Source organism: Geotrypetes seraphini, chromosome 3 (assembly GCF_902459505.1).
Source record: "Geotrypetes seraphini chromosome 3, aGeoSer1.1, whole genome shotgun sequence".
NCBI lineage: Eukaryota > Metazoa > Chordata > Amphibia > Gymnophiona > Dermophiidae > Geotrypetes > Geotrypetes seraphini.
The window spans coordinates 95923893-95995981 of NC_047086.1; positions in this window are offsets into that span (position 1 = coordinate 95923893).

Here is a 72089-nt window from a genome sequence, read left to right on the forward strand (position 1 = left end):
CCTGTGTTTCCTCTGTTCGTGTGGATTCATCCACTCCACCAGAAAATGTCAAAGGTTTAGGTATTTCAACATATACTAATTTACTTAAATGGGTGGATGAAATCACTTGAGCATCAGATATAGTGGGAGTTAAATTCCCACTATCACTGGGTATTGGATGAAGGGGAGGAGTATGATTGAGAGGACTTATTGAAGCTCCTGACAAGGAGGAATCCATTTCTGATGGTACCACTGGTGGATTACCAGAGAGTAATAATAAATGTCTGTCCATTGGACCAGATACCACTGGTGTGGAACTTTTAGGTTTTATCTTTCTTTTTCCCATATTCTAGAATCATACAAAAAGTTATAGAAAGACTTATATATTACCAACCGGCTTCCAGCTCCTGGTCTCCTCGTGGCTCCAAGGAGCTCCCAAGGGGCCTAGCATGCCCTTTAGGGCACGCCCCTTTGGCCACGCCCTGCGGCCGCAACTGCGGCAGCGGCTTGGATTTAAGACGCTGGAGACGGACCCGGTGACGTCAAGGGGTCCGTCTCTGTAGGTGCCTGTCCGCCGAAAACAATGAGTCCAACACGCTGCTGCAGGAGGCCAGGAACAAACGTATAGTCCCCTTGGGTGGTATCCTGTCAAATGTAAGAGTGCTCCCAATTCAACCACGGCAGCGGCTTGGATTTAAGACGCTGGAGACGGACCCGGTGACGTCAAGGGGTCCATCTCTGTAGGTGCCTGTCCACCGAAAACAATAAGAGTCCAACACGCTGCTGCAGGAGGCCAGGAACAAATGTATAGTCCCCTCGGGTGGTATCCTGTCAAATGTAAGAGTGCTCCCAATTCAACCGCGGCAGCGGCTTGGATTTAAGACGCTGGAGACGGACCCGGTGACGTCAAGGGGTCCGTCTCTGTAGGTGCCTGTCCACTGAAAACAATAAGAGTCCAACACGCTGCTGCAGGAGGCCAGGAACAAATGTATAGTCCCCTCGGGTGGTATCCTGTCAAATGTAAGAGTGCTCCCAATTCAACCACGGCAGCGGCTTGGATTTAAGACGCTGGAGACGGACCCGGTGACGTCAAGGGGTCCGTCTCTGTAGGTGCCTGTCCGCCAAAAACAATGAGTCCAACACGCTGCTGCAGGAGGCCAGGAACAAACGTATAGTCCCCTTGGGTGGTATCCTGTCAAATGTAAGAGTGCTCCCAATTCAACCGCGGCAGCGGCTTGGATTTAAGACGCTGGAGACGGACCCGGTGACGTCAAGGGGTCCATCTCTGTAGGTGCCTGTCCGCCGAAAACAATAAGAGTCCAACACGCTGCTGCAGGAGGCCAGGAACAAATGTATAGTCCCCTCGGGTGGTATCCTGTCAAATGTAAGAGTGCTCCCAATTCAGCCACGGCAGCGTCTTGGATTTAAGACGCTGGAGACGGACCCGGTGACGTCAAGGGGTCCGTCTCTGTAGGTGCCTGTCTGCCGAAAACAATAAGAGTCCAACACGCTGCTGCAGGAGGCCAGGAACAAGCGTATAGTCTCCTTGGGTGGTATCCTGTCAAATGTAAGAGTGCTCCCCGAAAATAAAATCATTTTTCCTACCTTTTTGTCTGGTGATTTCATGAGTCTCTGGTTGCACTTCCTTCTTTTGTAAATCCAATATTTCTTTCATTCTGCATTTCTTTCTTTCTGCCCCTCTCCTTTTCTTTCTGACTCTCTTTCTCTCTCTCCCTGCCTGCCTTTCTTTCTTTCTCTCCCCCACCCTCCTCTTTATTTCTGCCTTTCTTTCTCTCTCCCCCTGCCTGCCTGTCTTTCTTTCTCTCTTCCCCTCCTCCCCCCAAGCCATCGCGCCAATTTCTCCACTTCCCTGATTCTTTCCCTATCCCCCATAAATTAAGACTTCAACAAGCACAACATTCACATCTTAAAAACACAGACTGAACTACAACATTAGTATGAGTATGAAGTAAAAATGGCAGAGTACAATCTGAAAGAACTCAAGTTTAACTGATACTTCCACACCCTGCAACAATAAAGTTGAAGGGGATTCAAAAGCAACCTCTTGAGACACCATCAAGACTCAGATTTTCAAACATTTAATTGCAGTTCAAGCCACTCCGCCGATTTATCCTTACTGCTTCCCCGAGCCAGGCCAGGCGTGTACAAGCACCGGACTCACAAGACATAACATAACATTATATTTATAGACCGCATTACCAAAAAGTTCTACGCAGTTTACAAAAGATTATAAACATTAAACATAATCGTATATTTGAATGAGTCAGGTTTTTATCTGTTTTCTAAAATGTCTGTAAGAAACAGCTGTGATCAACAATGATCAAAATTCTTTTTCATGAGAAGCTGCCTGAGATGCTAAAGAGTGATTTAGGAATTTCTTGCTTTTACAACCTTTTACAGAAGGGAAATTGAACAGAGCATGAGTTTTCCTAGCGTCAGAGAGGAAGTTCCAGGCCAGCCAGGCAGCAATTGGCTGGCCCAAATCTTCCTTTCCGATGTCAGAATTGACAGCGGAGGTGAAGTCTTGTGAGTCCGGTGCTTGTTCGCGCCTGGCCCGGCTCAGGAAAGCAGCAGGGAGAAAAAGATCACAAAGGCAACGCGATCGACTCGTGATGCCTTTGCAATCTACTGGTCGATCGCGATCGACCATTTGGGCACCCCTGGCCTAGGCTTTGGAATCGTACAGTGAGATGTACAGCATCAGTCTCGATGAGACAAACTTTATACTATTTAATGTTTAACGTATTTTGGACTCCAGTGAGATTACAAAGAACAGATTCCACACGGTCTAATAAGTGTTGGCATTGCCAACTAGAAATTGGAACGTTAGATCATCTTTTATTTCACTGTCCTTTGATATTTGGGTTTTGAAAGTCCATATGGAGTAAAATAATTTCTATTCTTGAAGTCCCTATTCCGTTTCATATGGAATTATATTGTTCGGTACTTCAATTATGAATAGGAGCCTGCTCAATAGTTCCAAAGATAAACTTCTTCTCATTATGACAGGTGTGGCTTTCCAAATGATTACAAGAAATTGGAAGAATTGGGATCGATTAAATATGCCTTTTGGTGGGAGACTCTTTGTATGTATTACCGATATGAGAAAATGTTAGCAGAAAAAGTGAAAGAATCGCAAAAATTCATAGGAATCTGGGGTCCATTAGATTCTTTTGTTAAACAGCTTTAATAATAGTGTGAACCTGCCAAATCAAAGATTTTCTATTCTTCATACAAATCCAGAGAGGGAGGGAGGGTAGGGGATTATTTATTTTGCATTTCATGTATAGTACATAAGTGCTTTTAAGGAATGTTATTGATGGATAATTTGTTGCACTTTCTGTAAGATGGTTTAAAACCTAAAACTCATAAGAACATAAGCATTGCTATATTGGGGATGAACAAAAGTCCATCAAGCCCAGTAACCTGTTTCCAACAGTAGACAGTCCAGGACCCAAGTACCTGGCAAGATCCCTAAAGAGTAAAACAGATTTTAAGTTTCAAGTTTCAAGTTTATTAGGATTTTATATACCGCCTATCAAGGTTATCTAAGCGGTTTTTACAATCAGGTACTCAAGCATTTTTCCCTCTCTGTCCCGGTGGGCTCACAATCTATCTAATAAGCAATGGATTTTACCAAATCCATCTTAATAATGGCTTATGGAATTTTCTTTTAGGAATGTGTCTGTAACCAGATTTAAAAAATAAATAAAACCCAACTGGGGAGGGGTTCCATGCTGCAGTGTGGGCCCTGATTCTGTAGGTCCTGGCTCAGGGGCTAGGAAGAGCAGTGGACGACCAGAAGCTTTGTTGTGATCCAGGGGCAGCTCAGGGCAGAATCACAGTCTCAGGAAGCAGAGCCAAAGTTGAGGCAGGCCAAAGATGGATGTAGGACAGAAAGCAAAGGAGAGAAATACAGCAAATGGATAAGAAACAGAGTTAAGAGCACAGACAGAAAGAAGTACAACCAGAGACTGTGAAAAGATGATTAGAAAAATAAAATCACCAAACAACAAAGGTAGGAAAAATAATTGTATTTTCAATTTACTGATTGAAATATGTCAATTTTGAGCACTTACATCTGCTGTCTATATTTTGCACTGTTCAAAAAGAAATGCTTTCTTTAGGTTATACTGCATGCAGAGTCTGGCATCTTAGCACTTCATTTGTGTATAATGTGACTTTTAACCTCCCCCTCCCCCCCTTTTTTTTTTTTTTTTTACAAAACTGCCAAGAGGTTTTAGGACCGGCCGGCACGCTGAATGTTCTGCAATGCTCTGACGCTTATAGGAACTCTCTGACTATCAGAGAAGTGCAGAGCATTCAGCTTACCGGCTGGCACTATAAACCTCTTGCATGATTTTTATAAAAGGAGTGGGGGGTTAGTTTGTGGTCCTGTGTTTGCTAAGGGTTTATCTGTATTCTGCATGTGTGCCCAAGGCCAGATGTTCTTATAGGAATGAATGTTGAGAAGCGTTATTGATGTCATGACCCAAAGTAGCAAAATATTTGTCAGCTCTCCTTCAGCCCTTTTAAACCCAAAACGGCCCTCACTTAAAAATTAGCAAAGATTACTGCTTTAGACAGAGCGTGTTTATGTCACGTTGCAGGTCTTGGCAATCCTCCTGCATCTTCACTACTCTGAATAACTTCGTATCATCTGCAAATTTAATCACCTCACTCGTCGTACCAATTTCCAGGTCGTTTATAAATATGTTGAAGAGCAGGGGTCCAAACACCGAACCCTGCGGCACTCCACTCTTGACACTTTTCCAGTTCGAGTATTGTCCATTTACCCCCACTCTCTGTTTCCTATTCAGCAGCCAGTTTTTGATCCACGTGAGTATTTCACCCTCGATTCCATGGCTCACAATTTTTCGAAGTAGTCATGCATGCAGAACCTTGTCAAATGCCTTCTGAAAATCCAGATATACGATGTCAACTGGGTCACCCTTGTCTATCTGCCTGTTTACTCCTTCGAAGAAGTGCAGCAAGTTCGTCAAGCAAGATTTTCCTTTGCTGAAGCCGTGCTGGCTGGTCCTCATCAGATTGTGTCCGTCAAGGTGATCAATGATGCGGTCCTTTATCAGCGCCTCTACCATCTTTCCCGGTACCAAGGTCAGACTAACCGGTCTGTAGTTTCCCGGATCTCCCCTCAAACCTTTCTTGAAGATCGGCGTAACATTCACCACTTTTCAGTGTTCCGGAATCCTTCCTGATTTGATCGACAGATTAGCTATTAGTTGAAGCAGTTAAGCTATAGCCCCTTTCAGTTCCTTGATTACCCTCAGATGGATGCCATCCGGTCCCGGGGATTTATCATTTTTAAACCTATCAATCTGCCTGCATACCTCATCTAGACTGACCGTTAACCCTGTCAGTTTCCCATTTCGTTTCCTGTGTATAGCCTGTCGGCTTCCCGATTGTTGTGTTTATCCTCTTCGGTAAATACAGACGCAAAAATGTGTTCAGTTTGTTGACAATGGCTTTGTACTCCTTTAGCACTCTCTTTATTCCATGGTCATCCAACGGCCCCACCGCTTCCTTCGCGGGTCGTTTCCCCTTAATATATCAAAGAAATGGTTTGAAGTTTTTTGCCTTCTTGGCTATTTTTTCCTCGTAGTCTCTTTTGGCCCCTCTTATCAACATATGGCACCTGCTTTGATGTTGGTTGTGCTTTTTCCAGTTTTCAGCCGTGTTTTACCTTTTCCATTCCTTAAATGAAGTCTTCTTGTCTCTGATCGCTTCCTTCACCACTACAGTGAGCCACACCGGTTCCTTGTTCTTTTTCCTCTTGGATCCCTTGTTGATACACGGTATATATACATTTTGTGCCTCGGTGACTGTGTCTTTAAAAAGGGACCATGCTTGCTATAGCGTTTTTACATTGCTTATCCTCTTCTTAAACTTCTTCCCCACCATGAGTCTTATCCCTTCGTAATTCTCTTTTCGGAAGTTCAGTGCCGTGGCTGTCATTCTGAACCGATGTTTCACCCCTGCGTCCAGGTCGAAGCGGATCATATTGTGATCACTGCTTCCCAGCGTCCCTCCTACTTCTACACCTTGCGCCGGTCCTCGTAATCCATTTAGAATTAAGTCCAGAATTACATTTCCTCTCGTATTTTCCTTGACAAGTTGTTCCAGGAAGCAATCGCCTACAGCAGAAAAGAAGAAGGAGAGAAAAGCAGAGAAGAGAACAGGAGAGGGGAAGAAGGAGCAAGCAAAGGGGAATTGGCGAGAGGTAGCTATAAAGGAAAGATAGACTCCACCTCACTGGAGATGGAACGAGACTACTTGGAAGCAACATAAAGAGAGAAATTGAGAAGTTTTTAAACTAGGAAGAAGGGGAAAGCCGACAGTCGACCAAGAGTCGATGGTTCGGGAATTGGTATATCCATAGGATACCGTGCAGGAAGAGAGCGGGGAAGACTCACCGGATCATAGGCAAGAGAGAAATCCTGACAGATCGAAAGGAACACAAGAGGGAAGGAAATGCAAGCAAGTAACAGGCCGCAAACTCAAGTGTATGTACACGAACGCAAGGAGCCTAAGAAATAAGATGGGGGAATTGGAAGCTATGGCACAAAAAGATGACCTTGACATCATCGGCCTCACGGAAACACGGTGGAACGAGGAATACGTCTGGGACAATGTGCTACCGGGATACAAGCTATACCACAGAGACAGAGTAGATAAAAAATGTGGGGGTATTGCCCTATACGTCAATGAGGGAAGAGTCTACCAGCGAGAACCCACCGTTAATGAAAAATAAGGTAGAGTCTCTATGGGTTAAATTTCCGGAAATGATGATCGGCATCTACTACTGATCCCCAGGGCAGTCCGAAGAAATTGATAGAGAAATGATGGGCAAGATTAAACACAACTGCGGTCCTCTGGCCAATAGTTTAGTTCTCAAAACCCCAGCTTGTAGCTTATACTCTTCAGTAGTAGAACAAATCCTGCGATAACACAGAAACAACTTGGGCGCCTACTGGTGCCTTAAAAATCAGCACTGGTTAGAGAATCTGGGCCTTTTTTTGTATATCTTTTTATTGACAAAATGGAACAGAGTATCATACAACAAAGCATACCAAGAAACACAATGCAGCAAAACAGAACCCATCAAGAACAATACAAGGCATAAGAAGGGCACTGTCCGGGTCCAGGGCAGCCCCTAGACAAAACCAGTACCTGTGCAGAAGCAACTAAATCAGGTCTCTGTGCAAGAGCCAACCGGCAAAAGGTATAAGAAGATACATCCATTCCATTCCCAGTTTTCTTCCCATATGTCCCTCCCCGAACAAAAAGAAACAAATGGACCCCAACCAGCCCCCCCCCCTTCCACCCCACATAGACCCTTCGCACACCAGGGTGAAAAAAAAAGAAGAAAACAAAGAGCAAAATTGAAAGAGCAGGCAAGCCAGAAGGTACTCTACAAATAGAGCAATATGTCATACAAAACTTTATTTTTCTGTTTGAGCTGGTCCCAGTCTCTTTTTTACTTTCCTTGTGTCAATTTTCTTCTAAATTCGTTTCCATGTTAGCCTTTCCATTTTCCTCTCTCCTTTTTTTCTTTCTTTCCTTCTCTATATTGATCTGGCACTTATCTTTTTATGCTTTTGGTGCTCATTTTCAAAAGAAAAATGTCTCAAAAGCATCACTAAATGACAGATGTATGTTTGGGAAAATGTTCAAGTTGCAATTTTCAAAACTCAGATTTGAGACAGTTTTCCCCACAGCTTGTCTAAATCACATTTCTATCCTCACTTCCAACCCTTCAGACACCCATCCCCTTCCACAACCTTTTTCATGACTCTCATCTTCTCTCTAGTCTCAACCTCTTCCCTCATTTCATCACATTTCTCACCCCCATTTCACACCCTCAATTATATTCCCAACCCAACATACTCCATTCATACCTACCAATTGACAAGTCTTCACTATCCCCTCTACTGTACTGCTACGGGACTTCAATATGCCTGATGCAGACTGGAACTCATTTTCAGTGACAACCAGCGGTAGCAGGAGGCTCTTAACCTCCATAAAGGGAGCACGTCTCAAACAAATGGTAATCGAGCCCACTAGGGCCCAGGCGATCCTCGACCTGGTACTCACCAACAGGGAAAGCGTCTCAGAGGTCTCAGTAGGAGATACGCTAGCCTCCAGCGACCACAACATAGTATGGTTCAACCTTAGGAAAGGCTTCCATAGATCAAACATGAAAACAAAGGTACTCAATTTCCGGGGCACAGACTTTGCACATATGGGAGATTTCGTCCATCGGACGCTGCAGGACTAAGCGGAGACCGATGATGTAGAAGCTAAGTGGTTAACACTGAAATCAACCATACATGAAGCAACTAGCCGCTTCATAAAATCAATAAATAAACGACAAAGAAACAATAAACCCCAATGGTTCACCGCGGAGATCTCGCACCTCATTAAGGAGAAGAAAAAAGCATTTCTCTCCTACAAGCGCACGGAGAAACGAGAGGCAAAGGTAGAATATAGGACCAGGTCTACAGCGGTCAAAATGGCAGTTAGGGAGGCAAAACTTCGAGTGGAAGAAATTCTGGCAAAAACATTAAAAAGGGGGACAAATCCTTCTTCAGGTATATTAGTGACAGATAAAGGAACACAGGCGGGATAGTACGCCTTAGAAGACCGGACGGAAGTTACGTGGAAGCAGATTCCGATAAAGCCGAACTACTGAATTAATACTTCTGCTCAGTCTTTACCTGTGAGGCACCGGGACACGGTCCGCAGTTGAAGGCAACACAAAGCACAGAAGACCCGTTTCAGAATTTTGAGTTCACACCAGGTGAAGTTTACAGTGAACTGGCAAGACTCAAGGTGAACAAAGCCATGGGACCAGACAATTTGCACCCAAGAGTGCTCAGAGAATTGAGCGATGTCCTGGCGAAACCGTTGGCTGAGCTATTCAATCTCTCCCTAAGTAAGGGGAAAGTTTCCCTGGACTGGAAATTAGCTAATGTCGTTCCTCTGCATAAAAAGGGTTGCAGGGCAGAGGCTGCGAATTATAGACCGGTGAGTCTCACATCAATAGTGTGCAAACTCATGGAAACACTAATTAAAAGCAAATTGGACACGATCTTGAATGAAGGGAATCTTCGGGATCCCAGTCAGCATGGATTCACCAAGGGTAGGTCCTGCCAATCCAATCTCATCAGCTTCTTTGACTGGGTAACAAGAAAGTTGGACTTGGAAGAGTCTTTGGACGTTGTGTACCTGGACTTCAGTAAAGCTTTTGACAGTGTCCCACACTGCAGGCTGCTAAGCAAGATGGAATCGATGGGGTTAGGAGAGACACTAACTGCATGGGTCAATGATTGGCTGAGTGGCAGACTTCAGAGGGTGGTGGTTAATGGTACCCTCTCTAAAACATCGGAGGTGATCAGTGGAGTGCCGCAGGGCTCGGTCCTGGGTCCACTCCTTTTCAACATATTCATAGGGGATCTGACTCAAGGGCTTCAAGGTAAAATAACACTATTCGCCGATGACACCAAACTATGTAATATAGTAAGTGAATGCAGTTTACAGAATTATATGGCGCAGGACCTGCTTACATTGGAAAGTTGGTCCTCAACCTGGCAGCTAGGCTTCAATGCTAAGAAATGTAAGGTCATGCACCTCGGAAGCGGAAATCCATGCAGGACATACTTCTTGAACGGAGAAACTTTAACTAGGACTCCAGCAGAACGAGATTTAGGAGTAATCATCAGTGCAGACATGAAAACTGCCAATCAAGTGGAGAAGGCTTCATCTAAGGCAAGGCAGATATTGGGTTGTATCAATAGAAGTTTCGTCAGCCGAAAGCCTGAAGTCATAATGCCGTTGTACAGGGCCATGGTGAAACCTCATCTGGAGTACTGTGTGCAATTCTGGAGGCCACATTACAGTAAATATGTGCGCAGAATTGAATCGGTTCATACCAGGATGATCTTGGGGCTCAAGGGTCTCTCGTACGAAGAGAGACTGAACAAATTGCAGCTCTACACTCTCGAGGAACGTAGGGAGAGGGGAGACATGATCGAAACATTTAAGTACCTCACGGGACATGTCGAAGTGGAAGATGATATTTTCTTTCTCAAGGGACCCTCGGCCACAAGAGGGCACCCGCTCAAACTCAGGGGCGGAAAATTTCATGGCGACACCAGAAAGTATTTCTTCACAGAGAGAGTGGTTGAACAAGCTTCCAGTGCAGGTGATCGAGGCAGACAGCGTGCCAGACTTTAAGAATAAATGGGATACCCATGTGGGATCCCTATGAGGGTCAAGATAAGAAAATTGGGTCATTAGGGCATAGACAGGGGGTGGGTAAGCAGAGTGGGCAGACTTGATGGGCTGTAGCCCTTTTCTGCCGTCATCTTCTATGTTTCTATGTTTCTAAAGCCTCACTCAATCTCTTCCATCCATAATTCCCTGCTCTGCCTAGCCCCCAATATTCTCCAACTCAATTACCAAGTTCCAGTTATCTTCTGATTAGCTCTCCTTCTCCCCTTCGCACTGCAGAGTCCATCTACCTTCTGCTCTTTATGCTTCCCCTCACCATCTACAAATTCTATCCTTGGCCCAGCACCTCAAAACTGGTCTGGCTTGGACTACCGTTCTGGTGGTGATAGCCAATCTCATGGCATTTCCTTCACAAAGAGGCTGGGCCACATTTTTCCACACTGCTCAGTTTGAACCATGGAGAATCTGCTTGCTTTTGTGTGATTATATGCGTTTAGATTGTAACCCACTTAGAATTGTTGGATAGTGTGAGATTTAAAATGTTTCTTTAAATAAATAAAATATAAGTAGCGCTAATTTGGAAATAATAGAATGCCAATGGTAGGAGCATCCTTAACTCATAAAGTATGGAGTTGTATATGGTCTTCAAGAATGGAGAAGGATAAATAAATAAAAGTAATCTATTTCTTATACACACTTATAACCTAAACAAATTAGAAGCAAGAAGCACCCCATGTGCATTAATATTTTTGATGGAAAATACAAACAAATCTTCATGAATACATTATTTTCCTTCAAGACATGAAGCAGGCTGGTCCTGAGACATCTGCAAACCAAGAGCTGTACTATATCACATTGGTACAAGAGGAAAATCTTATATTTAATTTACTTTTAATTTAGATTTTCAGAGATACACTCCACAGCTGACACTGTTCAGTCAATTGATTGTACATGATCTGCATTAAGAGCAAATGTTTTTGTGCAGTAGCAGTTTAGTCTTTAAACAACCCTTTCATATAAAAGTACATCAGGGTGTCTTTCGCTGTACATCCCTGTGAATTTAAAAAGAACAGATCCCAATTAATAAACGTATTAAAGCCATTCACTTCACTAGAATACGTTTATAGATTTATCATTTCATTTGATTCCATTAAATTTTCAATCAACACCTCTGTGGCTTCAAAGTTATTTTCTGTCAAGTCTAAACCACCGCATCAAGAAGAATTCTGTCACATATTTGCCCAGGGCTCAATTCACTCCCCCCATGAGACTTATACAGATTTCAATCAAAAATTAATCCAATCCCACCAGATGAATACAAAATTAATTGGGTTTCTGTGCAGTGCTTCCCTGGTCCCTTTGAGCATGGGACCGGAGAAGCACTGCACAGAAACCCAATTAATTCCCGTTGTAGGCTGTTTCCATATTTCCGATGAGTAATGAGTATGGAGCTCATCATGATACTGGTTATCCCTCAATCCTCAAGTGCTGCAACCAAGTTGATTTCCCCATTGAATATGCTTGAGATCTACAGTATTTGCATACACTGCCTCCTTTGTATGCAACTAGGTCTCATGCATATTCCTTGGAGAAATCCTGAAAGCCCAACTGGGTTGTGGCCCTCAAGGACCGAAGTTGCCCACTCCTGGGTTATTCAGTCACACTTCTAATGTCAGTAACACTTGGAACTGGACAGACAAGGTATACAGAGCATGTTCATGGCATGATTAATTGATTGATTTTAGGTATTTATATACTGTGTATCAAGGTTATCCAAGCGGTTTACAATCAGGCACTCAAGCATTTTCCCTATCTGTCCCGGTGGGCTCACAATCTATCTAATGTACCCGGGTCAATGGAGGATTGAGTGACTTGCCCAAGGTTGCAAGGATCAACACGGTATTTGAACCCACAACCTCAGTAAAAACTAAGAACAAAAGTAAAAAGACTAGATTGCCCATGCTTCAGTAATCCACAGGGCAGGGTTACTGCATAGTCAAACTAGGCATATGCCTAGAACCCAAAGGAAACTCAGAAACCTGCTATATCTCCTGCATAAGGATGGTAAACTCCTCACAAAAGTAAAATATTTAGGTCCAGTTTAATTGAGTAAGGCCAGGGGTAGGTAGGCAATATAAAAATCAATAATCTGTCAATGGTCTACATCCATTTTTCTCAAACCGGTCCTGTTGTACCACTTAGCCATTTTGGTAGTCATCTCATTTACTGGTATTTACTGGTTAAAAAGAGTGGAGTTTGTGTTTACTATTACTATTTATTAGCCACTTTCACTTGATTTAATATATTATAAATATTAAAATTTTAACACCCCCCCCCCCTCTCCTTTTATCAAGCTGCGCTAGAGGTTTGTATTACTATGTTGTTATTAAGATGGTTATCATATTCGCATTGTATTACTGGGCATTTCATGTTTATGATTTCTGTTCTTGTAAACTTCAATAAAAACTTGAGGTTTTTAGCATGAGCCAGTGAGGTAAGTGCTCCAATGCTCTTAGGAATTCTAGGAGCATCGGAGCATTTACCACGCAGGCTCATGTCAAAAAATACTCTTGATAAAAGGGGCCCTAAGTAGCACATGGGCTTGTCATGCCACTGGGGCATGTGTGCACCAGAGGAGCTGAAAGCTTGCCGTCGTTAGTTTTACTGCCAACAGGGTTTCCCAAGATGGATAGGTTTCAGCGGAGATGTCAGACAAACGATGTGCCACCCAACTGGGCAGCAACAGATGGGCAGTGTTGGAGGCGGAGGATCGCGTTTGATGCGACAACAGCAACAGCATCATATTTATACTACACAGAATAAAGGCCCGACAATCTACTTCTGTATTCTGCCATGAAAACTTGATGATGTTCAAGTCCCTAGGACACAAACACAAGTCGATGGCATCTAAGTAGTATAAAAGTCACATAAACTGCAATAAAAATGAAGTTACAATACAAATGAAAAAAATACACATACAAATAAACTTTAATATGAAGAACTTATGAGTTTATGAATTAAGGAAGGGTACCTGTAAGTTGCAGCTTTGAAGATCACTCAAGGCTCTCCATTATCTTCCTCCTTATTTAATGATTATTTGAGAGATTAACTACTAAATTTACTTGCCCAGATATTTTTATCTATTCCTATGCAGAAGATAATTTTCTATTGTGTCCTGCAAAGGCTATTTTTATGGATTCCTTTCATTTTTTGAAGGGTATAATTGAAGATCTGAATTTATGGACATGTATTAATATCTTCAAACTGAATTAATCGAAGATAAAGGTATTGTGGTTTGATGCCTATGATACATCATCAATGAAAGAACTGATGTTGTCTCTGGAGAAAAACTACAAATAGAAAATACATCTAAAGCACTGGGGATTATTAGATTTTCCTAAGACCATCTTAATAATGGCTTGTGGATTTTTCTTTAAGGAAGTTATCGAAACCTTTTTTAAACTCTGCTAAGCTAACTGCTTTCACCTCAGTCTCTGGCATTGAATTCCAGAGTTTATTTATATGTTGAATGAATAAATATTTTCTCTAGTTTATTTCAAATCTACCATAAATAAAATATAAGTAGCACTAATTTGTAAATAATAGAACGCCAATGGTAGGAGCATCCTTAACTCTTCTAGGCTCTCCTGCTACGGACGGTTCTGAATCGGGGGGCCTCCTTCCAATGGCCTCTCCTCCTTCCATGACTCGGACCCATCCTTAGCAGGAGAATCTAGAAGAGGGCCTGGCTCGGAAATGGCAGGCGGGATTCCAACCCGGCAGGATGGAGAGAAAACAGCAGCGATTCCAGTATCAGCTGGCAAACCTCGGCACTGCATGACCAGTCACATCGCACAACAAATTCTGGACAATCAGCAGCTGCAGGATGCTATGGACCCTCTACAAGCCCACTTTTTTGAGGCTGCTTTTAACTCCTTGCTCCCACTCACCATAAGATACCTATGTCCATCCTACCATTCTCTCTACAAGAAATTCCCCAACTCCTATATGAGTGTCCTGTCTGTCTGTCTAAATTAGATTGTAAGCTCTTCTGAGCAAGAACCATCTCTTACATATTAACCCCCTCTTCTACAAAGCTGCGCTAGCGGCTGCTGCGCGGTAACGGCTCCAAAGCCCATAAAGATTTAAAGGACTGGGCAATGGGCAGACCCCACTTGGAATACTGCGTCCAACATTGGTCTCCCTACCTAAAGAAGGATATAAAACTGCTGGAGAGGGTGCAGAGACGAGCAACAAAACTGGTGAAGGGTATGGAAAAACTGGAATACGAGGACAGACTTATAACACTAGGATTATTCTCCCTTGAGAAAAGGAGATTGCGTGGGGATATGATCGAGACCTTCAAAATACTGAAAGGAATCGACAAAATAGAGCAGAGAAGATTATTTACATTGTCCAATTTGACACGGACTAGAGGACATGTAATGAAGCTAAGGGGGGACAGGTTCAGGACTAATGTCAGGAAGTTCTGCTTCACTCAGAGAGTGGTTGACACCTGGAATGCCCTCCCAGATGAGATTATTGCGGAATCGACCGTCCTAGGCTTCAAGAGCAAACTAGATGCATATCTCCTTAAGAGAGGCATGTAAGGATATGGTGGACTATAAATTACAACAGGTGTACACCTGGCAGGGCCTCCGCGTGTGCGGATCGCCGGACTTGATGGACCGAAGGTCTGATCCGGTGATGGCATTTCTTATGTTCTTATGTTCTTATGGAGAAAAATCTGGACAAACACCAGTTGGGCATAAGCTGCTGTGACAAGCTATGATAAGTATCCCCTCCTGATGAAGAGCCGAAACTCGAGTCGGGGGGTTACGGAGTTCGACATGATAAAGTAACAATACTACACTTTAAAGCACTAGTAGCACCTTATATTTTACCACTGCGGAAGAAAGAGGTCCCAACCTGCTGTTCATTACAGATAAGTCAAATTTGTTCATAACAAAGTGAATATAATTAACAACAAGGGGTGGACCAGGGATAGTAAAAAATGCTATGATGGTCCCTACAATAACCGTAGTTTGGTGTCATCACTAAACATAGGGTTATGTGGTCTGAGCACTTTTACAAATAAATATATGCATATAAATGTATAAGAGCTGTAATTAATTCAAGTATTTGAAGTATTTCATCACAGATTTAAAACAGTTATGTCCCTATTTGGTAGTACTTGGATATATAGATCAAACATTGCATTTTACTTCCAGGCCACAAGGCAACAGGTGAACGTTTTGCAGTGTGCTGTAAATTTTGTATAATTGCTATACCCCTGAGCTATAGAAAGAAACTGATATCTGTACTTATAAAACTAATAATTATCATCATTATCATCATTAGCATCATTATTATTACTCAGTTTTAGCATATCAATATTATCCATATGTAAGAAAAATTAAAAAAACCTGTTCTTACTCTTGCAGAAGATTTTGTGCCTCTCTAAATATATACCAACCTCTTAGAACTGAAGGCAAGCCAACGAAACCTTAAAAAAAAAAAAAGGATCAGTACCATACCATAGGAAGCAACACTTTTCATTGCAGACATTAATGATGGTCCTGGGAAATATTTGCTGTTTACTGTGAATTGTTGCCAATTTTAAAAGGCCGGCATTAACATTTATAACTCCAAAAATGAAATTGCCACCCAGTTTTAAATTCTGCACGCTCTAGAGCATGACTCACAATAAAACCTACTAACAAATCAAGTCACGGCTTCTGTTGTATGGAATGTTGCTGTGCCATCCTTCACTTCTATTAGGAGATTCCACAACAGTCCTGCTTAATAAGAAGTCTACTTATATGGAATATATTCACATTTAGAACCTAATGATGTTCACGCCAGGGATCTAAAGGAACTAAAAAGAAAATAGCAAACATATTACTGGTAATCTGTAATCATTTTAATCTACAACTATAGCTGAAGAATGTAGAGTGGTTACACCAGTTTTAAAAAAAGTTCTTAATGTCCATGTACCTAAGAACATAATAACATAAGTATAGTCTTATTGGGTCAGACCAATGGTCCATCAAGCTCATTATCCCATCTTCACAGAGGCCAATCCAAGTCATAAATACCTGGCAAAAATCCAAATAGAAGCAGCATTCCATGCCACCGATCCAGGGCAAGCACTGGCTTCTCCCATGTCTGTCTTTTTCTTCCCAGAACTTGTCCACAAGTTTTTTAAAACCAGCTACATTAAATGCTCTTACCACATCCTCTGGCAATACATTCCAGAGCTTAAGTATTCTCCGCGTGAAAAAATATTTCCACCTATTGGTTTTAAAAGTACTACTCTGTAACGTCATCAAGTGTCCCCTAGTCTTTGTAAATCTTGATGCAGTAAAAAAAAATTGATGCACTTGAACCCGTTCTACACCACTCAGGATTTTGTAGACTTCAATCATATTTCCCCTCAACTGTCTCTTTTCCAAGATGAAGAGCCCTAATCTCTTTAGTCTTTCCTCATATGAGAGGAGTTCCATCCTCTTTATCATCGTGGTTGTTCTTCCTTGAACCTTTTCTAGTGCTACTATATCTTTTTTGAGATAAGGAGACCAGAACTTAATGCAATACTCAAGGTGAGATCGCACCATTGAGCGATACAGACGCATGATAACATTCTTAGTCTTGTTAACAATCCCTTTTCTAATAATTCCTAGAATCTTGTTTGCTTTCTTGGCCACCACTGAACATTGGGCAAAAGGATTCAGCAGTTTTTCATACTCCACATGTGTTATAACAACTTTGAACAGTTTGGTGTCATCTGCAAATTTAATCACCTCATTCGAGATCCCAATTTCTAGATCATTTATAAATAAGTTAAATAGCACTGGTCCCAGTACAGATCCCTGCCTCACACCACTATTTACCCTCCTCCTTTGAGAAAAATGGCCATTTTACCCTACCCTCTGTTTTCTATCTGATAGCCAATTCCTAATCCACAACTGAACTTTGCCACCTATCCGATGGCTCTTTAATTTTCTCAGGAGCCTCTCATGAAGAACTTTGTCAAAAGCTTTCTGAAAATCTAGATACACTACATCAAGAGGCTCATCTTTATCCACATGTTTATTCACACCTTCAAAGAAGTCAAGCAAATTGGTGAGGCAAGACCTCCCTTGGCTGAAGCCATGCTGTCTTTGTCTCATTATATAATGTTTGTCTACATGTTCCACAATTTTATTTTTTATAATTGTTTCCACTATTTTGCCCAGCACTGAGGTCAGACTTACTAGTCTATAATTTCCCAGATCTCCCCTGGAACCCTTTTTAAAAATTGGTGTAACAACCTACAGTTGCAAATACTTATGTACCAGAGCACAATAGTAGCATCAGCACCTTCCAGGAGTCCACCAGTGGTTTCCATTTGAGGTTGTTTCTCCCCACAGAGAACTCATTCCGCTGTGGCCAGTTCCACCTTTGGTAGTGCGCCTTAATGTCCCTGCTGTCCCAAAGGCAGAGATAGCAGGGAAACATAGTAAAACCACCTTGGAGACCCATTGGGAATGCCACTATGTGAAGTCTCCAATGATTTCCCAGCCATACTCATCATACTTCAAGGTGCATAGTAAGGTCTTAATGCTGTTGTAATCCTCTTTGGGGTGCATTGAGTGAGCCAGTGGAAGAGACGGGTACATGCTTGACCCTAACATGCCCGGCAACTATAGACCTGTCTCCAACCTACCCTTCATCTCTAAGATCCTGGAAAAAATAGTGTTAACCCAATTACATTCCTTCATCGATGAACAAGGTGCCCTTTTCAGCTTCCAATCTGAATTCAGGAAATTCCACAGTATTGAAACCATCCTTCTCGACATCATCGACAACTGCTGGAAACTCATGGACAAGGTAATGATGTCCTTCTTGTGCTTCTGGATTTCAGCGTGGTTTTCGACACTATTGACCATCCTCTCCTCATTGAGTAGCTTTATGAAATTGGAATCCGAGACATTGTGATGGTTCTCCTCTTTCCTGAATAACAGATCCAAAAGTGTTTTGCTCAATGACATGCTATCAAAACCGAAACCAATCAAATATGGTGTTCCGCAAGGGGCTCTACCAGTGGCGTACCTAGCATATGTGGCACCCAGGGCCCATCATTTTTTGACACCCCCCCCCCAATCTGTATGAAAAACAAGAGTGTACCTAGGAAAAAGCAGGATCTTACATACTGTAGTGAGCAGTACATCAATAAACCCATTGTAAAACTAAACAAGCCAGACTAGTACAGATCAATCCTACACAGTCAATCCTAACAGAAAACCATGTCTTTTTGAACACACAAAAATTCATTCGCCTAGTATGTAATCACAAACTAACCCCTCCCCCTTTTACAAAACTGTAGTGTGGTTTTTAGCCATGGTGGTAACAGCTCAGATGCCAACGCTAAAAAATGCTCTACAGTTTTGTAAATGGGGAGATAGAATAAAAATATGTAGACAAAGAGTAAACTGAAGCACCAAGAAGCTGGACTCTGCATACAATGCAACACCACAGAAACAGCAATGCATCTCCCCTAAAGCAAAAAAAAATTAATAAAAATAATTTTTTTTCTACCTTGTCTTCTCTGGTTTTTGCTTTCCTCATCTTCTTGTCACTCTCTTCCTTTCATCCACTGTCTACCCTCTCTCTGTCCCTTCTATATGGCATCTTCTCTCCTATTCATCTTCCAGAAACATTATGCCTCCCCCTTCCATTTCTCCCATACCCCCATGGTCTGGCATTTTACTCTCTCCTCTCCCTTCCCCCACTTCCATCAGCATCTGCCCCCTTTCTCACCCTTCACTATGCTTCCATACCACCCTGACCCCCTTTCTCACCCTCCACACCCTTCCATACACCCTGACCCCCCTTTCTCACCCTTCACCATGCTTCCATACCACCCTGACCCCCTTTCTTACCCTTCCATACCATCCTGTCCCCCTTTCTCTCCCTTCACTGCCCTTCCATACCACCCTGACCCCATCTAACCCTTCACCATGTTTCCATACCACCCTGACCCCCTTTCTTACCCTTCCATACCATCCTGTCCCCCTTTCTCTCCCTTCACCATGCTTCCATACCACCCTGACTCCCTTTCTCATCCTTCACTATGCTTTCAAACCACCCTGACCCCCTCTCACCTTCCACACCCTTCCTTACCACCCTGACCCCCTTTCTCACCCTTCATGCTTCCATAACACCCTGACCCCCTTTCTCATCCTTCACTACACTTCCATCCCACCCTGACCCCCTCTCACCCTCCACACCCTTCCTTACCACCCTGACCCCCTTTCTCACCCTTCATGCTTCCATACCACCCTGACCCCCTTTCTCACCCTTCACAGCCTTCCATACCACCATGACCCCCTTTCTCACCCTTCAACATGCTTCCATACCACCCTGACCCCCTTTCTCACCCTCCACATGCTTCCATACCACCCTGATCCTCTTTTTCTCCTTCCACCACCCTACTATGCTTCTTTCTCTCTCCATCAAAATCAGCAAGTTCCCGCGATGATGACTACTGCTGCCTCTGCTCCGGAAGAGGTAAGAAATGTCAGAGGAGGGATGGGCCAGCAGACGCAGGGATTTGCGGCAAGGTCCCACCAGTGCATTATGGGTACACACACCTACAACACACCCCTTCCTCTACCCATCTCTACCCACAGTTGTGGCTTTACCACTTGAATTGCCATGTGGTAAATCTTTTTTTACCACAACAGCAAGTGTGGTGCACCTGCTGTATTATTTGTTGCATGGCAATACCCTACTGTACCTTAGTAAATGGGCCCCTATGTTTACTCAGCTTGGAATCCATCTGGAATGTTCTGCTAAAAAAAGTAAATTTCAAAATATTAATGTCCTGATCAAAAAAGCAAAGTTTAAGAGGAATGATAACCATTTTCTATACTTTTGTGGCATAGGTAATTAAGAAAGAATACATGGAGGGGCATAATCGAAAGGAACGTCTAAATCTGTTTTCATCTAAGCCGCAAATCGTCCAAAGTAAAAACAGCCTAGGACCCATTTTCGAAAAATACGTCCAAAATTTTTTTTGTTCGAAAATCGTCTAACTATACGTTCTGCTGATCTGATGATCATCCAAGCCACTAAATCATCTATTTTTATACCACATTTTCATCCAACTTTTCATCCAAGTCAAAAACGCCTAGAACAAGCCGTGTTGGACATGGGAGGAGTCTGCAAAGTGATAGACTGAACACCCAGACATGGCACCTAAATAGTGGGGTACCTTACAGGGCACTGCTGTGAACTTCACAAAAAGGGTGCCATGTCTTCTCACTACAGCTCCCTTATAGGTCATGGTGAGCCCTCCAAACCACCTCCAGAATCCCCTAGACCCACTTATCTATCCCCCTAATAGCCCTTATGGCTGCAGGAGCCACTTATATGCCAGTAAACTAGGGTTTTGGGGGTATATAGAGGAGTGCACGTTTAAGTATCAATGCAGTGATTACAGGGGCTTATGGGCATGGGTCCTCCTCTCCATGAATCCCTAACCCACCCCCAAGATGGCTTAAGCCGCCTCTATGCTGGACGACTAGGCTTTCCTATGCCAAGCTGCCAGGTGATGATGGTCTGAAGGCTGAATTTTAAAGGTGTGATTATGATTTTTATGGGGTGGGGGAGTCAGTGATCACTGGGGTAGTGTGTGAGGGTCTGTATTATGTGTTTTCAGTGCTTATCTGGTCACTTTAGGTGGGTTTTTGTGATTTAGACCATGTTTTAAAGGTCTAAGTCACAACGTCCAAGTTCTGTCTTGGCTCTGTTGTAAAACTTTCGGTTATACATGTTGTACAACTAAGTCTAAGCCTGCCCACGTCCCGCCCAAATCACGCCCTCGACACTCCTCCTGAAACGCCCCATTTAGCTATGGTCGTTCAGCGGCACTATTAAGGCCTAGGTCATGTAGAAATACGTCCAAAACCCCATTTGATTATCAGCACTTGGACGTCTTTAATTTATGATCGTCCAAGTGCCGACTTAGGACGGTTTTTGGACATTTTTCTCTTTTGATTATGAGCTCCTTATTACCCAGGAACAAAAAAATAAAATTTTGTTATATAGTGTTATAGGACATAAATAAGGTACTCTCATTAAGAGATTTGAAAACAAGTTGTACCTTTTTCTCCCCCTCCCTATCTCCTCCATCTCTTTTTTTGCTTTTTGCTTTCTACTTTTTTCTTTCAACGTTTCTACATCTAATGAGCTACATGTTCATTTCATTTTATACCAAAGAGACACACGTTCATTTCATATTGTTTATACTGATATACCATATTCTCACATAGTGCTTTGTTCCAACAATACCATAATGATTGAAATGTTCATTTTCACATATAACACATATATACTATGGGGCTCATAATCAAAATGGAAATGTCTAAAATCCCGCCTAAATCAGCACTTGGATGCTCAAAAAGCACAGTTACTTACCGTAACAGTTGTTATCCAGGGACAGCAGACAGATATTCCCACACATGGGTGACGTCACCAACGGAGCCCCGCAGCGGACAGCCTCGAAAGCAAACTTGCTTGAAGATCTCGAGCTTTCGAGTGCTGCATCGCGCATGCGTGCGGGCCTTCCCGCCCGAACTAGGGGGCGCATCTCCTGTGAGGATCCTCAGTTCAGATACCAAGCTAAGAAGCCAACCAGGGGAGGTGGGCGGGTTGTGGGAATATCTGCCTGCTGTCCCTGGATAACAACTGTTACGGTAAGTAACTGTGCTTTATCCCAGGACAAGCAGGCAGCATATTCCCACACGGCTCAGTTGACCCGTTTAGTAACTTTGAGTTTACGCCAGCAGTGTCTACGGTGAGCTGTCAAAGCTCAAGGTTAACAAAGCAATGGGGCCAGACAACCTGCATCCCAGGGTGCTAAGGGAGCTGAGTGATGTCTTGGCGGAGCCACTGTCCGCGCTCTTCAACCTCTCCCTTAGTACAGGCAGCGTCCTGTTGGACTGGAGGACGGCTAACGTCATTCCACTCCACAAGAAAGGCTCCAAGATGGAGACAGCAAACTACAGACCAGTGAGTCTAACATCGATAGTGAGCAAACTAATGGAAACTCTAATCAAACACCAATTAGATAAGATCCTGGATGAGGAGAATCTACGGGATCCCCGACAACATGGATTTACTAAGGGGAGATCCTGCCAATCCAACCTGATCAGCTTCTTTGACTGGGTGACGGGGAAGCTGGATATTGGGGAGTCCCTGGACATCGTGTACCTGGACTTTAGCAAAGCATTCGATAGCGTACCGCACCGCAGGTTACTGAGCAAGATGAGTTCTATAGGATTAGGTAACACATTGACGAAATGGGTTGGGAGCTGGCTTGGAGGTAGGCTCCAAAGGGTGGTGGTGAATAGCACCCCCTCCGAAATGACGGAGGTGATTAGTGGAGTACCACAGGGCTCAGTCTTGGGCCCAATCCTATTCAACATCTTTATAAGAGACTTGGCAGAAGGGCTTCGAGGTAAAATAACATTATTCGCCGATGACGCCAAACTGAGTAATGTAGTGGGCAAATGCACAACAGACGAAGATTCAGTGCCCGACAACATGATGCACGACCTATTCCTACTGGAGCGATGGTCTAGGACATGGCAACTCAACTTCAATGCCAAAAAATGCAAAATTATGCACCTGGGCAGCCAGAATCCATGCAAGTCTTATACCCTTAATGGCGAGATCCTAGCAAAAACGGTAGCAGAACGAGACTTGGGGGTAATCGTCAGTGAGGACATGAAGTCTGCCAATCAAGTGGAGCAGGCTTCGTCCAAGGCAAGACAAATCATGGGCTGCATACGAAGGGGTTTCGTCAGTCGTAAGGCGGAAGTCATTATGCCATTGTATAGATCCATGGTGAGGCCCCACCTGGAATACTGTGTGCAATTCTGGAGGCCGCATTATCGCAAGGATGTGCTGAGACTGGAGTCGGTGCAAAGAATGGCCACCCGGATTGTCTCGGGACTCAAGGAGCTACCATACGAAAAACGGCTTGACAAATTACAGCTATACTCGCTCGAGGAGTGCAGAGAGAGGGGGGACATGATCGAGACGTTCAAATATCTTATGGGCCGCATCGAGGCGGAGGAAGATATCTTCTTTTTCAAGGGTCCCACGACAACAAGAGGGCATCCGTTGAAAATCAGGGGCGGGAAACTACGAGGTGACACCAGGAAATTCTTTTTCACTGAAAGAGTGGTTGATCGCTGGAATAGTCTTCCACTACAGGTGATTGAGGCCAGCGGCGTGCCTGATTTTAAGGCAAAATGGGATCGGCACATGGGATCTATTCACAGGGCAAAGGTAGGGGAGGGACATTAAGGTGGGCAGACTAGATGGGCCGTGGGCCCTTATCTGCCGTCTATTTCTATGTTTCTATGGGTGACCTCCAAGCTAAATAAAAAGGGAGGAGGGAAGTTGGCAATTTACGAAAAAAGATTTTGCAAAACAGATTGGCCAAAATGGCCATCCCTCCTGGATAAAGTATCCAGACAGTAATGAGAGGTGAAAGTATGAACCGAGGACCAAGTGGCAGCCTTGCAAATTTCCTCAATAGGTGTTGATCTGAGGAAAGCTACAGATGCCGCCATAGCTCTAACTTTGTGGCCCGTCACTCGATCCTGCAGAGGAAGACCAGCCTGAGCATAGCAGAAAGAAATGCAAGCAGCCATCCAGTTGGAGATGGTACGCTTAGAGACAGGACGTCCCAACCTATTTGGATCAAAAGAGATGAAAAGTTGAGGAGATGTTCTGTGAGGTTGAGTACGTTGAAGGTAAAACGCCAATGCACGTTTACAGTCCAAAGTATGCAGTGACACCTCACCGGGATGAGAATGCGGCTTAGGAAAAAATACCAGGAGAACAATAGATTGATTGATATGAAAATCTGATACTACTTTAGGTAAGAATTTTGGATGTGTATGGAGAACCACCTTATCATGGTGAAAAACTGTGAAAGGTGGGTCCGAGACCAACGCTTGCAACTCACTGACTCGACGGGCAGAAGTGAGGGCAATCAAGAATACAGCTTTCCAAGTTAAATATTTAAAATGAGCCAAGTCAATAGGTTCAAATGGAGGTTTCATCAGTTGAGCCAGAACAACATTAAGATCCCATACAACCGGAGGCGGTTTGATAGGTGGATGAAGATTAAAAAGGCCCTTCATAAAACGAGCAACCAAAGGATGTGCCGAGAGCGGTTTCCCATCCAGAGGTTGATGAAAAGCAGCAATCGCACTAAGATGAACTCTAATAGATGTGGATTGAAGGCCTGACTGAGATAAATGGAGCAAATAATCCAGAACTGAAGCCAAAGAGGAAGATTTCGGCTGAAGACGACGACCGGAACACCAAGTCAAAAATCTAGTCCACTTCTGTCCATAACATTGACGAGTGGACGGCTTCCTGGAAGCCAGAAAAACATCTTGAACAGACTGAGAAAATTGAGAAGGATCTGTTATGCAGAAAGGAACCATGCCATCAAGTGAAGAAACTGCAGGTTGGGATGAAGTAAAGACCCCTGACTCTGAGTGAGCAGAGAAGGAAAAACCGGTAGTAGAAGAGGTTCCCTGATGCTGAGTTGAAGAAGAGAGAGCCAAGGTTGTCGGGGCCACCGAGGCGCTATGAGAATCATCGTGGCATGGTCCGACTTTAGTTTGACAAGAGTTTTGAAAATCAGAGGGAACGGAGGGAAGGCATAAAGAAACTGACCCCTCCAGTCCAGAAGAAAAGCATCCGCCTCGAGACGAAGAGGCAAGAAAATGCGGGAGCAAAACAAAGGTAGTTTGAAGTTGTTGGGTGACGCAAAGAGGTCCACCCGAGGAGTTCCCCAGAGAAGAAATACTTGACGAAGTGTGGGGGAGTTGAGCGTCCATTCGTGAGGTTGAAGCAGACGACTCAAATTGTCTGCAAGACAATTCTGTTGGCCCTGAATATGGACAGCGTGAAGGAGGATGTTGTGAGAAATCGCCCAATGCCACAACCTCAGAGCTTCCTGACAAAGGGAATGAGATCCCGTTCCGCCTTGTTTGTTGACATAATACATGGCTACTTGATTGTCCGTCCGAACCAGGACTACTTGGTCGTGAAGGAGGTGAAGAAAAGCTTTGAGAGCAAGAAAAATCGCTCTGAGTTCAAACAGATTGATGTGACATCGACGATCTGCGGTCATCCACAACCCTTGTGTACGGAGACCATCTACGTGGGCTCCCCAGGCGTATTCGGACGAATCTGTTGTGAGCACTTTCTGATGAGGAAGATGGTGAAACTGCAAATCTCTGGAAAGATTGGAAGAGAGCATCCACCAGCGGAGAGACTTCTTCAATAAAGGAGTCACCGCTATATGACGAGAAGGCGGATCTAGGGCCTGTTGCCACTGAGACGCCAGGGTCCATTGAGGAATGCGAAGGTGGAGTCTTGCAAAGGGAGTCACATGAACCGTAGATGCCATATGCCCGAGGAGGACCATCATTTGAAGAGCCGTGAGAGTAGACAGGGAAGCTATGTGATGACAAAGGCGTAAGAGAGTTTCTTGACGATTGAGGGGAAGGAAAGCTTTCATGTGAACAGAGTCCAACACGGCGCCAATAAATTGGATCGATTGAGTTGGAATCAACTGAGATTTTGGAAAGTTGATATGGAACCCCAGACTTTGAAGAAAAGAAATAGTCTGAAGGGTCGCTTGAGTAACCCCTGGAAGAGAAGGGGCTTTGATAAGCCAATCGTCAAGATAAGGAAAACCTGAAGACCCCGAGCACGGAGGGCTGCGGCCACCACGACTAGACACTTGGTGAAGACCCTGGGAGAGGTCGCCAAGCCAAACGGAAGAACCCTGTATTGAAGATGAAGGTTCCCCACCTTGAACCGGAGAAATTTGCGAAAATTCGGATGGACAGGAATGTGAGTATAAGCCTCTGTGAGGTCCAGTGAGCACATCCAATCTCCCTGATCCATGAGGGAGTACAAGACTGGAAGAGAGAGCATGCAAAATTTCTCTTTGACTAGAAATTTGTTGAGAGCTCGGAGATCCAGAATGGGTCGCAAATCCCCCGTCTTCTTTGGAACCAGGAAATATCTGGAGTAAAACCCCAGATTGTGTTTGGAAGGAGGAATCTCCTCCACCGCTCGAAGGCGAAGAAGTGCCTGAGCCTCCTGAAGAAGAAGGGGGAGTTGCGAAAAACTGGAAAGACACTCTCTTGGAGGGTGATCTGGAGGCACCTGAAGCAGGCGCAGAGAGTATCCCTCGCAGGTGACTGTGAGAACCCAGAGGTCCGATGTAATGGTTTCCCAGACAGATGTAAAAAGGGAAAGGTGACCTCCGATGGGTAGGGAGGAGTTTGGATGCAAGGAGGTTGGAATGCTCACCATTGGACCGTCAAAAAGACGGAGCGGGTTTGGTTGGAGCAGGCGCCTGGGACTTCTGAGGACGTTGTTGCTGGGGTCGTCTAGGCGGAGGCCTAGAGAAAGTTGGCATGGACTTCATAGGATAGCGACGAGCAGGAGGCTTGTAAGCTCTAGTCGCAGAGGGTTTCAGCTTAGGGCGAAGAAGAGAGGCAAAGGAGCGTTCATGCTCGGAAAGCCGTTTTGTAGCCGCCTCGATCGAGTCATCAAAAAGTTCAGAACCTTGGCACGGCAGGTTCGCTAAACGATCCTGTAAGTTGGGATCCATGTCCACTATTCTGAGCCAGGCGAGACGGCGCATGGCCACTGCAAACGCCGAGACCCTAGAAGAAAGCTCAAATGCATCATAAGATGCCTGCAACATGAAGAGATGCAATTGAGAGAGAGATTGAATAATTTGTTTGTATTCAGAAAGGCGTTCTCTGGGCCAGTCTGGACAAAAGGATGACAACTGCTTCAAAAAGTAATTAAAATAAGAAGTAAAGACATAGTTGTAATTCAAAATTCGGTTAGTCATCATCAAATTTTGATATAGTCTGCGCCCAAACTTATCCATAGTGCGACCTTCACGCCCCGGGGGGACTGTTGCAGACACCTTAGAAGGATGAGCTTTCTTCAGGGATGATTCCACCACTAAAGACAGATGAGAAAGTTGTGATTTCTCAAAACCTTTGCAGGGAACAGTGCGATACCGGGACTCCAACTTCGAAGGGATCGCCGTCACAGAATAAGGAGTTTCCATATTCCACAGGAAAGTCTGCTTCAGCACCGGTGTCATGGGCAGACGCAAAGTCTCCTTTGGAGGATGGGAAAGCTCCATATCCGCCAAATATCCGCCAAAGCTCCATATCCGCCAAATGTGTACTTGGAATCAGAATGCAAGTCGATGTTAAGAGCCTGGCCCATATCGAAAACAAACTTCGCAAAGGAAGAAGACTTCGACGTAGAGGCTTCCTGAGGGGAGGCAGAACGAGAACGAGGTGCCACTGAAAATGATGGGGAAGCCTCGCGTGAATATTGAGAGACTGGCTCCGATTCGAGACGTAAAGTGATGGAGGTTGCTCCAATGCCAGTCAAAGGCGGAGTGGTGGAATGCTTCCGCTTAAGACTCCGAGACGGAGAAGTGCGCGGAGTACGAGGTTTAGAAAGAGGAGACAGATCCCTAGACAAAAGTCTCGAAGGCAGAGTCCTCGACCTCGAATGCCTCGATGAAACAGAGGAGGTAACAGTACTCTGAGAGCGACGTACATGCTTCGAAGGAAGATCCGAAGGCCTCGAGCTCTTCGATGGAGGGATCTTCGAGGACTTGGACCGATGCTTCGATCGAGGTAAAGACATCTTAGAAGCTCGTTCAGGAGAAGAGTCCGACGAGGAGACCCGAGTCCGAGACCTGTGTCGAGGAGACGGCCGACAAGGCGCATGCTGCTGCTCAGGCTGGACTTGTGAAGACAGGGTCGAGGCCGGGATCAACTGAGCCACTATCGAGGAAATTTGCATAGTCAAAATCGACTTAAGCATATCCTCAAACATGGGGACAGAGACCAAGGGACTCGGAGTCCCAGGTGGTCTCGTGCGTTCCAATGAGGGCGACCTCGAATGAGAGTATTCCCTGGCCTTGGAAGCACGCTTCGAGGATGTTCGAAAAGATGGAGTCGAACCTGGAGCCCCAGGTTGCGTGGAAGAAGACTCCGTCGGCTTCTTAGGAATGGTACCTGAAAAGGAAGCAGGAGACTTACCCCCCAGTCCAGGCTTCGAGGATGCCGCCGAGGACTTCGATGCCGAGGACCCAGAGGTCTTCGAGGCTGAGGCCTGCAGAGGAGGCGATGTCGAGGGTTTGACACTCGAGGATTGTCCCGAAGTCGAGGGTTTCGCAGATGCCTCGGCCGAGGCTACAGCTTTGTCCGGCTCCATTCGAGGAAAAAGCTTGAAGAACCTGTCACAGCGGCGCTTAAAGGCATGAGGATGAAGAGTGAGGCAGCGAAGGCAATCTTCTGGGCGATGAGTCGTTCCCAAACAAAGCATACACCGACTGTGGGGGTCGGTAATGTAGATAGTTCTGCCGCACTGATAACACCTTTTGAACCCGGTGACAGGCCAGGACATAGATAGGACAAAGTCCGTGTCGAGAACGAGGGAGAGAGGCCTAGGCCTCAATCTCCCAACCCGACGCAAAGAAATACAACAAGAAAATTTTTTTTTTAAAAAAAATAAAAGATGAGATGAAATAGAAAACACAGCGACCGAAAAGAAATAACTACTCAGCCGCGGTGAAGAGAAGGCACAACGCTACGGAGACCGAGTCGACAAGTCTTCTCAGCTCCGCAGAAAACGTTGAACTGAGGATCCTCACAGGAGATGCGCCCCCTAGTTCGGGCGGGAAGGCACGCGCGCATGCGCGATGCAGCACTCGAAAGCTCGAGATCTTCAAGCAAGTTTGCTTTCGAGGCTGTCCGCTGCGGGGCTCCGTTGGTGACGTCACCCATGTGTGGGAATATGCTGCCTGCTGTCCTGGGATAAAGATAGGGCGTCCACGTGCCGATAATCAAAACAGGTTTTAGACGTATCTATAAACAGCTTAGACCTTTTCAGTGCCGCTGTATGCCTAGAGCTGAAAGGGGCGTTTTAGGAGGAGTGGTGAGGGCGTGATTTGGGTGGGACGTGGGCTGACCTAGATTTAGTCGTACTGCAAGTATAACCGAAAGTTTAACGACACTGCCTAGATAGAACTTGTATGTAGTGACTTAGGCAATCTAAATGCCCGAAGGTATTCAAAATGACCAGATAACCACTGCAGACACAAAGTACAGACCTCCAGACACTCCCCCCAGCGATCACTGACCCCCCACAATACCATGAAAATTGGAATAAAATCGTGCATACCTGCCTGCAGAATATCAGCACCTGGCATAGGAAAGCCTAGTAGAGATGCACATAGGTAGCTTAAGTAGTCTGGGGGGGAAGTGAACCATAGAGAGGAGGATCCAGGCCCATAAGCCACTCTAGTTGCATTCAAGGTGAAACATGTGCACCCCCAAAACCCTATTGTACTGCCATAAGGTGCCACTTGTAGCCATAAGGGATATTGGAGTGGTAGGCATGTGGATCTAGTAGGTTTTGGTGGTGTTTTGGGGCGTTCACCATGACCTATAAGGGAATTGTAGTGAGATGTTTATGTGGCACCATTTTTGTAAAGTTTGCACTAGTGTCCTGTAAGGTGCCCCACTACTCTGTTGCCATGTCTGAGTGTCCAGTCCATTACTGTGTTGTCCCCGCCCATATCCAAAAGGTCTTGTTCTGGGCATTTTTGACTTGGACACATTTTTGGATGAGAATGGGATATAAAAATAGACAACTTAATGGTCTGGACGATCAAATGGTTGGATGTAGAAGTAGATGATTCTAAAAGAAAGAACTATTTTGGACATATTTTTTGAGAATGGACTTTTGACATGTCCGACTTAGGGCGACTAGCGACTTAGACCCAAAATGGAATTAGATGTATTTTTTGATTATGCCTCTCCATGTTATATATGTTTATGTTGTTTCTACTTAATATATATATATACTCTCATATGTTTATTTGTATTTCTTATTGATGATATTTTAAATGTAGACAGCTGATGTTGACCTAGGAGCTGAAACACCGCTGTGTTGAGCCTTTTGAAGTCTTTGTTAAAGTAACTAAACCATTTGGGTATCCCATTGTTCTTCTTGGTCATCTCCACTAGGTTTGCTGTGCTTTTGGACTCTGTGGAAGATTGTTTCTTCTCTTGCTTTTTTGACTGTTTTGAGATAATGTCTTCACTACTACAAGCTAAACTAGAGACCTAGGGGTTTAGCCCCTGTATTTTGTGACTAACTGTCTCACTTAAAAAAATAGAGATTAACTTTCTAATTATTGATTGATTTATTTAAAAACTATACGGTTTACAAAAATGATTTGTCCTTTATTTTCTGACCAGGAGAAGACATGGGTTCTAAGGCAAGTACCAAACTCTTCAGGTTACGTGGCTTCAGTCTTGTATTTTAAATCCTGTATTCCATTGTTTTGTGGTGGGGGGTGGGAAGAGGAGGAGGAGTTGGGAGACTAAAGTAGTAATTTTTCTTTGTTTTGTTAATCATTATTGGAAAAGTAACTCAGGACACAGAATTTTCTATGATACAAATACCTTTCTTAAGTACATGTTTCAAGGGACGGCATTATAGATCAAGTGATCCCTGACAAAACACAACACCATTAACATCTGAAAATAATTCTTAATAGAATGTATTAAAATCAAGCTATGATCACAAAGTCCCTTTTTTGGTGCAATAGTGACATCACGTGTGAGGATATAGTAAATCTACAAGGCATATGACTTGCATGGCTAAATTATCCACGACAGATTTTAATGTGTTCATTCTTTAGAATTTATTTACAAGAAACCTAAAGAGCTGATATATTAAACTGCTGTAAATTTGGAGAGTTACCATGTGTGACCTTGCAAATTTATCATGGGCAATAAATCAGTCTATCTTGCCAAAAGCACTAACATAATGACATGCATAAATCAGTCACAGTTACTCTTCAGTGATAACGCTTACAGCAGACAGGATAAAATAGTTATCAGAGTAGAAGAGCCATGACAAATGATTAAACAATGGCTACAGAATTCTTCCACAGAAGCCCAACTGTGCTACTACAAAGCCTGTGGTGAAAGAAAATCGCTGAGAGCTACTAGAGGAGAGAAAAGGAGGATGAATACAGGGAAGGAAGAAAAAAATGAGGAGGAAGAAAGACAAGAGAGGAGAAGCAATCTAGACACTGTGTCAGTGGCATAGCGAGGGTAGGGGGCGCCCGGAGAGGAGTCACATTTCCATACTCCCCGCCACATGTGTACCTACACCCCTTCCCCACTGCCAAAACCAGGACCCCCTAACATCCCTCCCCACCTTCTGATCACCCCTCCCTTTCCCACAAAATCCTGGTGGTCTAGTAGGCAGGGGGGGTTGTATCAGACCCACCACCTAGCTCGAGAGAGATGCCCACTCCCTCCTGCCTTGAAGGGCTACCTCTTCATAATGACAGCCCTTCCCCCTCCCGGTGCATCCTGGATGCACTGGAAGGGGCGTAAGACTCCGATTGGCTCAGGTGTCTAGGGGAGGCACTCTTTGGTCCTTTTGTTTACACTGGTTATTGACAGCCTAGAGGCACCTGGGAGGGGCCTAAGGTCCTAATTGGTTCAGACCCGATACCGGTACACTAGGAGGAGCCTCTAGGCTGTCAATAACCAGTGTAAACAAAGGGACCTAAGAGTGCTTTTGATAAATCAAAGTGTAATTGAAAATTCCCTTTGCTGCAAAAGTGGGATTTTCTGGTATGAAGTAAAATTAAAAATGGCTACTGCTATGAGGTGGTGCCCTGATAGCCAACAAGTAGAACTAAGGGTTTTCCTCAAAGCACTACCCCAAGCTACCTAAGCATACCATCTAGGGAGAGTGCAGAGGGGTTTAGGACCAATAACAGTGAGGCTTTCCTGAATAAATATATCTACTGTATGCACTTCTATTTCTTTTTGCAACAATATGCTTTGTGATTGTAGCTTGCTCATTGTCTTTATACATCACTGTCTTATACAAAGAGACTGAGGGTGAACTTTTCCCTGGTTTTAATTCAGTAATTATTTGTTACCACTGCCAGGTTTTTCAGTGAATGGCCGGAAAATAGGTGCATGAAGAATTATTTCATGAAGACTAGAATTCTTCCTGGAGAGATTAAAGACTAACACTGGTGAGGCCTGAAGGAATCTGTGTCAAAAGAGCCATGATCCCAGGAGAACTGTTCAGGTCATTCATTCATTAAGCAAGTTTAAACTAGATAGACTAAGACAGCTGTATATCTTAAAGAAAGAAACCCAGGAGGAAATTGCTAAATATATTAAAAAAAATAAAAGAACTGATAGAACCTAACTAGTTTTGTTTTATTTTTATGAGAAGATAAGAAAACAAGTGCTTCAGATAATATAGGTATAACTATATATCAGATCTTGTCTTTAGGCAATTGTATGGACTATCTTCAGGTTTTTTTGTGCATTATTATCTTAGGTTTCATTGTGCCTATGAGGGCTATTTTCAGATTCCCCTGGTTGCCTGTGAGCTTATAGGTACTTTTATGTTTTTTCTCCTGGAGGAGTGCCTCTGAGAGTTCCCTTGGAAATTTACTGGCATACACATTAATAGCAGAATTTGGTATAACTTGACCAAAGGCTCTGGGAAGATCCTCATTAAGATAGTAGCTTTGGCCCATATTCTATAAACATAAGTGCCCTACCAGCATCTAAGTTAAGTGGGAAATGCCGTATAAGAGTTCTTTTAAAAGAGATTTCAAGGCGCCTACTGGCTTCTTTAAAAAATGGCAATACATGTCAAAGGTAGGCACTGGAAATGTAGGTCTTGAAAACCCTAGCCTACATTTCCAGCACCTACTTTTTCTGGAGGTGCGATTCTCTAAATGGTGCTGTCATATGGGACGCATAAGCATTATTCTCTCCCAGTTGGGTGAAAACGCAGCACTTGTACCTCATATTTTTGTTTGTTTGTTTTTTCAATGGGGAAGCAAAAAGGTGTTCATGGACTGGTCCTCCAGTGTCTGCAGCTCCAAGGTGTCTTGTTCAAACCACCATATCAGGAGCAATTTTGCAGACTGTGAAAGAGATGCAGCTGGCTACAGGAGACATGGTGGATCCTACTGGAGGTCGGGCTTCACTAAGCCTGGAACTTAGACAGGCACCGCTCCAGCCCGGAAGCGTGAGTCCAGTGGGAATGGCTTCAGCTCTGCTCTCCCTAGCACTGGAGGAACAGCAGAGGAACTTCTTGAGGAGAGTTACCCTACAGTGGCCCCAACAACGGCACCCTGTATGGAAGCCAAGAAAAGAACCACATTCAGGAATGAAACCTTGCAATTCAGAGAAATGGTTAAGCCTGCAATAATTAATATGGAGGCTCAGTGGAAGACTATTGAAGTTATGGACTCCAATCTCAAAAAAGTAGTTTCCGCATTAAGGAGTGATTGTGGAAATATCAACGCCTTGGTGAATTCCCAAACTGAGATCTTAAGGGAATACGGGGAGAGTATTAAACAAACAGGAAGAACAACTTAAGCAACTTAAGGAATTAGACATGGATATTATTAAAGAGAGGTCTTTTTATCCCCTAAAATGGTGTAGCATATGGAAAATTACCAAAGAAAAAATAATTTGAGATTGTTGAACTTTCCTAGATATCACATTGTGTCAGCAGTTGAGATGTTATGAAGATATTTACATTAAATTTTATTGATACCATCTGAGAGTTTACCACCAATTTTGAGAGCTCAATATCTCACTATTAGGAATAAATCAGGAAGCTCTACTCCTACTGACAACACTGGAGCTATGCATGGAAAGATGAATCTAACTAATTTTTGGGAAAACTCTCTAGAAGGTGTTGTGGATATGACAACTATTATTGTGATATTCGCTTTGGAATATGATAAAGATTTGGTTCTTTGGACCAATTTCAGACATTTAAATGAGCAATTTCTTGGTTCAGCAATTCTTGACATATCTCAAGCTTCACAAAGAACAAGGAAAGATTTCTTGGTTTATCATCCTAGAGTTCTGGCTTTGGGAGATATCTGTATTTTGAAGTTTTCCAGCAAAATGCTGTATATCGTTTGGTGGAAAAAAATTCTTTTTTTTTTAACCAAAGCAATTGTTGGAATTTATTGTGGCAAAAGAAGGGGTTGGAGTAATAATAGGATCAGTAGTCCCTCCCACAGATTAACACAAACTTGCTGCTGGTTTAACACCTCTTAAATCAACTCCTTTTGAAAATATAAGGGGTCCTTTTACTAAGGCGCGCTAACCGATTTATCACTTGCTAATTGATTTAGCGCGTGCTAAATGCTAAGGTGCATGCATTAAATTGGTTAACACGCGCTAAATCGGTAAGTTTCTATTGATTAGTTTTCTTTCTGTGGCCTCCCAGATTGTAGACTAAATAATTGATTAGTTTTTTGAATATGTGGAGGTTTTTACCATATACTGTATATATTTTCCTTTTTTCTTTTAGATTCTATGTTCAAGTATATTATATGCTTATATTTGAATGTGGAAAGTTGATAAATTTAAAATAAATAAATAAATGGTGCTGTCACGTAATTGACACGCTATCAGCAGCCGCTTTGAAGGTGGCCATCGACAACAGTGCTGTTTTATAGAATCTGTGCTTTAGTGCATATTTTGAACCTAATTTTGGGCACGAGTGTTTATACTTGTCAAAGGCTAATGAAAATCAAAGTGTAAAATGCTCACAACCAACTAATGGCAGTTAGGTACAGGAATGACAATATTCTATAACTTTATGCCTAAATCCTAGGAACACCCCTAACCCACCAATGCCATTTCCCTGGCCACATCCCCTTTGGAGTTGCTTCCGATATAACTTAGGCAAGCAGATTATAGAATATGGGCATAGGTCAGATCTGCTCATAACAACTGACTGCCAATTAGCACTTGTTCAATGACTGATTATCACCTAACCAGCCAATAATTGATTATCACTTAACCAGCCAATTATTTTACATGTGGATTTGTGATCTGCACCCAAAATTGCCTGCCTAGCTTTGGGTAAACTATATAAGATGCAGCAAGAAAGGTGTAAAAGTATCCACAAATCTGGAGAGTAAACACAACAGGGCTAATATTGGAGTACCTGATATTCAGACACCAGGGACTAGATGCTAAAGCCAGCGATTGTTGCTAAACCTGTTTTAATAGCTTTAGCAATGATCACATTTGCCAACCCGATGCAGAAAACAGCTCAACAATTGGTTTTCTGCACGATCGCTCATTCCCCGATCCGACCGAGCAAATAAGCTCATTAATATTAAAATGTCATGTAAACTAGTAGAGTGATTGATGCTCTAAAATGGCTTCCCGATGCACTTACCTGGCTAACCTTTTTTTTTTAATGGGCATAGATACTGTGCATTTTACACATGCACAATATCTGCTGAATTAGAAAAAAAAAAGAAAAAACCATCCCCCCTCGCCAATGACGGCTCTTTCCAATGAACTGACACTGGGAACTTACCCCCACGCCAGCACAAACGGAAGGAGGAATGCCCGCTTCTTCCTGCCATGCTGACCCCACCTCCCCCATGTGAGAAAAAATGGCAGAAGAGATGCCTATACCCTCTTGCCATGGTGACACCCCCCTCCTCGCAGCAGTAAAATGGCAAGAAGGATGTCCATTCCCTCCTGCCACCAAAAGCCCATTCCCGCACTAGACTCCCCCCAAAAAACATTCCCTACCCTCCCTCTTTCCTCACAGAAAAAAAGGCCGGAGGGATGCCCACTCCTTCCTGCAACTGGAGGTCCCCTAAAATCCCACCTCCACCCTTCGAACCCCTCCATACCATTTCAGAGACATTGGAGCAGGAAAAAACTCAGTCCATCCCGCTCGTAGGCCTGCCAGTCCAAAATGGTGTGCCTTTTTCTCTCCGGTGTATCATGTGATGCACGGGGAGGGGCCTAAGGCCCTGATTGGCTCAGATGCCTAAAGCCTCTCCCCTTGGCTCAGTCAAGCCAATCAGAGCCTTAGACTCCTCCCTCTTATATCCTGGGATACAGAGGGAGGAGCCTAAGGCCCTGATTGGCTCAGACACCTAAGGCCCTCAGGGGCCTTAGGTATCTGAGCCAATCAGGGCCTTAGGCCCCTCCCTATGCATCACATGATACACGGGGAGGGAAAGGCCCACCATTATGGACTAGTGTGCCTACGAGCGGGACAGAATAATAATAATAATAATTTTATTTTTATATACCGCCAAAGCCATAGTAGTTCGAGGCAGTTTACAACAAGAAGAGCTGGACAGTCAGCGAATGAAAATAACAATGGAGATTTTGGATACAGCGAGAAGGAAAAAAAATAACAGTGAGGATTTTGGTTACATAAATACACAATGTGGCGAAACAAGAAGATGTGAAAAGGGGTATAGTAGAGGGTTTAAGGGTTCCTGGTTACAAATCGGTTGAACAGGTTTGTTTTAATTAGTTTTCTGAAGTTAAGGTAGGTTGAGGAGAGTTTGATGAAGTTGCCTAGCCAGTTGTTTTGTTGACTTGCTTCCCTACCTTCTCTGAAAAGGTACGGGCAGTTGGGGGACCTCCAGTGGCAGAAGAGAGTGGGCATCCCTCCTGCCTTTTTTTCAGGGGGAAAGGGGGAGGATAGGGGATGTTTGTGGGGGGCACCTGGCATGGGGTTGGGTCTTTGGTGGCAAGAGGGGAGGGCATCCTTCCTGCCGCTTCACTGCTACAGGGGGCTGGTCAGCATGCCAAGAGGGAGTGGGCATCCTTCCTGCCATTTTTATCTTGAGTGGGGGGGGGCTAGGGATTAGCATCTGTGCCCATTAAAAAAAGAAAGAAAAAAAAAGGTTTCCTGCCCCAACAGCTCAGTGGCAGGAGGCTTTCCTCTGCCTCTCAGTTTTCTCAGTTGTTCGGGCTTCCCCTGCCAGCTCTGCACATGTGTGAGAGTCGCTCTCACAGTAATCGTACAGCAGAGTCAGGGATTATGACAAACATCCACGTGAATCATTTGCATGCAAACCTTATAGTGCATCAATAGCTTTTTCTGTTTCGGACAAAAAAATCAGATCGGAGCAGACCCACACGGACTTACTGATCCTCTTAGTGCATCTAGGCCCAGGACATTTAGGTAGCATGATCTCAGTTGATAGGACAGGTAGGCCAAATTCTCTTACTCTGGGCCAGATGCACAAAAGCTTTCCATAGCAGCAAGACTCATTAAAGTAGTCTCACTGTCACGGGAAAATCCCCTCCCGATGCACAAGGATTGTCCGTGGCTGCTGCCAATGCTCATAGCAGCCACTGAGAACCCTAGCAAATCCTTGTGATGCAATAAAAGGAACACCCCTCTCCTTAACGACGAATCGAGGCCGTAATTTACTAGCAACTCTGGAGCTGCTGTTAGCTGTTGTCTGTGTGTTTTGCACATACACAACACAAATACAACAGCTGAACCCATACAAATTTATGTTTTGCAACAATCCTGTGCCGCACTAAAAAACTAAAAATTAAGATCCATTCAATTGATAAGATCGTGATTATTTCTGGCTATTTGAGCTGATGTATGGGGTGACGTCATGTGGTTTTCCCCTTAAGAATGCGAATGAGAACACCGCATCCATTTTTTAAATCAAATGTGGCAGCCTTCTCAAGTATGAGTGAGCAGGTTTATTATCGTTAGGTGAGGAAGAACTGTAATGATGATTGTAAGCTTTATCTGTCTGGCAAGTTAGTAAATTTAATCTCTTTTTTGCAACTTATGCATCACTACTGCCCCGACCCTGAAGAAGAAGTTGAAACGTGATCGCATCGGGAGGGGTGTGCTGCAATTTAAAGCAGAGTCATTAGATCATTAGTATAAGATGCTTTTAAGATGAATATATGATACATAGATACAAGAAAAAAAAAGATATATGAAAAAAAAATTTTAAAATAAAAAATATTTAGGTAGGTTGCACAAAAGAAATGGTTACTGTGGATGGGCAGACTAGATGGGCCATTTGTCCTTTATCTTCCGTCATGTTTCTAATGGTGCCACGAGAGCTTTTTTGCTCTGATAGCAATCTGCAGATCCTTAATAAACACAGACATGCCATAGTAGCTTGATAGGCTTATGAAGATTCTTACTTGAATTTTGTTTATAGTAGCCTTATTATCTGGAGTGAAGTATTTTCTTATGTGTGTTTAGGTAATTTTATAAGTTGTTGCCTGAATTTTGGTGCCCTGAGGAGCCTACAAAGGGGTGCTGAAAACTTCCCAGCCCAACCATTCAACTTCCTAAATTCTGAGCGTTACTTTGCCACTGTAGCTGAAAAGAATGTTATCCTATTTCATTAAGTGCCAATTTGCAGAAACAATTTTCTATGTTTTTTGACATTGTTTCAGATCATTCATTGAACCATATCCACGTGATCCTCTTCTTGGTTGGGCTGAGAGCTTTTCAGTACTCCCTCATATTCTATAATAGAGTCTAGGTCAGGGGTGTCAAAGTCCCTCCTCGAAGGCCGCAATCCAGTCAGGTTTTCAGGATTTCCCCAATGAATATGCATGAGATCTATTAGCATACAATGAAAGCAGTGTATGCAAATAGATCTCATGCATATTCATTGATACATTCGCCAAAAAGAGCTATATGGTTATTACTCTAATTAAAATCATTTAGAATTTATTACATACTTAAAATACATTATAACTCACAATCAATTGCTCACTTCATATAACTTAATACCAATAAGCTTCCAGTTCCGGTTCGGTCTCAGCTGAGAGATCCTGGTTTGGAAATGTCTCAACGATCAGTGGTTTATACACAAAATATAATGAAAAACAAGAATATGATTTTTAATTGAACTCTGGACCATTGATCAGCCCCTGAAGACGCCGTCAGGTGAAACACAGACTTGTGTTGGGCACAATAGTTCATTTTTGATGAAATGAAGTATGAGCAAGATGAAATATCAAGTGGATGAATAAATTGAACCAAAGAACTAAATTTGCACAGTATCTGAGGAAGTCAAGTTTATTATTTAGACAATAAGTGAAATTTTTGATATGGACTTTTAATAGGGTGGGAAGGGTTGTTAGAAATATTTATTGGTATTAAGTTATATGAAGTGAGCAATTGATTGTGAGCTATAATGTATTTTAAGTATGTAATAAATTCTGAATGATTATAATTAGAGTAATAACCATATAGCTCTTTTTGGCGAATGTATTGATGTATTAATAGATTGAATTGGAATTTTAAATCCCGCTAGTGTATTAGTTGGTATGCATATTCATTGGGGAAATCCTGGAAACCCGACTGGATTGTGGCCCTCCAGGACCGACATTTGACACTCCTGGTCTAGGTACCTGAGTTCCATTATAGAATATGAGTGTAACGCAGCATCAGTGCACATAACATTTAAGCTTCCACAAAGCTGATGTATGTGCAGTCACCTAAATGCAGAGGAATAAGCGTACGAATTCTTTTAAGTTACACTTGTAAGCAAGAACCCTGCCCATGCTTTGCTTATGTGTACACCCTCTTGCAACCCTCTTGCAGCCATGCCTTGAATATTGTATGCAATTCTGGTCACCGCATCTCAAAAGAGATGTAGTGGAATTAGAAAAGGTACAGAGAAGGACAACGAAAATGGTAAGGGTGGGACAACTTCTCTATGAAGAAAGGCTAAAGAGGCTAGGGCTCTTCAGCTTGGAGAAGAGATAGCTCAGGAGTGATATGATAGAGATCTATAAAATTGTATGCAATTCTGGTCACCGCATCTCAAAAGAGATGTAGTGGAATTAGAAAAGGTACAGAGAAGGGCAATGAAAATGGTAAGGGTGGGACAACTTCTCTATGAAGAAAGGCTAAAGAGGCTAGGGCTCTTCAGCTTGGAGAAGAGATACCTCAGGAGTGATATGATAGAGATCTATAAAATACAGACCCCCCCCCCTCTTCTATTAAACTGCGCTAGCAGTTTTTAGCGCAGAGAGCCGCGCCAAATGACCTGTGCTTCTCACTACGCTCATAGGAACTCTATGAGCATCAAGAGCAGCACGGGCCATTCATCACGGCTTTCTGCGCTAAAAACTGCTAACGCAGTTTAATAGAAGAGACCCTGAATGGGGTCCAAAAATACTAGGACTAGGGGGCCTGCGATGAAGCTACTAAATAGTAGATTTAAACCAAAGAAAATATTTCTTCACTCAATGTGTAATTGAACTCTGGAATTCGTTGCTGGAGAATGTAGTGAAAGCAGTCAGCTTAACAGGGTTTTGAAAATTTCCTAAAAGAGAAGTCTATAAGCCATTATTAAGATGGCTTGAGGAAATCCACTAAATATTCCTAGGATAAGCAGCATAAAATCTGTTTTCTTCCTTAGGATCTTACTGGGTACTTGTGACCTGGGTTGGCCACTGTTGAAAAAAGGATGCTGGGCTCGATGGATCTTCTGTCTGTCCCAGTATGGCAACTCTTATGTTCTTATATTAGGCAATTTATCATAACTATTCATCATCATAACATAAGCTATTTAAGGCAATAAATAAATAACATATACTTTTGTTTTCATTAATGTAAAAGATTTTCTATGAGAGAATATGTGCCCACATATGGAAGTTTGTATTAATATCATAAATGTTTTGTGCAAAACAGAGCCATTAAAGACATCAGTGTAACAGATTAGATCCAATTAAATGTTTGCTATTTATAAATCAGTTTTGAACAATTAGAACAGCATATTTTTACATTGAATATATTATTGGAAAGAGATTTAGCTTTCAAACATTCCAGCAAGGACACAGATGTATATTCAAGACCAGAATAATATGGCTTTTAGTGAAGTGCTTCACATGTATCTCAATAAATTCACCAAAAGTGATTTTATGAGCACGGTACCATAAATTACATGTCTGATTAAGGAATGAAAAGTAGGCCAATTAATTATATCAGGTCACAGTGGGGAAACACATTGGGCTTGCAATAAAGAGAAAAAAAATGTATATGTTTGAAAGAAGAAAAGTGCATTTCATAAATTATGCAAAACTAATTAATACTCTTGACTGTTCATTTCATTTTGAAAAAAATGTGTGATAATTCTTTGTTTTCCCTTTCGGGAAAATTACTTTGAAGTAGTTTGTTAGTAAAGCATTGACTAGGCTGATACTATTTCAAGGTACTGCAAAGTATCAGAGACAGCTAAACCAATTTTCTATGTTTAACTTCCATGACCCTCAGACTAGAGAGGTGTAATCCTGAATAAGCCAAGCTATGAAGCTCTCAATAAAACAGGATGGGAGTTACAAAAAGAGCTATTCCAGCCTTTCCATGATAATTGGAAGTCATGTTATCCTAGATTTGAGGTAGGTTTATTAAGCTTAAATTATTATAGCTTTATTACTTATCTTATGTATACATCATTGTAATTGTGCAGCATTGTATATGTGTACAGTGAGCAGTCTCTTGACGGCACTGCCATGACAGTTGTGTTATACAACTAAGAGGCAGATTCAGTAAATGGTACCCAGAGTTAGGTGCCTGGATGATGTACACTGAGGGCCATATTCTATATATGGTGCCTAAAAATCTCATGTACCTTTTCTAGAATCACATGTAGGGGAAAATTCTACAAACAGCACCTTAATTTAGGCACCAGTGGGTGTCTAAGTTAAGAGGGAAATGCCGTTTCAAATGGTACTTAAATTTCAAAACACCTCAGCAAATGGCCCAAAAATCGTGCCTCAGGAGACACCTATCACCACTGTAGGCGTGGCTAACACCAGAAGTGGCATTATACACTGGTCGGAGCCTTTGGAAGCGTGATTCAAGTCAAAGGTAGGCGCTGGAAATCTAGGCCTTGGAAACCCAGCACCTACCTTGCCAGAGGTGCAGTTCTCTAAACAGCGCCATCGCATGATTGATACGTGATCGGTAGCTGCTTTTAAGGCAGCTGCCAACAGCACTGTTTAGAGAATCTGGGTGTTAGTATCTGTGTGCAACACATAACTTAGGAGCACCCATATAGGCCAACTGAAACCAGACCTAAAAACCTGCGACTAAGGGCTCCTTTTACTAAGATGTGTTAGGGCCTTAATGCGCGGAATAGAGAGATTTGAAGCAGTTTTCAAAAGTTGTTTGTATTTGCAGGCTCAAAATAAGAGATGATTCTAGCAACATCCCAAGATTTTTGAATATGACCATGAAGCACCCTTGCCATTCTAAGGCCAGTGACTTCCTCATTTGAGTATCAGGGCAAGGCCATATGAGCCTTGAAACAAGTTTAGGGCTCCTTTTACTAAGGTGCGTTAGGGCCTTAACGCGCGGAATAGCGCGCGCTAAATTGCCATGCGCGCTAGACCTTAACGCCAGCTTTGAGCTGATATTATTCTAGAAGAATACCGCGTGGTAATTTTGTGCATGCGCTAAAAACGCTAGTGCACCTTAGAAAAAGGAACCCTAAGTTGTGCATGTACATAACTTTTAGGAATACCCCCCCCCAAAAAAAAAAAAAAATTTGCCCCAATCCACCCCTGGCCAAACCCCTTTTCAAATTTGTGCACTGCAATTGGCACATACTTTCTACAGAATTGCACTTTCTATGTTGTGCATATAACATTTAATTAGTGCCAGCTGGCATCAATTACAAGGTGTTGATTGACAATTAAGTTGTACATGCACATCGGTTATGTGCACCAATATGCACGCACAACAGTGAGCACCATATACAGAATTTGGGGGTAAGTCCGGATTCCATAAAGTTTATTCCATGCAGTACTATTTTTATTGAATATGAACTGTGCAGAGGCATTTTTGATATGATGTCTAAATCTGAGTTTACAAAGAGGAGAAAGACAAGGTGGATGTCCCGATCTACCAAAAATGGTCTTTATTAAATTGTACAAATGTTAAAAGAGTCCCAACAAGGATCCCTGTTTCGACGCTACTAAATAATGCCTTCCTCATGGGACACTTGTATATAGTACAAACAAGCGCTCTAGTGCAGTGACTCTAGTGCAGTCTCTTGTTTGTGCATCTTTATCCCAAGACAAGGGGTTTTTCTCTTGTACCTGCTAAATCTGAGTTTAGACATTTTTCAGAACATGCACAAAAATACAGAACTAAACATGCTCATTTTTGAAAATGCATAATGTCTAGCTTGGTTTTTTTTAACCCTTTATGTGGCATTGTTACTCAGAAGCAACATGTGTCTTCTATGGCTTTTATGGGAAATCTGCATTTCCGAATGCCTTGTACTTGGCACTGCTGCTCTTGTTCAAGTTACGTAAAGCAGCTGTTTCACCATCCGCCAACTGAAGGGTTAAATGGATGTGTTTGTGCTCTGTGCATCTATCCTAGGTGCATCTATCTTTTTTTATCATTTTTGAAAAAAAGAACACGTCCAAATAAACGCACAGAACAAGCCATTGGGATGTAGAAAGGGCCAGCATTTGTACTTGATGAGCCACACAGCCATCTCAGCAGAGTTGTGGGGCACCATCCCCCTAACACTCCCCAAATATGTACATGAAACAGTACATACCTGCTTGTATGACAGTTTCAGAAGTTATGGCTAATCCTAGTAAAGCAGCAAGCAGGTTTCTAGAGTAGCCTGACGGGCAGTGTAGTCAACCATAGAGATGGGGACTCAAGCCCATACTCTACTCTAACCACATATGGTGGAATCTGTGAGCCTTCCAAACTCCACCCAAATCCAACATGTGAGGTGTCACCTGAAGGCATATGGGTTATTAATGTGGTGTACAGTTGGGTCCAGTAGGTTTTGGAAGGCTCGTCATACACCTTAAGGAGGTTATGGTGAGATATGTACCTGGGACCTTTTATGTAAAGTTCACTAGAGTGCCCCCTATGGTGCCCCCATAGGGGGCACTCTAGTGAACTTTACATAAAAGGTCCCAGGTACATATCTCACCATAACCTCCTTAAGGTGTATGACGAGTAGTGTGGGGTAGTGTGAGGTATGGGGTAGTGTGAGGGGATCATTCTTATGTGCCTGCAGTTGTCATCTGGTCAAACTCCAACCCACCTTCTAAGCACCAACATCTGTCTTATCATTCCATCTGTAATTCCCCCACCTGAGCACTGTGTATTGATGCGCCTTCTTGTTCAGCTTGTCTGTCTTGACTAGATTGTAAGCTCTTTTGAACAGGAACTGTCTCTTCTGTGTTGATGTACAGTGTTGTGTATGTCTAGTAGCACTATAGAAATTAGTAGCAGTAGTACTTGTGGCACTTTTTGGTCTATCCAATGAGTGTGGGATAGGGGTATGAGTGGGTATCATTTTCCACCATGAATGTAGTGGTTAAAGTGGCTTATGGGCTTAGATTCTCCACTCTATGGTTCACTAACCCCCCCACCCCCGGCTACTTAAGAGACCTCTGTGCAGCTCTACTAGTCTTTCCTATAGCAGGTGCTGATTTTCCGGAAGTATGTACATTTTTATTCTGATTTTTATGGTGGTGTGAGGGGGTCAGTGATCACTAGGATAGTGTGGGGGGGTCTGTACTTTGTGTCTGCAGTGGTTATCTAGTCACTTTGGATACCTTCTGGGCACTTAGACCTGGTTTAAATCACCTAAGTCCCAATGTATAAGTTCCATCCAGGCAGCCTCGTAAAACTTTCAATTATCCCTGCAGTACGACTAAGGGCTCCTTTTACTAAGCTGCACTAGCGGTTTTAGCGCGCGCTAAATTGCCGCGCTCCCTAGATGCTAACACCAGTTAAACTATCGCAGCTTAGTAAAAGGAGCCCCAAAGCCCCAAGTCTAGGTCAGCCCACGACCAGCCCAAATCCCGCCCTCCAACAACCCCACTTTCAGCTCTGGGCGTACAGCGGCATTCACAGGCTTAAAATGTTTCTGGATACGTCTAAAAAGCCATTTCAATTATTGGCACTTGGACGACCTGTATTTCTGTTTCAACTATGAGCCCCATAATGTTTATTTTTTATAAATATTTATGTCTCCAATCTGAGAAAACCCCACCCACTATGGTGTACAATTAATCCTGTTCGAAAACATAAATTTCATGAACAAGCTGACCCAAGAAAAAATGGACTCAAAGAAGGAATATTCTGTGCACTGAACAAAAACAGAGCATAAAGCAGAAGCACATAAGCAGACAACAAACTGTCAATAGAACTGCCCTACTTAAGGAAAACATTTTCCGTGCATCAAGGTTATGGCTTAAGTATTTCATTTTTCATTTTGCTATTTATAATATTTATTTTAGTATGGAAGGAAAGCAATCTCTCCAAGGCTGAAAATAAAGTGTTCCTATTATGTACAGTCAAACAATTTCACTTCAATCACATTTTTAGTCTCAGTTCTATGCAAAGAAAGACATGAAATTGTACCACCGTCTGTCTGATATGGCTTAAAGAGAGGCGACAAATGTTTGGATGACCAACAAGAACTTCATCAGAGAACTGAAGGGTTGCGAGTCATTAATGGGGGAAGCTCCATGGCAAAGAAACTCATGCATGGGATATTGGATAGAATCAGTGCTGAAAATAAAAGATCTAGTGGATCGATATTCAGCCCACAGCTGTAAGTGGTTACCGTAATAAGCCAGATAAACTAACCCCAAATATTCAATTCCAGGGCATGTGTGGCTGCTAATACTGACTACAGCCAATATTCAAACCAATGTCTGGTTAACTCACTGCATAAAGTTAGGACAGTTGTTTGCTGTCCTAACTTCTCCCACCCCCCACCCCTAACTGCCCTGAAGCCCATAGAGATTTAAAGGACTTTGGGGATTTTGCCATGCAACTGCCACTAGCGCAGCTTTGTAAAAGAGGGGGATTTTTAGTGGTTACTTAGCCAGTTAGTGGATTAAAAATCTGTTAACTAAGCTGACACTCTGCAATTTGTCAAATACCCCCCACCACCACCATAATTTAGGAGACGGGCAGTTAGCAGACATTTTAAGTGATGCGATTATTAAACATGGAAGACCAAATTAAGCAATTGATTAAGAAAATGTTTTAGAGACTGAGATAACTAGGTTACTTATGAAAATTTTTCCAATATGATCAGTTTAAGATCATAGTTCAGGGTTTGGTTTTGTCCCAAATTGATTACTGTAATGTTTTTCATACATGGGAAGTTTCGAGAAACTTCTCACTCAATTGCAGACGCTCCAAAAATACAGCAGCTAGGTTGCTACATTTCAAAATGCAATTTGATCATGTGATTAGGTTGCTGAGGAAGCTACATTGATTACTAGTTGCAGACTGAACATGATGTAATATCTGTTGAATAATTGTCAAGATTTTGCATGGCCAGTCACTTCTATATATGTATTGTCTGATTCGAATGCCATCTAAACTTTGCTTTTGTACAATCAACCAACGTCAGCTTTTACGTTTTCCTAATGCAAAAGGCTTTTGTTATAAATCGCAATTTATTGCAACCTTTTCCTTTCAGGCAGCTCTAATTTGGATTGAAGTACCAGTACAAATAAGAAATTAATTTGAATATATTTGACCATTTGTGGAGAAAAAGTGACTAAGATACGGGCAGAAGGAATCCCAGGCCCTCCTGCCCACAATGACCTCCCCCCCCAACAACTGCCCCCCAAACCTCTGATCGGCCCCCTGAACCCCCCACCCACTGACCCCATGACACCCCCCCACTGACCCCACGACCCCAACCCCCCACACCGACACCCCCCTGTACCTAGAAAAAGTAGGCCGGACGGACAGGTCCCAAGCCCATTCGGCAGGCCCAGCATCGCCCAAATAGTGGGCCTTAGGGCCTTAATGGGCCAGGTGCTTAAGGCCCCACCCATGGGGGGATGGTCTTGGGGGGGTCGTCGTGGACAGGAGGGCCTGGGATCCCTCCTGCCTGTTTCTTAGTGGGAGGTGAGGGGTCTTCAGGCAGGAGGGGTTGGGCTCCATCCTGCCCGAATCATATCGGGGGGGTGGGGGGTCTTCAGGCAGGAGGGGTTGGGCTCCCTCCTGCCCGATTCGATTGGGGAGGTAGGGGGCTGCGTCGGGGCAGGAGGGCCTGGGATCCCTCCTGCCTGATCCGATTGGCTATCTCTCCTGCCGCGATAGCGATTGGAAGTGCTGTACTTCCCAGGATTGTTATCGCAGCAGGGAGATGAGCCATCTCTCCTGCCGCAATTGTTGCTGGGGGGTGGTGGATTCTGTAACCAGTGTTCTTTTTAACAGACACCGGTTACAGAATCCAGCTTTAGGCAAAGGACTGGCCCCTCCTTCGCCTAAAAGATCTGTTTCTGGGCGTTTTGGACTTAGGCTCTTTTTTGTTTGATAATGTGTTGCAAGTGTAGACGTAGTGGTGATATGGCCGTTTAAACTGCTGAACGTAGAGGTAGGCCATTCTCAAAAAAAACTCATTTTGGACATTTTTTTTGGAGAATGGACATTTTCCCTGCTTCTACTTTCAACGTTTAGGGCCCTAGGCCATAAGGGGACTTAGACATTTTTTATTATGCCCCTCCATGCAATCAACATCTCCATAATAATAATTATATTAGCAATTCTAATAAAAACAATCAAATCTCAGTAAACCATAATTAATACATACAGTAAAAAAAATTTCCATATCAAAAATTAATCATTATATAAATACAGATTACAGTCATAAACTCAATTATTCAATTTGAGAAAGCCAATTGGAAAAAAAAATATGCTTTTAGGTGTCTTTTTTTTTTTTTTTAATTCTTTATTGATTTTTAATCAAAAACAGTGTCATACAAATGAAAAACCAAAAGATATTCCACATATTACACTATTATCTATACAGGTAACATAAATATCATTCAATAATTTCATTCAATAATTTCATTAATAATAGGAAGGAACTGTATATGCTGGGAGGAGAGAAGCTGATATGCACGGACGGGGAGAGGGATCTTGGGGTGATAGTGTCCGAAGATCTAAAGGTGAAAAAACAGTGTTGCAAGGCAGTGGCTGCTGCCAGAAGGATGCTGGGCTGTATAAAGAGAGGCGTAGTCAGTAGAAGGAAGAAAGTGTTGATGCCCCACTTGGAGTATTGTGTTCAATTTTGGAGACCGTATCTGGCGAAGGACGTAAGAAGACTTGAGGTGGTCCAGAGGAGGGCGACGAAAATGATAGAAGGCTTGCGCCAGAAGACATATGAGGAGAGACTCGAAGCCCTGAATATGTATACCCTAGAGGAAAGGAGAGACAGGGGAGATATGATTCAGACGTTCAAATACTTGAAGGGTATTAACGTAGAACAAAATCTTTTTCAGAGAAAGGAAAATGGTAAAACCAGAGGACATAATTTGAGGTTGAGGGGTGGTAGATTCAGGGGCAATGTTAGGAAATTCTACTTTACGGAGAGGGTGGTGGATGCCTGGAATGCGCTCCCGAGAGAGGTGGTGGAGAGTAAAACTGAGTTCAAAGAAGCGTGGGATGAACACAAAGGATCTAGAATCAGAAAATAAGATTAAATATTGAACTAAGGCCAGTACTGGGCAGACTTGCATGGTCTATGTCTCTATATGGCCGTTTGGTGGAGGATGGGCTGGGGAGGGCTTCAATGGCTGGGAGGGTGTAGATGGGCTGGAGTAAGTCTTAACAGAGATTTTGGCAGTTGGAACCCAAGCACAGTACAGGGTAAAGCTTTGGATTCTTGCCCAGAAATAGCTAAGAAGAAAAAATTAAAAAATTTAAATTGAATCAGGTTGGGCAGACTGGATGGACCATTCGGGTCTTTATCTGCCATCATCTACTATGTTACTATGTTTTTCCTGCATATAATAATATCATAATATATCCTAATATGCAATACAAATAAAGAATAAAGTTACCCAAATATCACTATCAATATTTATTCCCCTCCCTCCAACCCCCCCCCCCCCCATCCCCCTGGATGTGTAAAGATAAATAAACCAAAAAAAAGAAGAGATATGATGAAAATACATTATTATGTTTTTACAAATTTAGTCAATGGGCTCCAAATTTTATTAAATACCTCACTAAAACCCCTATATTCTGTGTTAATTCATTCATATCTGTATGTAGTACACACATTCACCCACCAAAATATATAATTAATTCTATCATGGTTTTTCCAATTACTTGTAAGGTGTCTTTTAAAATTTATGTATGATTCTTCTGTTCTCAGATCTATGGGCAAATTTTTCCATAACTGTGGAACTAGATAAAAGAATGCACAATCTCTAGTTGACGCAAGGTGTGCCTTCGAGATATGAGGAACGACTACCCTAGTGTTATTCAAAGATCATAATGATCATCTTGAGGCATAAAATAACACCAAGTTAGAAAGATATGAAGGCTATAGCTGAAATAATGCTCTATGTGCCAACATCAAGATCTTAAATATGATCCTAAATTCCATTGGTAACCAATGGAATTGTAAATACAGAAGTGTCACATGATCATGAATATATGCACGGCCTAATAATCTAACTGCAGTGTTTTGCACTGTTTGTAAACATTTCAGCTGTCCTAACCCAATACCTGCATATACTAAATTACCATAATCTAACTTCGACAATACAAAGGCATGAATTAACGTATGCAATGATTTCTCATCTAGAAAATCTCTAATAGCTCTAAACTGTCTTACTGCCCCAAATCATTTATCAACAATGATTGAAACCTGTGCCTCAAAAGTTAGATGACAATCTATTATAATCCCCAAGTGCCTGAAGCTATTTACTAGCTTTATATTATGATTATTCAAAGAAATATCTACTTGAGGTGTTGTCTTATCTCCTGAGATACAGCATGCTATAGTCTTAGATATATTTAAAATCAATTTATGTTCACTCAGCCATTCTTCTATTCTATTTAAGCCAACTCTAAGAGGACCTAAATCTAAAGCTGTAGATGATAATCTATAGACTAATAAGATGTCATCTGCATAAATACAGTATATGTACTGATTCATAGTTCCTGAATTCGTCGTGCCAAGGGACTCAGAAAGCTATTAAATAGAACTGGTGATAGAGCTGACCCTTGAGGTACACCACAATCTAGCGATTTATCCTGAGATATTGATCCCTCAGTGACCACTCTAAAAGTACATCCTCAGAGAAATGCTGGAAACCAGTCCCAAACTACTCCTGTTAAGCCAATCTCATGTAAGAAGTTTAGTAGAAGACCATGATCCACTAGATGAAACGCTAAACTCAGATCTACTGTAATGACACTACCATTGCAAAGTTCCCTCCATCCAAGATTGAGTGAACCTCACTAAGAAAGCCTGCTAGCACTGTCTCAGTACTATGCATTGATCGAAATCCTGCTTTCTTGGGTTAAGTACATTTGTTGATTCAATATAAGACACCAGCTGTTCTAACACTATCCTCTCTGTTAATTTTGCTAAAAAAACAAAGGTTAGAAACTGGTCTATAACTAGCTGGATTCAACATATCTAGATTTTTCTTCTTCAGAATCGATTTAATAATCAACTTTTTCCAACATGCAGGTACCTCTCCACTATTTAGGCTATTCTGTATTATAATTAAAGCTAGAGCTAATAGACCATGTCTAGAACTTGAAAGCCATTTTTAAGGCACCGGATCTAAATCACAAAAGGTGACATGCATAGTACTAAATAATTTTTCCAATTTGGATAAAGATGGTAATTGGAAAGCTAACCGACTAGATTTTCCTAAATCTATGGGCTCCTTTTACTAAGCTATGATAGCGGTTTTAGTGCACGCATTGAGTTGATGTTAGTTCTAGCCGCGCAGCACGGGTTTAGCGCGTGCTAAAAATGCTATCGCAGCTTAGTAAAAGGAGCCCTGTGTTTCTTTTTCTAAATCAGTCCTCAATGGAACAGTTTGACTAATTTGCAAATTTTTTAACCTGATTGTAAGTCTAGAATTTTTGAACAGAAAAAATCAGATAGTTCCTCTGCCGCTGGCATTATTCTAATCCTTTTATTGGAGTCCCCATTTTTTAAAGATGCTACTATAGAAAATAGTTGTTTTGTTTGGAACTTTCGCGGCTTCAGCGATGCGTTCCTGCAGATCATCCATAGTTGCGGGTACTGGAGGTATGTACACTCTGTCTTTCAAGTACCCCCCAAAGGAAAAAGTCACAAATAGTAATGTCCAGTTATCTCGGGGGGGGGGGGGGGCACTCGAGGAACACCTGATCATTTTGTTGCGTTGCATTTTCTGAAGGTTGTAACTTCTGCACCAATTGCAGCTTATAAGGATGAAAGTGCAAGCGATTGTATAAGATCCTGCTAACTGTGCTTTTGGGACTTGTATTTGCTGTCATCTTATTTCTAAACATATTCCAATAAGTTTTGATTTTGTAACCATTTAAAATCAAGGAGTGTTTTTGTGGACACGCTGTATATTCCATTTGACACTCTAGGCACAATGCAAACAGCACTTCAGTGTTAATATAAGAACATAAGAGTTGCCATATGATCAGACCAAAAGTCCATCTATCCTATTCCTAAAAGAGGCCAATCCAGGTCACTAGTATCTGGCAGAATCCTCCAAAGTAGCATATTGATGAAAAACTACTGTTAACTTGTCGATATCAATGTTCTATCTATTACAGCTCACTGACAATGGCCATCAGTCCACCTCTTTTGTAAACTGCATAAAACCAAAAGGCCTTAAATAAAAACAAAAGGCCATAAATAAAAATTTATGTTATGTTATTTATGTAATGTCATGTTACAGACTCCAGGGATAAGCAGTGGTTTTCCTAGCTCTCTTTTCTTAATGGTTTATGGATTTCACCTCCAGGAATTTGTTCAACATTTTTTTTAACATGGCTACACTATTTTTACAAAAAAATATATATAATAGCAAGTGGAATATTAATAAGACACACCACCAAAAAATATTCCAATAGATGCTCACTGCTATGGAGAAATACAGACTAGAGATAAGGATATGTAGTTATATGGAGAAAAGACCTCAGTTTCCTCTTAGAGAGGTCTCTATGTCTGCCGTACACAACTTAAAGCAGCATAGGAGAAAACATCCCTGGTCAGAAAAACTCCACTACACAATACTAGCAGAACGACTACTAGTTAGAATCAAAAAGACTAATAGTTAGAATCAAAAAACTTATCTCTTAAGGTCACCGTTCTCCAGGTGAGACAAGAATCCAGTTAGGTAACATAGGATTATCACATTAATCTTCATTCATTAAGACTCCCATTACCTCTCTAAGAGGAAACTGAGGTCTTTTCTCCATATAACTACATATCCTTATCTCTAGTCTGTATTTCTCCATAGCAGTGAGCATCTATTGGAATATTTTTTGGTACACTATTTTTACCCCATCTTCTGGCACTAGCCAAAAAAATACCTTCTCCACTTTGTTTTAAATATACTACTATGAAATTTCATGGCATGTCCCTTAATCTTTATACACCTGTCTTATATTTGCACACAGACCATTAATTATATGCAACACACAGAAATTAATTATATGCAGCACAGCTGAATCTCATTTCAATAAAGCTGGGTCCAGTACAAGAGCAATTTGCAGCCCAGCATTGGTCTTAGCTGTGCAGGGTAGAGGTCAGTGGGAAAATATTCTTCCCACTGCCTACAAAAACATAGAAGCCTAAAAATCTAATTGGTGAGCAAATTTCAAACTAGTATAATAACCCCTCCCTTGCTTAAAATTACTAATATACACAAGTGACCTATTCCATGCATTTGAACGATTTCCCACAGAATCCTATACCTGCTCCAAAATTTCACAGCTGCCATAAAGTGAATTATTTAACTCTAAGAGGCCAATATAAGCCATTGCAGTGTCATTTGCATTCTTCCATTCTTAGACTACATAACATTATTTAAATATGAAACATGTTTCCATTACTGTTAGCCACTGACGCTCACATATTTATTTATTCACTCTATACCATTATCCCAGGGGAGCTCAGAACAGTTTACATGAATTTATTCAGATACTCAAGAATTTTTTCCTGTCTGTCCCAACAGATTCACAATCCATCTAATGTACTTGGGGCAATGGCTGTGCACAATTTCCTGATCCCTATGTCTGGACTGCCAATCTTGTGGCTCTTTCTGCCATAAGCTCCAATTCTGCCTCTCAGTGTAGCAGTATTTGAATGTGGCTTTTTTAACTTGTTGATGCTCTCTCTCTCTCATCACATAATGTTCCTCTGCTTATCATGCTATAAAAGTTGGTATCTCCTGAGTCACATCAGTACAGGATGCAATTTAAAAGAAGGGGCAGTTGTCCAGCTCTGACTACTATACCTGCTCTAGAACATAATCTGAGTCATCCTCATGAATTCAGTTTTCAGAATTGGATGAGTCCTTTCTGTCACTATCATATGTCAGCTATGCAATGTCTTCCTCTAGAGTGAAAATATCCTTTTTTGAGACTTTGGACTGAAAAAAACAAAAATAATAAAAATTTGTGTAATTTGACAATGAAATGCACCACCCCCAAAATAAAGGTTTCATGTTCATAGCTAGTGGGTCTTCAAGGCTTGCCATGAAGCTGTAGGGCATGTAAGGTCCCCACACACACATACAAGGAGGAAGTCTGTCTGGCTTGCAATCCATAGACTTGAAGCAATAGACATAAAGCTTCTGATGTTTTGGTCCATTCTCCTGTTTACTTTCTTTTTCTTCTCTTTCTCTCTGATTCTTTACTACTCAACAAAATAAGATACGTGTCCCTCATAACATTCATAAAATAGCAGGAAGGACTTTTGTTTTATTTTGTTATGGGGTTTTATTTGTGGGGAGAGGGCTTAATGGTGAGAGTACAAAGCAATAGAATTCATGAAGACTGAATAAATTCCACAGGCAAGTGGTTTCATATTATCTCTCCTCAATGAATAGCTAGTAAACAAACATCTTTCTTTTTCTACAAAGTCTTGTAAATAGCTATTATTCAAATCTGGAAGGCTCCTAGTTCTTAAAAAAAAAGCTTTAATTACTTTTGCTTCAGGATATTGATAAGATTGTCAAAAGTCTGGCTGGCTCAGATATATAGCCTATCTGAACAATTTTTTTGTCTTCTCCAGAGGCTTCAAATATGTACTGGTGGTGCATCTATTATCATGGCAATATATCAATAAAGCCATTGCTGTACTGTCCCTGGACATCGTATACCTGAACTTCAGTAAAGCATTCGATAGCGTACCACACCGCAGGTTGCTGAGCAAGATGAGTTCTATAGGATTGGGCGACACATTGACGAAATGGGTTGGGAACTGGCTTGGAGGTAGGCTTCAGAGAGTAGTGGTGAACGGCACCCCCTCCGAAATGACGGAGGTAATCAGTGGAGTGCCACAGGGCTCGGTCCTGGGCCCGATCCTATTCAACATCTTTATAAGAGACTTGGCAGAAGGGCTGCGAGGTAAAATAACATTATTCGCCAATGACGCCAAACTAAGCAATGTAGTGAGCAAAAGCACAACAGACATAAATTCAATGTCCGACAACATGATGCACGACCTACTCCTACTGGAGCGCTGGTCTAGGTCCTTGCAACTCAGCTTCAATGCCAAAAAATGCAGTCATGCACCTGGGCAGCCAAAATCCATGCAAGACTTACACCCTTAATGGTGAGATCCTAACAAGAACTGAAGCAGAACGAGACTTAGGGGTGATCATCAGTGAGAACATGAAGATTTCCAATCAAGTGGAGCAAGCTTCATCCAAGGCAAGGCAAATCATAGGTTGCATACGCAGGAGTTTCGTCAGCCGTAAGCCTGAAGTCATTATGTCATTGTATAGATCCATGGTGAGGCCCCACCTGGAATACTGTGTGCAATTCTGGAGGCCGCATTACCGTAAGGATGTGCTGAGACTGGAGTCGGTCCAGAAAATGGCCACCAGGATGGTCTCGGGACTCAAGGATCTCCCGTACGAGGAACGGCTGGATAAGTTGCAGCTGTACTCACTCGAGGAACGCAGAGAGAGGGGTGACATGATCGAGACATTCAAGTATCTCATGGGCTGTATCAAGATGGAAGAAGATATCTTCTTTTTCAAGGGTCCCGCGGCAACAAGGGGGCATCCATGGAAAATCAGGGGCGGGAAACTGCACGGGGACACCAGGAAATTCTTTTTCACTGAAAGGGTGGTTGATCGCTGGAATAGTCTTCCACTTCAGGTTATTGAGGCCAGCAGCGTGCCTGATTTTAAGGCCAAATGGGATAGACACGTGGGATCTATTCACAGAGAAAGGTAGGGGAGGGTCATTGGGGTGGGCAGACTAGATGGGCCGTGGCCCTTATCTGCCGTCTATTTCTATGTTTCTATGTTACTGGATTCAGGCTTCATCAATGAACTCTTCAAAACTAGGTTCTAGAGCAGAACTTCCCCAACAAAACCTGCTTTTGGGGTCACAACCTAATTGGGCTCTGCATAGGTACATCATTATTCTGTACCTTGAGAGGGGTCACAAAGTTTTATTTGGCTGCAATTATGGGCACACTGGCATAAAAAGATTAGGGAATACTGTTCTCTAGAGCATCAAATCATTAGATTCTGAGATGACTCAGGATGCAGTTACATCCTTCATCCAGGGGGTGAAGAACTTATCAAAAGAGTGGGATTTGGGTATGATTTTATGTGATGATCTTAAGGTGGCCAAACAAATTGAAAGGTGACGGCAAAAGCTAGAAGGATGCTAGGGTGCATAGGGAGAGGTATGGCCAGTAGGAAAAAGAGGTATTGATGCCCCTGTATGAAACTCTGGTGAGACCTCATTTAGAATATTGTGTACAATTCTGGAGGCCGCACCTCAAAATATATAAAAAGAATGGAGTCGGTCCAGAAGAATGCTACTAAAATGGTGCGTGGTCTTTGTCATAAGGCGTATGGGCACAGACTTAAATATCTCAATCTGTATACTTTGGAGGAAAGATGGGAGAGGGGAGATATGATAGAGTTGTTTAAATACTTATGTGATGTAAATGCGCATGAGTTGAGACTCTTTCATTTGAAAGGAAACTCTGCAATGAGAGGGCATAGGATGAAGTTAAGAGGTGATAGGCTCCATAATAATCTAAGGAAATACTTTTTTTTACAGAAAGGGAGGTAGATGCGTGGGACAATCTCCCAGAAGAGGTGGTAGAGTCTGAGACTGTGTCTGAATTCAAAAGGGCCTGGGATAGGCACATGGGATCTCTCTGAGACAGAAAGATATAATGGTTACCGCGGATGGGCAGACTAGATGGGCCATTTGGCCTTTATCTGCCATCATGTTTCTATGTTACATTCCCTGTAGAAAACAATGAGCTTAGCTTAGTTTGGACCTTCTCAGTTTTTCATCCACAAGGTCAAAACCATTTTTGTAGGTTTTGTAGAGAAGATGATTTGTTCTAAGGTCCTTAAACGATAATATTATGGAACTAAGGATAAAAGTGATGAGGAGGAAGAGGAGGTGTTAGCCAAAAATGGCACATTTCAGAAAATAGAAAGCAGTCTCTAATCAGAAAAAATAGGGATAAGTTCTCGTACAAGCAATGGCAAGCTAGATGTAAAACAATAATAGTGCAGGACAATAAAAACTTTGAAAAAAAGATAACTGAAGAGGGGAATACAAATTTATCTATTAGGGCCACTCTAGTTCTGCTCAGAGCATGGTCAAATCATGCCTCCTTGCCAGATACACATTTTAAAGTTGTAGACACTCGTATATCCTGGTTTTGTAAAACTGGAACTTAGTAATTTATGCAAACCTAAAACACCAAGTAGCAATTCTAAAATAAGCATCATAGTGTATTTGGATTTTTAGTAGAGGCTTAAGAAAATACCTTATATAAAAGAGATATGAAGTAGGAGCAATGCCTGTTTGTAGATTGGAAACTAAGACAAAAAAAATAGAGAGCAGGACTAAATGGTCAGCTTTCTATATGGAGAAGGGTCATTTTGACCCTGAAACTTGGAGCATCTTTCTGTCTAATTTTTTCCTCTTCTCTGCCATTCCTCCATTCTACAAATCTACATTTTCTTCTCTGCTGCAACCAATTATGAGTCACCAATTGTGAGTACATCTAACTTATTTATTCAATATAATATATTTCAGAAAATTATAAGGACTGCCTGTGTGTCGCTTGGTGTGTTAAGGTTTAACTATCTGCATAATTTAGCCAGGACAAGAAGTTAAACTAGGGCAGAACAAGGTCAAAGCTAGTGTCTTTGCTGGACCACAGATAAAGAAGATCCTGGAGTAGAAGGAATTTCCCAAGAATCCAACTAGGAAGGATAAAGTTACTTGAAACAGCTTCGTTTTTGGTCTTATGATTGACAGGGCCTTTCCTCTACCGCTCTGTTCTTCAACTGCCAGTCCACGGACCGGTGCCAGTCCACAGAAAATTCCTGCCGGTCCACACAGGACCGGCGAGATCGACATCTGCAATTTCCTGTCGGTCCACGCAGGGCCGGCAAGATCGACAGCTGAAGTCCGTGCAGGGCCGGAGATTCATGGGGAGCCTCCGACAGTGGCTTTCTCTCCTCCCAGAAGCTCTTCTTACTTACCAGCACAGTGATTCAGGAAGGTAGCCTGGGGCTTTTTCTGAGTCGCTGCCGCCTCTGATGATGCAACTTCCTTTTTCCTCAGAGGTGGTATGACCCAACAAAGGACCCGAGGCTGCCTTCCTGAATCGCTGCACTGGTAAGTAAGGAGAGCTGCTGGGAGGGGAGAAAGCCACTGTTAGAGGCTTGGAAGCTTCTGGCAATGGTAAAAAAAAAAAAAAAGGGGACAGCTGTTACTGGACCTGGAGGGAGGGAGGAAGGAGAGATCCTGCTGGGAGGGGAGGAGGGAAAGTAGTCTGGGAAGCTGCTTGGCAAGGGAAAAAAAAGGGACAGCTGCTACTGGACCTGGAGGGAGCGAGAAGGAGAGATGCTGCTAGGAGGGGAGGAGGGAAAGGAGTCTGAGAAGCTGCTGGACAAGGGAAAAAAAGGGACAACTGCTACTGGACCTGGAGGGAGGGAGGAAGGAGAGATCCTGCTGGGAGGGGAGGAGGGAAAGTAGTCTGGGAAGCTGCTTGGCAAGGGAAAAAAAGGGACAGCTGCTACTGGACCTGGAGGGAGCGAGAAGGAGAGATGCTGCTAGGAGGGGAGGAGGGAAAGGAGTCTGAGAAGCTGCTGGACAAGGGAAAAAAAGGGACAACTGCTACTGGACCTGGAGGGAAGGAGAAGGAGAGATGCTGCTGAGAGGAGAGGAGGGAAAGGGAAGGGAAGAGAGTTACTGCTGGACAGGGGGAGGAGGGAAGGAAGAAGAAAAAAAGAAGGAAACAACTGGTAGGGAGATTAGAGGAGGGGAAGGGGAGAGAAAGGAATGAGATGGGAAGGGGGGGCCAGCAGAGAAACTGAGAGGGATAAAGATGCTAGATCTGGTGTAGGAGAGATAAAAATAAAGAGAGTAGTGAAGCTGGAATGAATCATGTAAAAAGGAGAGAGGGGGCATAGGCTGGATGGAAAGAGGAGAGGGGTATAGAAAGAAGACAAATACCATATGGAAGGGAGAGAGGTCAGACAGTAGATGGAAGGGACAGATGCTGGATTGAAGAGACAGAGAGGGCAGACGCTGGAAGGAGGAGAGTGAAAAGAAGATGAAAGCAAAAAACAGAGACAACAAAAGGTAGAAACAAATAATTTTATTTCTATTTTGTGATTAGACTATATCAGATTTGAAATATATATCCTGCTAGAGCTGGTGTTAGACATAACTGGGGACTGCAAAGTCTAGGCAGTGGCTTAGGGCTCTCTCTGACCAGGGGGCAGTTGCCCTAGTTGCACTTCCCTAACCCTATTCCTATCATGTGTGACTGCAGTATTCTGTTAGCATGATATTTCTGGGTAGCATTCTGTAATAATGTAGCTTATTCAGTTTTCTTGATGAAAGAGGGGATATATGTGAAGAGGAGGGGAGACAGGGGTTTTGTTGATCCTTGCTCTGGCAACAGACCAGATAGTGGTAGCACAACAGTGATATCGTCAGCTTAAATGTGGAAGTTGAGATTTAGGCTTTGTAGCAGGTGTCCCAATGAAATGAGGTAGATGTTGAATAGGGTTGGCGATAACGGGGAGCCCTGGGGTAGTCCGCAGTTGTTATTCCAGCTAAAGGAGAATTTGTCTTCTTTGAATACCTAATAGGATCTGAGATCGAGGAATCCCTGGAACCAATTGTAAGTGTTTCCTGTAATGCCTAGTGATTCAAGACAGTTCAACAAGATGGTATGGTCAACTAGGTCGAAGGCACTGCTTAGGTCCAGTTGGAGAATCATTGCACTGGAGCCTTGACTGAGAAGGGAATGTAGATGGTTTAGGAGAGAGGCCATTATAGTTTCAGTGCTGAAGCTGGGTCTGAAACCAGATTGGTTATTATGCAGTAGGTTGAATTTGTCTAGATAGGTATTTAGTTCAGCATTTACCAGGCCTTCCATTAATTTGGCAGCCAGAGGGATGTTTGCGACAGGTCTAAAATTGAAAAGGTTGTTGGATGGGGTTTTTTTGTTCTTTTTTATAGGAGTCTTCTGGGAACTTGCCAACGGATAGTTGTAGGTTGATCCAGTTTAGTAGTTTAGCTTTGAAGTTGATAGGGGCCGATTTCATCACATTTGGGGAGCAGGGGTCCAATCTGCAATATGATTTGGCATATTTGTTGTAGTATTTGATGAATGTTTGCCAATCAGTCTCCTTGATGTTAGACCAACTCATGTCGGCTTTAGATGCGTCTGGGTCCTGGGGGATGACGTAGTTCCAGTGGGAGTCGAGTGCTTGGTAGAGCGTGTCTTGATTTTTTATTTTTGAGTTGAAAAAAATCGGCTAGGTCATCTGCTGTAGCTGTGGATTCTTCTACCGGGTTTGTGTAAGGGTGAGTATCATACAAGTCATTGTTTAAACAGTTTGCTGCTGTTTAAGGAGGTGTTACCTATAATGTGGGCATAGAAGATTTTTTTCTTCTCTTTGGTAATGTTCTTATTAGCTTTCTTCTCTTTGGTAATGTTTTTATAGCTTTATTAGTAAGCTGCAGAAAGTAACAGAGTGGTTCAGCTTTGTGTTGACTTAAGATTATAAGCAATTACAGAACTGTAGTATATTGAAGGAGGGCTGTGGAACCCAGATAGTGAATCCCACTAATCCATCTTCCTTCACTCTTACTGGAAACTACTATATAGCAAAGCTAAAACAATTCAACAATTCATCATATTACACTCTGCCCCCCTACCCCCCCCCAAAAAAAAAATACCTTAATGATACAAATAAATGTCCAAAGCAAGCAGATCACTTGAGAAGCCATATCCCAAGGGTTTCTCAACTATAAAACAAGCAAAATGACTTGACATGCAATATCTCAATGCCAGCATTTTGGAAGAAGTGCCTCAAAAAGTCTTTATATATATATATATATATCTTTATTCATTTTCATTCTAAAAACAGTGCATGCAAAAATTGCATAACAAGTTACCTGAAAAAACAGCACTTATATCCAACAGTGAAATACATAAGAATAATTTTCACCCCCCTACCCCCTGATTTCAATATATTCAAGATACCAATACAATAGTACTAACAACTCATAAATAAACCAGTCCCTATACATTATTCTTCTCCCTCCCACCCACCCCCCTTCCCTGAATGTGTAAAGTATAACCAAAAAACCCATGAGGTCTGACTGTCGAAAAGAATTGCAGAGAAAGCATGTGCTGAACATTTGTGTGAACACAGTCAAACAGAAAAGGCAAGGAAGGTATCTTTTCAACTAATAATTAGTCTTTATTGAAACAATGATGGTCCCAACAAGGATCCCTGTTTCGGTGTATAAAACGCTTTCCTCAGGGGACACAATTAGAGGAGATATAACACTTATAAAAATATTTAAAATCATAAAGAATAAACCAGCAGAAATAACATGACAGTCTAAAAGAAAACTATGTAAACAATGTTAAAATATAATAAAACTGAAAAGGCTGATGTCATCAAGTAGAAAACATTTGTGAGATATGCAGCACAAATAAAAAAATGTAATCGTGGTACATAAAGCATATGCATTCATATACATTGAAGAACAAGCTTAGAAATCATGTGTGATTAGATAAAAGAGCGTAGCCAAGCAGACAATATGGAAATATAGTAAACCGTATGGGGCTAATGTCATAAGGCAGAAGGCACTTGAAAAAACATGGATACCAATCAATATCTATGAGAGTGGTGCTGTGGTGAGACAGTGGGGAACATTTGTGTGAATAATCTTGGCAATAGCTTTTACCTTGTTTTAGATACTGGATGAGTTTGAAGCAGCTACATGCCTGGAGGGATAGCATGGTAGCAAAGCCCTAAATTGAATATGTGAGTCAGATTCGGCCAGCAATGATGAGCACCTTGTAAACACTGACTGCTGCCCAGCCAAAACATGAGATATAAGTGGGGAAATCACATAGATGAAGGCCCAGGGAATGTTTTCCAACACATCTACATGCGCTATCTATATTTCTGCGCATGTGCATGTCTGTATTTATGCATGTAAACACATGTGAGTGAATGAAGGTGTTTGTATCTTGGAAACATTGAGAGAGTCAATCTGAACTGGTCATGAAATGGTGGTAACAAGTGTGACAATATATTTAACCAATACTGTAGATATATCAGTGTCAACAGCAGGGCAGGATTAATTCTTCGAGGGCCCCTAGGCACACAAGTACACTGGGCCCCCCTGGCCTTGCCCCGCCCCATGTATCTGTTTTCTTATTTACTTCTTTATTTCCACTTGTATTTCTTTCTTTTTTAAAATCCAAAACAAAGATTAGCATACCAGTGCAGTTTTTCTTCTATGCCACCCCCAAACATCTCTGAACAAATTCCCCATCCTTCCTTCCCTTCCCACCTACATACCCAGGACTTTAACTCTGAATCCTTTCCGTATGTATATAAAAGTGTTCAAATATATTGTAAAGCAGTAATACTATCCGAAATATAAGTCTTTATTAATAACCAAGTTTACAACGCCTCTCAACTGCCTCACTCTATGTTGACCAACTATAACCCATATGTATGTATAAACAACCAAATCTGTAACTCCTCTAGTACGTTCCACTCCATGTATGTTAACTTGTAATGAAACAACAAGGCAAGCAGTCCACCAAAGAATCCAACATGAAACAAAAGAAGATCGGCAGACAATAAGGAGATTCAAATCAGGTTTATTAAAGGTGCTCCCAAGAACCATACCCGATGCATTTCACCAATCAAGGCTAGTCAACGTTAACAGAAAACCATGTCTTTCATACACACAGAACACAGATACACCCTCACCCAGTATGGAATAAGTAATTACAAACTAAAAATAGAAATATGTACCGTATTTTCGCGGATATAACGCGCGCGTTATACGTGATTTTACGTACCGCGCATACCCCTCGCGCGTTATATGCCTGAGCGCAGTATACAAAAGTTTTTTAACATAGTTCCCACCCCGCCCGACGCCCGATTCACCCCCCCAGCAGGACCGCTCGCACCCCCACCCCGAATGACCGCTCGCACGCGCTCCCACCCGCATCCACGATCGGAGCAAGAGGGAGCCCAAGCCCTCTTGCCCCGCCGACTCCCCGACGTCCGATACATCCCCCCCCCCGGCAGGACCACTCGCACCCTCACCCCGAAGGACCGCCGACTCCCCAACAATATCGGGCCAGGAGGGAGCCCAAACCCTCCTGGCCACGGCGACCCCCTAACCCCACCCCGCACTACATTACGGGCAGGAGGGATCCCAGGCCCTCCTGCCCTCGACGCAAACCCCCCTCCCTCCAACGACCGCCCCCCCCAAGAACCTCCGCCCGTCCCCCAGCCGACCCGCGACCCCCCTGGCCGACCCCCACGACACCCCCACCCGCCTTCCCCGTACCTTTGTGTAGTTGGGCCAGAAGGGAGCCCAAACCCTCCTGGCCACGGCGACCCCCTAACCCCACCCCGCACTACATTACGGGCAGGAGGGATCCCAGGTCCTCCTGCCCTCGACGCAAACCCCCCTCCCCCCCAGCCGACCCGCGACCCCCCTGGCCGACCCCCACGACCCCCCCACCCCCCTTCCCCGTACCTTTGGAAGTTGGCCGGACAGACGGGAGCCAAACCCGCCTGTCCGGCAGGCAGCCAACGAAGGAATGAGGCCGGATTGGCCCATCCGTCCTAAAGCTCCGCCTACTGGTGGGGCCTAAGGCGCGTGGGCCAATCAGAATAGGCCCTGGAGCCTTAGGTCCCACCTGGGGGCGCGGCCTGAGGCACATGGGCCAAACCCGACCATGTGTCTCAGGCCGCGCCCCCAGGTGGGACCTAAGGCTCCAGGGCCTATTCTGATTGGCCCACGCGCCTTAGGCCCCACCAGTAGGCGGAGCTTTAGGACGGATGGGCCAATCCGGCCTCATTCCTTCGTTGGCTGCCTGCCGGACAGGCGGGTTTGGCTCCCGTCTGTCCGGCCAACTTCCAAAGGTCCGGGGAAGGGGGGGTGGGGGGGTCGTGGAGGTCGGCCAGGGGGGTCGCGGGTCGGCTGGGGGGAGGGGGGTTTGCGTCGAGGGCAGGAGGGCCTGGGATCCCTCCTGCCCGTAATGTAGTGCGGGGTGGGGTTAGGGGGTCGCCGTGGCCAGGAGGGTTTGGGCTCCCTTCTGGCCCAACTACACAAAGGTACGGGGAAGGTGGGTGGGGGTGTCGTGGGGGTCGGCCAGGGGGGTCGCGGGTCGGCTGGGGGACGGGCGGAGGTTCTTGGGGGGGGCGGTCGTTGGGGGGAGGGGGTTTGCGTCGAGGGCAGGAGGGCCTGGGATCCCTCCTGCCCGTAATGTAGTGCGGGGTGGGGTTAGGGGGTCGCCGTGGCCAGGAGGGTTTGGGCTCCCTCCTGGCCCGATATTGTTGGGGAGTCGGCGGTCCTTCGGGGTGAGGGTGCGAGTGGTCCTGCCGGGGGGGGGGATGTATCGGACGTCGGGGGGGGCATCAGGCTTTCAGGATGGGGACAGACCTTCAAGGGGGGACAGGACTTCAAGGGAGGACAGTGCACGGAAGTCAGGGGGGGTGAACGGAGAGTCGGGACAGCGCACGGAAAGTCAGGGCGGGCGAAAGGAGAGTCGGGCAGCATGCGCGTTATATGCCTGAGCACGGTATAGAAAAGTTTTTGTACATATCATCGTGATTTCTGCGCGCTATACCCCTGTGCGCGTTTTACAATGGTGCGCGTTATATCCGCGAAAATACGGTAGATAAAGGTTAAATTGAACCAGCAAGAAGCCAAACTGCATACAGTGAAATACCACAGAAACAATGACACATAACCCCCTAATACTCTGCAAAATATAAATATAGCAGATGTAAATTTGTAGAAACTGACACATTTTGATCACTATTGAAAATAAAAACATTTTCCCTACCTTTGTTGTCTGGTGATTTCATGAGTCTCTGGGGTTGCACTTCCTTCTTCTGACTGTGCATCCTTTCTTTCTTCCTCCTGCATGCTTCTTTCCTCCAGACCTCATCTCAACCAACATCTCTTTCTGTCCCTCTATAAGTCCAACTTTTTCTTCCTCTCTCCCTGCCCAACACACCCATTCCCTCCTCCAACTTTAAACTTTTTCTTCATCTCTCCCTGCCCCCTCCCCTTTCTTTTTTTCTTTCTCTCTCTCTCCCTGCCCCTCCCTTTTCTTTATTTCTTTCTCTCCCTGCGCCCTCTTTCTTTCATTCTCTCTCCCTACCCCTTTCTTTCTTTCTTTCTTTCTTCCTGCCCCCTCCCCTTTCTTTCTTTCTCTGTGTCCCACCCCCCCCCACCCCCACGGCCACCACCTCCGCTGCTAATTTCACCAAGCCACCGCCGTGATTTTTCCCTGCTTCCCCGACACGACGGGCCTACAAGCCTTTCTGCACGACGTCAATTCTGACGTTGGAGAGGAAGTTCTGAGCCAGCCAATCACTGCCTGGTTGGCCCGGAACTTCCTCTCCGTTAGAATTGACTTGGGGGGGAAGGTTTGTGGGCCGCCACGTCAGGGAAGCAGGGAGAAAGCAGACTATCATCGCGGCCCAAACACAAGGCAAGGGTCCAGGTCAGCTGCTCTCCTTGCTCCCCCCTATCGCCGGCCCTGCCTGCCAATACAGTTGAGAAGGGGAAAAGATGAGGAGTTCCAGCCAGCAGGGGAGGGAATGCTGAACAGTACGGGGGAGGAGGCAAGAGATCGCTTCTCCCCCCACAGCCAAAATTGTCCTTTTCAGAGGGGCCCTGACTCAGCAGCTGTTCTCACAAGCTGCCGGTGGATGCCCCAAATTTTTCCCTCTGCAGCATCTTCCCGTTTCCAATAGGGCAGATCGCAACAGAGGGAAAGCTTTGGGGCAGCCGGCGGCAGCTTGTGAGAAGAGCTGCTGTGTCAGGGCCCCTCTGAAAAGGACAATTTAGGAGTTTAACAAAGAAGTTCAGACCGTGGGACTACCTGAATCTGTTGGGCCTGTTTGCTCCCCCCTAATGCCGGCCCTGTGGCCCCCTGACAATTCCGGGCTCTAGGCATGTGCCTCCTGGGCCTACCCTTTAATCTGGCCCTGGTCAACAGGTTTCAAAGGTTAAGTTTTACCATTTAACCACACTGTCCAAGACAATAGGTTATCATGTTTTATCCTCCATCAGAAACAGTATACGTAACACCAGTAATAAACTACATGTTCCGTCACATGGGAGGCAAAACAAAAGGAAACCAACAGGAACTGCAGGAAAGATGCAAAGCAGGAAACCAAAACAAAACTGTAGAAAATCTACAAGGAGCAGGAATTTATTCAATAAAAGTCATAAAATCATATATAAAAACATCAATAAAATGATTGTATCCAAAAATTGGTTTTTGTTGTCATACGTACCGGACCCAACATGGTCCGTGTTTCGAAAAACACTTCTTCCTCAGGGGTCCTACAAGAAATGGTATTGTAGTATGGTATGAGATATTGAGCGTGGGGAATTGTGCTATACCAATTGTGTAAAAGTGATAAAAAATGAGGTGAGATGTGAAATCAATGGTGCTTAATGAAGCCACTTGAAAATAGTGACAAAATACTAGATCCAATGTGTATGGGCTAGATGATAAGTGAATGTTTATGGGTGATAAAAGTGAAAAGAGTGAAAGGAACATGGGAGACAATTCTATAACACAAGTGCTGACATTTACACGCTCATTACAGGAGTAAATGCTTAGAGCAGTGATTCTTAAACCTGTCCTGGGGAATCCCCTAGCCAGCTGGGTTTTCAAGGTATCCTTAATGAATATGCATGAGGCATATTTGCATAATAGAGGTGACAGCCATGCAAATCTGCCTCATGCATATTCACTGAGGATATCTTGAAAACCCAATTGGCTGGGAGTCCCCCAGGACATTTAAGAACCAGTAGCTTAGAAAACAGGACTTAAAATTACACACACTGGCAGAGCTTGGATGGAGCATTGGCGGGGCTCAGACTTATATATTAACTTACAAATACAGTAAGTTATGCAGGTATCTGCAGCACTTAGGTACTAACACGCCAATTCTATAGCTGGCATAAGTGTTCATGCTTAAATACATACGCAGGTATTGTATGTACTAAATTACGCTAGTTTTCTATAAAGTATCCACCTGCTTTTTTTTTTTTTTTTTAAATAGAATAGGCTCCAACCACACACCTTGTGGGTGCCAAATTATAGGTGCCCCATTATAGAACTGCCCTTCATATGTAACCATACATAGTAACTGTTAAGCGAGCCTCTTTTACAAAGCCTCGCTAGTGGCTGCGCTGCGCTAACGGCCCCGAAGCCCATAGAGATTTAAAGGGCTTCAGGGCTGTTGCCGTGCGACAGCCGCTAGCGTGGCTTTGTAAAAGAGGCCACAAGTTTCACATTAGACTTTATAACAAAGAAATTAAAATACATTTTTAAATAGCTAAGAGTCAGCCCAACAAGGACATGGTGTTATAGGAGAGCTGGGGAAGATGGGGGAAGTCCCTTATTTTCAAGCACTCTGTGCTTATGTGTGAATGTGTTTCTGTGTATTTCTCTGTGCGAAAAGATATGAGCAAAACCCAACTTAATATGTGCATGTGTGTGAATGTGTATATCTCTGCATATATATGTTGTATGTGTATCTATGTGTGTGCATATATTCATGTGTAAATCTTTATATCTGTGAGTTTATCGATACGTGTCTGTGGATATATTTGTTTCTGTATGTGTATGAATGTATCTTTACATGTGTGTGTATGTGTGTGTGTGTACATATTTATATCTGTATGTTTGTTAATGTGTATATGGGTGTCTGTATGGGGGCAATTTCTCTACTTGGAGACTCTATCTGCTAATTAATCTCTAGTATTGACCTTCTTTTTTTACATATGTTTTGTATTGAAAAGTGGTAAAGAGAACACATACATGAAATTCAAAACAATCATAAAATGGGCAAGCAAAGAATTATAGAATGAGCAAATGGAGACAAGAAGAAACAAGTCAGTCATAAGACAGCGTAGAAATGATGCGCTACTCTACACACACCGAAGTTTTGAATTATGAGCACAGTCTATCATGCTAGCTCCCACTCTCCACTGTCCCCTGACAAGGGCATAACCATCATGCACACCACCCATTCATACTCCCCCCATCCTCACCCTCTTCCCTCCCTCCCAAGCTCCTCATCCCAGTCCCCCCCCCTCCCGGTTCCCTCCCCCTCCCAAGGCTTATGAATATCTTTTTGGTGGCTTAGTATTGCATATACCATGACAGGAGTGAACCTAAGCCAGGGTATGTGGAGTATGATTTCAGTTATAGCCTTCAATCCATAACCCTACTCCTCCACTGCCCACCAACCTAGCCAGCAGATTAATCATTCCCCTAACTGTATCCATGGCATCCTGTTTGTCTCTCTTGTCTGTTCAGATAGTAAATTCCTTTGAGTAGGGACTGTCTTCTTCATGACTCTGTACAGCACTATGTATGTGTGGTAGCACTCTAGAAATAATTAATTGTAGTAGTAGTAGCAGTCTGTCAAATTAACTGTTTGTATCTATGTGGCTATGGGGCACATTTTTAAAGTACTTGGATGCACAAAGAACTAGATTCACTAACCTGCCTCTCCATGCCCGATCCATGGGCGATTGCATGCAGGCCGACGAATTGAGCATGCACAGACCATCTTCCTTGACTGTAGATGGTCTGCGTATGCACTGGCCCTTCGTGCCCGGCAGAGCTTTTTAACTTTTTTTACTCTGGTTTTTTTCTACTTCGCGAGCCCATGGTTTTAACCCACAGGTTAAAAATCACAGGCTCACACTGCAGGGAAGGGCAGGTGAGTCGGGGCTGAGCAGGGCAGGAGATCAGGGCTGAGCAGGGCGGCATGACAGATCTGGAAAGTCGGGGGCTGAGAGCAGAAGATCGGGGCAGAGAGCAGGGAAGCAGGGCAGAGAGCAGAGCGGCAGAAGGCAGGACAGTCGGAAAGGACCTAAGTGACTGATCCTCAGCAGTTGCTTATTTTTGAATCGGTCAGCCCAGTTGGTGTCCCTCATTTTGTTTAGTGAATCGCTGCCTGCCTCCATTTGAATGCCATTCCCCTTCATTTGCATGCACAGATTGGGATCAGATCGGTAGGTTAGTGAATCGGGTCGGGAGGGAAAACGGGTCGCAAAGAGCTCGCAAACCGATCGGTTTGCTTAGTGAATCTAGCCCAAAGTACCATAGAAACTTATGGTACTTTGTATATCTAAGTGCTTTGAAAATGAGCTCCTATGTGTTTAAAACTCCCCCTCTATCTTCTCCTGATTATAATCAACCTGTCTTTCCTCGGGCAGTTTCCTGACACCGTGGAAGCTAACGAGCATCCACCCAAGCATTTTAAAAAAAAACCCTTCACTTGATCCCTCAGATTTGGCCAAATATTGTCCTGTCCATGTCTAAAATCCTAGAAAAGATCGTCTTCATTCAAATCTCCTTCTGTGACACATCTTCTGCCCTGCATGCCAGCCAGTCAGAAACCAACATAGCACAGAAACTTTGATAACTGCCTTACTGTTCTCCCAAGGGAGCTCAGAACAGTTTACATTAATTTATTCAGATACTCAAACATTTTTCCCTATCTGTCCTGGTGGGTTTAAAATCTATCTAATGTACCTGGGGCAATGAGGAGATTGAGTGGCTTGCCAAGGAGCATCATGGATTTGAACCCACAACCTCAGGGTGCTGAGGCTGTAGCTTTAACCACTGCGCCACACACCCTCCTTTCCTAATGTCATACTTGCATCCTTTTTTCTACATGTTGGTTCCCTTCTTAAAATGTCTTCCAAATTTACTTTAACTCCGCTTTAGACGCTCTACTTTCCTCTCTACATATTGGCGTTCTTTTCCTACTTTATTGAAACAGTTCTTCGAATGTAAACCACTTAGACCTGTCAAGTACAGAAATTGTGGAATAGCAGTTGTTAAATGAATAAATAAAATAAAAACTACATACTGTATGTATATCCATATAGGGAAACATGGAGAAGCCACTTCAGATGGCAGACCGGAAAGCAGACAGCAATGGATGCAGCAGACAGAAGCAGGATGTTGAGCTACCCAGTTTTCTGAACCGTTTGCCATATGTATGACTACCTCCCCTATGGGAGGTGGTCTTATGTATGCACTCAATGCGAGGAACTGGAGGGCCTGAAGAAGCAAATCAGACTCCTAGAGGTCAGAAGACTGGAACTAGAAGCACTTCGAGCAGTGGAAGAGGAGGACAGAGAGGCAGCAAACTTCATGGCAGAGGAAACCATCGAGGAAGAAGTCAAGGAGTTAGAGAAGTTCATCGAGGAGGCATACAGGGAGGCCATGGAAAATCAGCAACAACAGTGGAACTGCCAAGATACACCTACAGTGAGTGAGGAGCACCTGGAGGACAAGCACAAGGATGGAATAAGTGGCACAGCAATGAGACCTGGAAACAGCGGAGGGAACTCACAGGAGGACAAGTCTGGTACAAGCCAATGCCAGGATGAGGGAAGATGGAAATGCACAGAGGACACGGACCTACGGCTGGAGAGATGGACATACACCAGGGACATGGACCTGCGGCTAGAGAGACAAGAGAAGATAGAGAGGACAGCAATCGTTGTGGGGGACTCCATCATCAGACAAGTCGACAGCCATATAACGGGAGTAAGAAACGATCAGCTGGTGACTTGCCTACCAGGAGCCAATGTAGAAGATATAATGAGCCGCATCGACAGGATTATCGACAGCGCAGGAGAGGGAGATACGGCGGTGGTGATCAACTTGGGGACAAACACCGTGAGCAACAGGAACTACAGCAGGGAAGCATTGAAGGACCAGTTCTGAATATTAGGAAGGAAGCTAAAGACCAGAACGCCGAGGGTAGTGTTCTCGGAGATCCTGCTGGTACCCAGAGCTGACGAGAAGAGGCAGACAGAGCTGCAAGCAGTCAACACATGGATGAGGCGCTGGTGTGAGGAAGAAGGATTCCACTTTGTGTGCAACTGGATGACATTGTGGGGGAAGAGCAAGCTAGAAAGGAAGGATGGACTCCACCTCAGCGGAGACGGAATGAGGATACTTGCAAGCAACATCAAGTGAGAAATTGAGAAGTTTTTAAACTAGGAAGAAGGGGAAAGCTGACAGTCGACCAAGAGTCGATGGTTCAGGAAATGGTATACCAAGAGGATACCTTGCAGGAAGATTGCAGGGAAGACTCACCGGATCATAGGCAAGATAGAAATCCTGACAGATCGAAAGGGACACAAGTGCGAAGGAAATGCAAGAAAGTAACAGGCCGCAATCTCAAGTGTATGTACTTGAATGCAAGGAGCCTAAGGAATAAGATGAGAGAATTGGAAGCTATGGCACAAAAAGGTAACTTTGGCATCATCAGCATCACAGAAACATGGTGGAACGAGGACACCATCTGGGACACTGTATTATTTTTTTATTTATTTTTATTTTATTTTATTTCTTATATACCGCTATACCGTGCGGTTCAAAGCAGTTTACAATGAAGATGTATTACCGGGATACAAACTATACCGCAGAGACAGAGTAGGGCAAAAAGGTGGGGGTATTGCCCTATACATAAAAGAGAGAATTGAGTCTACCAGAGAGAGCACGCTAGAAACGAACAATAAGGTAGAGTCTCTAAGGGACAAAATTCCGGGAACAAATGGAACTGAAACAAAGATCGGCATCTACTACTGATCCCCAGAGCAGTCTGAAGAAACTAATGGAGAAATGATGGACGAGATTAAACACAACTGCAAGGGAGGCAACGCAGTTATCATGGGTGACTTCAATTATCCGGGGATAGATTGGAACCTAGGCAACTCCAGCTGCAGTAGGGGGACCAAGTTCCTGGATGCTGTAGGTGACTGCTTCCTGGAACAACTTGTCAAGGAAAATACGAGACGAAATGCAATTCTGGACTTAATTCTAAATGGATTATGAGGACCGGCGCAAGGTGTAGAAATAGAATGGGTGCTGGGAAGCAGTGATCACAAAATGATCCACTTCAACCTGGACACAGTGGCAAAACATCGATCCAGAACGATAGCCACGGCACTGAACTTCCGAAAAGAGAATTACTAAGGGATGAGACTCATTGTGGGGAAGAAGATTAAGAAGAGGATAAGCACTGTATAAACGCTAGAGCAAACATGGTCCCTTTATAAGGACACAGTCACCGAGGCACAAAATCTATATATACCGTGTATCAACAAGGGATCCAAGAGGAAAAATAACAAGGAACCAGCGTGGCTCAGTGTAGTGGTGAAGGAAGCGATCAGAGACAAGAAAGCTTCATATAAGGAACGGAAAAAGTAAAAAACAAACA